Here is a 70379-nt window from a genome sequence, read left to right as displayed (position 1 = left end):
CTGATTATTTTCCCTATCTTCATCTGGCTGTCTGGTGTTTACAGTCTCAGTGGGCACACTCCCAATTCTGTTATTTATATCACTGAGAACCAGCTCTAGCACAAACTTAAGTCTAATATTGACGTAGCCTTTCTTGCTGGCCAGATGTTGATTGATTTTAGTACCCGGAGCTGCAGCAAACAAAATTTTTTGTTCCTACTTTGTATTTTCAATGACTAACTGCCAAGTCTTGGGCTCACTGTTGGGCACCCCCATATAAGGTTGATCCCAACTGGGACATATCTGTGATGAACATCTGTGGTCAGTACTGTAACTGGCCATTCAGTCTCTTGCGCATTTTGAGTCTTAACAAAGTCCACAAAAAGGAATGGCTGACTTGGGTCATGCTTGCTGTACCATCAAATGGCCAGCAGGTGGCAATGTTCAGCTTGGTATGTATCTGCTTAGTTTTTTTTTCTTGCAGAGCAACTTCTTCAAAAGTTAGACATTTCTATCACAGCATGCAAGTCTGAGACAGCAATCTTTCAAAATTATACATATAAATCTGAGTTTTCATTCTGTTTCTTACACCCAGTCCCTGGAGAATGTTGAAGGAGGTGTCCTGTGGTCATTGTGCTTGACATGACCCGTGTTTTCCCCTTTTCCACTGTCCAGTTTTTACTGGGGCTTCCCTGGTGACTCAAAGAATCTGCCTGCAATGCGGGAGACCCAGGTTCGATCCCTGGGGGGTCTCAGGGATCACTACTCCACTCCAGTATTCTTGCCTGGAGAATCCCATGGACAGAGGAGCCTGGTGAGCTACAGTCTATGAGGTCACAAAGAGTCGGACACGACTGAGTAACATTTTTACTTTTCTTTACTGTAATTAGTAAAGAATTAGATGAGTGTCTTCATCAGATGAGCGTCTCTCTACTCAAATTATCTGTCAGTCTTGGAGAGTTGGCCAAGCCGAGGTGTCTTCAGGCCCGGGACCACCTTAATCGTGAGAATGATTTGGCTCCGGTGCATCCTTTAATTTTTAGTGAAAACTGTACATTTCCTTCATATCTTCATGGTTGACTCGAACCACCAGGTGGGAGTCTTGTCACATTTACTTTTTACAGCTGATAATGTGGGGTCTGAAATCGCTCTAAAGGATGCTCCTAATTAACCACTTCTAATTATACACTCACAGGCACACACATATGTATAAGTATATACTTTAATGTACTAACTTGCAGAGCTGTATACCATTTCTCCTTGTGTCAGGGGAAGAAAAGAGGGATGCAGGAGATTTCAGGATGGAGGGTGATTTCAGAGCATGTGAAGTGCTTGTTCTAGGTCATGAAGGGACTTCATATAGAAATGATCCACCTTTTATAAATATCTTCCCAGTGAGTTAGGATGGGAAGTGCCAAGAAGAGTGTTTGACTCACGGTAGGCATGCGTAAGTGGTCACCGTTTTCCCTCACAACGGCATCGTAGGCATGCGTAAGTGGTCACCGTTTTCCCTCACAGCGGCATCGTAGGCATGCGTAAGTGGTCACCGTTTTCCCTCACAGCGGCATCATAGTCGTCTACCCCGCAGCCGGCACCCTGGTGGACTAGTCATAAAGTCTCTGGAGTTCACCTCGCCTCGTTCCCCTCATCCTCAGTGTCTCTTCTTTAGAGTCATCGGGGTGCTTCCCTGACCTGCTGTCATTCACGGAAGGGAATCCAAGTCGTTAACACTTTGGTTTGATAGCAAGTACTCCTGGGAGTGTTTGACTTTTAAGAGTCTTGACTAAGGGAAACAAAAAGAAATAAACAACCAATGGTGGAATTTCAGACGTGGTTGCCTTAGACTGAGCGAGAAATCTGGGGGCCAAGGACACGCGTCAGGGCTCCTAAGTGACAGATGGAGGCACCTGCAAGGGTGTTAAAAGCAGATTTTTAAAACTTTTATATTAGAGCGTAGTTGGTTAACATGATGCTCGTTTCAGGTGTACAGCAAACTGATTCAGTTATACATACACACGTTCCATTATTTTTCAAGGTAAAAGAGGACTTTTGAATTGGGTGAGAGATGATGCTATGAGAATGTTAGAGCCCCATTTGTTCTACTTTCTGGGTGTCCTCAGATAAGTGGAAGAAACAAGCATTCTCTTGATTCTGGATTAAAGAATCCAGATTCTTCTCTCTTAGACATCTGGGCCTAGTGCAAACTGTCCACCGATCCCATTTCATCAGGCTACAGGACTTATTTCTCTTTTTCAGAATATTCTTCCATGCAGTCCTCTCTGTTCGCCATCTCATCGAGCTCACTGCCTTGGAGAATTTAAAGAGGCATGTAGACATTGGACGAGGATGGCAGGAGGTCTTTCCTCCATCCTCCCACTTGACAGATGGGGAGGTTGAGACCTGCAAGGCCATCCTTCTCCTCAAGTCACACTGCTGGTTGACAGAGAGGCAATTCAGGGTGTGAAGGTGCATTCTCAGCCCAGTGTTCTGTGTCCATCTGAGGCCGTGTGTCCATCAGGTCTTGCAGAGCCAGACCTGAACTTGGACGGTTCCCGTGACTCCAGCCAGGCCCAGCCCCTCTGGAAGATGGATGTGGCCCCAGAGCCCTGGTGCCTGGGCTGCAGCAGGGCCAGCCGGAGTGTTTCAGTGTGCTGCATCCCCCCACGTGCCACCTTCCACGTGGAATCTTCCACGGGTGTTTGCTTTTTCTTCAGTGAAAGGGCCTTCCATTGAGGAAGAATTCCAAGTATTTAGACTTTAGCCATATTTAATGATTTACAAAGGAGGGCTTCACCCTGAGTGATACTAAGAATGTGGAGGTGTCTTCCGAATGCCTCAAAAGGAGATGGGGAAATAGGAAGGGCCTGGGGACTTAGGAAGAAAGTGGGACTTAGAGCAGCTGCATGGCCAGGGAGGAAGGGGAAGAGGACAGGGACAAAGAGCTGGTGCCCTGGCGAGGGAAAACTTTCTGATTAGCTTTGAAGCTTGGAAATGTCAAAGGCTTTTTTCCACATCTAGTGTGTGTGTGTGTGTGTGTGTGTGTGTGCGTGTGCACACCCACTCATACCCATATACCCACTCTCTCTCTCTAGCATATATATACACACACACACGCACAAGGACATTAAAGAAGCTTTTGCACTTGAGAAGAAATGGAGTTGGGTGTGCCTTGCAGGTGGGTGTGCCGGAGAGTGGGCAGTGAAGCAGGTGCTGGGCACAGGTGTGAGGCTGTATTTGTGACCTGGGCACTTGACTTTTCTTCCAGCAGGCCATGCAGACTCACTAAAGACTTGTATGCAGGGAAGCGATATGGCTGCATTTTTCTTTTAGAAGGATGACTTTTTCAGCTGTTACTTGGAACCGGGGTGGCGTTAAGGGAGGGATTGGAGTGACGGGGACCTGTTAGCGCACGCTTTCCAGAGGCGGCATGAGCCTGAGGGAAGGGGCGGTGGAGACAGGCAGGAATGCACTGGGGCCTCTGGGGCCGTGGGGAAAGAGGAGATGGGGCTGAGGTGCCTGTGGAGAGGGGAGGTGGATGGAGGTGCCGTGTACAAGGACGAAGGTGTACATGTACAAGCAGGATGCTTTGGGCACATGCATGGAGGGAGAAGCACGTTTGTGTCCAGGCTTGTGGAGCACCTTCTGGGATGGCTGGTGTGGATGGATGCACACCCTCGCGGCTCAGGCAGGGATGGCACCAGTATGTAGCTGCGGAGCCGGCTGCGGGGACAGTGGCTGAAACGGTGTGCATGCCCTGCTCTACAAGTACATGTGCAGTCCAGGATTCTCTTCGCTTCCTCCTGAGTTTCTACTCATCTTCTCAGCATCTCCCATTCTTTCACTGTCCTCTCTTCTCAACCCCCGCCTCCCCCAGAGCACAGGCAAGGCCAGCCTGCCGGTCTGGGGTCTTTCCCCAAAAGCCAGAACCCTCTGTCTTCTTTTATGAAATGCGGTGATTTGCACCCACCTGGGCTCTGTAGTCTGCAGGTGTCTCCTGGTTGGTCCTTTCCTGATTCAGACATCAGGGTGGGATGTCCTGGTGAGGGAAGGGATTCCTGGCTGGCCTGGAGAGAGCAGGAAAGGAAGGCGGATGTCTACTTGGAGTGACTCGATTTCTGGAGTCTCACCAACCCCAGCTGGAAAATACTGGATGCATTGCTGGATTGCTCCTGCCAGGTTGGCTAAGCAGTGACATTGCTGTATCCCATCACCTCTTGGCTCTCAGTGGTGACAAGGGAGGCCATGCAAAGGTGCAGGGAGGAGGCAAGGGCAGGCAGAGTATGCAGGGCTCTGATGAAGGAGAGAACGCCTGGCTCCGGAAGAGCTTTGGGGCACCCAGAGTGGGAGCAAGCAGGCTCTGCTCTGGGACCCTCACTCTGGTGGGAAGGGGCCTGGACCAGCCAGAGTAACTTTTCTTCTCCTGATGGCCTGGTCAGGGGCTCATTCTATATTCTTCTCTGGTTAAACACCAGGGTTTTCTGCCTTTTAATTTCTTTCTTTCTGCCAAGCTTCACAACACCGTGGATCTTAGTTCCAAGCAAGGACTGGAGCCCTGGAAGCACAGAGTCCTAACCACTGGACTGCCAGGAAATTCCCAGTCAGCCCTTCAATTTCTGATGTCCTGTAAGCATGGCTGTGGCTGCGGGGTCACGGAGGCTCAGGTGGGCATTGTTTCTGCTGCTCTGGCTTCTGCTCTGCACTTGGCCATCCACAGACCTGGCCCCTTTCCCCTCACTTCTCCACTTCCAGGGTAAGGCAGAGAGTTCCTGAAGCCTGGGTTGAGGCAGAGGGCTGGACTCGGTTACTCAGCGATCCGGACAGACCAGAGAAGCAGTTCACAAAGCATTTCTATATGAGGTGCCAGAGAAAAAACTCGAGGCAGGTAGCTTTCCAGTGCTGGGCCTGGAGAGCAGTGAGATGAGTGACAGCAGGGTGAGGACGCGGGTTCAGATGCCGCACAGGCGGTTTATTTCTGGTTCATGAGGACCGTGCCCTCAGAGCGGGTCTGTGGCCCTGCCTGGGAAGGTCTTTGTGCCACCCCTTCACCTTCCTGCCCTCTTTTAAAAATATTTTTGTTAGAGTATAGCTGCTTTACAATGTTGTGTTAGTTTCTGCCCTACAGTAAAATGAATGTCATGTGCTGTGCTGGGCTTCGTCACTCAGTCGTGTCCGACTCCGTGTGACCTCATGGACTGTCGTCCCCCAGGCTCCCCTGTCCATGGGATTCCTCAGGCAAGAGTACTGGAGTGTGTTGCCATGCCCTCCTCCGGGGATCTTCCCCACCCAGGGACTGAACCCAGGTCTCCCACATTGCAGGCAGATGCTGTATCAGCTGAGCTATGAGGGAAGCCCAAATCAGCCATCCTCATACACATATCCCCTCTTTTTTGGATTTCCTCATTGAGTGGAGATCCCTGAGCTAAGCAGTAGGTTCCCACTAGTTATCTATTTTATACTTAGTGTATATATGTGTCAGACCCAATCTCCCAATTCATCCCACATCGCTCCCGCCTTAATATCCATGCATTTGTTTTCTATGTCTGTGTCTCTACTTCTGCTTTACAAATAAGATCATCTAGACCATTTTTCTAGATTCCACATATATGTGTTAATGTACGATATTTGTTTTTCTCTTTCTGATTACTTCACTCTGCCTGACACTCTTCAGGTCCATTCACATCTCTGCAAATGGCACAATTCCATTCTTTTCTCTGGCTAAGTAATATTCCATTGTATATATGTACCATAGCTTCTTTATCCATTTCTCTGTTGATGGACATCTAGGTTGCTTCTATGTCCTGGCTACTGTAAATAGTGCTGCAGTGAGCACTGGGGTGTGTGTGTCTTTCTGAACGATGGTTTTCTCCTGGTATAAGCACCTGCTGTCTGAGAGTCTACTGTCTACTTTGTTTTGGAAAAGACTTGGATTCTTTTAAGGTGTAAATATACGTGAATGGAAACATTATAATGCGGTTATGAGTTGTTTTGGCCTTAGTGAAAATGAAACCGCTGGCAGCAGCAAACTTTGAGAATGGGGAGAGAGGGTGCAGGAGAAGAACTGGAGAGAGGGTGAGGCGAATGGGGAAGCAGAGGGAAGAGGGAGGGGCCCGGCACCAAGATGAGGTGCTGACGCCCTGGCTTCCACGGGCCGCATGTCCCACCTCGGTTCATCCACAGGAAGGCAGCCAGAGCCTGCAGTTCACCTCAGTTTTTCTTGTAAACTCCTCAAGTGAGAACTATATTGTATTTTCTAACTGCAAGAATTCTAAATGATGCTCTTCACTCGTAGGTTCTGCGTGTCCTTACTAATGACAGTACAAATATTCCTCCTCTTTCATACAGAAGGAATTCTAAGCTGTAGGAGATGGGGCCACTTAGCTGGCACCCCGAACAACCCACCGCCAAGCAGGGCTGGGGCTGGGCTCCAGCTTGCAGATCTGCAGTTTGGAGCAGCGAGCTACTCTCAGTTGCATAAGGGCTGCTGTTTTCTGCCCAGGTCCCATGTTTGATATTCAAGTATTTAAAACATTTATTTATTTGGTTGACCGGGTCTTAGTTGCAACATGCAGGATCTTCGATCTTCTCTGAGGCATGTGGGATCTTTAGCTGTGGCATGCAAGCTTTTAGTTGTGGCATGTGGGATCTAGTTCCCTGACCAGGGATCAAACCCAGGCTTCTGCACTGGGAGTGCAGAGACTTAGCCACCTGACCACCAGGGAGGTTCCCTGCTGTTCAGCATTTTTAACAACAGGTGTGAGAAGAGGCTTTTCCTTCTGCTTGGGCACAGGCAGGACTCGCTTGGGGGGGTCTATAAATCTCCCAAAGTTACGCGCAAAGCTCTGAGTGTGTGTCTGTGTCTGGGTGTTTCCAAGGATCGGGTTTCTCAGTGTTTACAGCATCCTCTGTGGGCCCGAAGTGGCTCAGGATCGCTGCATCAGAGCAAACTGCGATCTAACCAAGTTCCACTGAGCTGAGTTCCCTTAGTGCCGTAGCTTAGAAGGAAGGAAGGAAGGAAGTGAAAATATTTAAATACAACAGAAAAAATGCCCTTTGAATACAAATCAAATAACACACCTCTACTATGTTAGGAAGTTCTCTGTGACTTTCTGTAAAAACTCCAAATACATTAGGGCCATCAGGTTAATTGTTTTTCTTACCCAAGGTGGAAATGTTAATAATTCCTGTCCGACCACTGCCCCCAGGGTTTTGTGAGGATGAAGTCAGATAATATATATGAACTCATTTACAAACCATATGCTGTTTTTGTGTATGTAAAGTATTTTTATTAAGAAGGAGAATGGGTTGATGAAAGAAAACATGGCGCTTGGGAGAAAGGATGAATTTTATTTGGGGCCTCACCTGACATCCTGACGTCCTGTGTAAAGGTGGTGCTTCCCACTGCACAGGGGGCCCGAGGCTCCGGCCCAGGCTCGATATTGAAGCTACTATTCTGGATGCTGATGATGGTGGGAAAGAGGACACTGTACATTGAGAGGAGCAGAGCAGACAGAAGCTTGCTTGGCAGAAAGAACAAGTTGCTTTCTAAATCCCCAAGCAGGAGTTGAGGATTTAGCACACGTTTTGTCTCCGTCCTAGGTATTCCTCCTGTACCAGTTCGAACACCAATGAGAGCCTAAACAGCTAAGAGTCCCAGTCATTCACACTGATGTGTATATGTGTGTGTGTGTAAATCTATGGAATACGTCACTAAATTGGTGGGCCTGAGATATGAGGGTGGTGGCTGCTATTCAAGATGGTATGAGAGGTATTCAGGGTACAAGAAGGAGGCACCCTGGAACTGCCCAGTGAGTGTCCCCAGGCCAAGTCAGGACCCTTTATTCTAGCCCCCTAGCATCCAAGAGAACAGATACAGCACTTAAGTACCAAAGGGACATCTGTTAAATACTGAGCCCCAGAGAGAAAACAGAGTGGGTGGCAGAGAGGGAAAAAATAGAGTTAAATATTTCCTCTGAGCAGAGAATGGACCCAGGCCCAGGGCTATAATTCATGGAGCCTTAGATGAATCTCCAGCTGCTTCAGCTGTCTCCACATCTGGGGGAAGACAGGCCAAGAGCTCCGGCACTGCTGGGAGCCCGTGGCCGATGTCTCCACAGTTTAACACTTCCCGAGCCTTCCAAGAAGTTCCCAAATACCTCAGTGGATGTTGTCTGCTTTGCCTGACTCTGGGGCATGGTGTCCATGAAAAGCAGATTAAACATACTTGGGACTTCCAGGGATCTTTGCCAGAGAATGCTACAGATATACAGCACAACAGTGGTACATTCTTAAATGTATTTTCTGATCTAAATGTGAACGTGGTAAGTATTATTTGCTCAGTCATGTCCTAATCTTTGCGATACCATGGACTGTAGCCCGCCAGGCTCCTCTGTCCATGGGATTCTCCAGGCAAGAATACTGGAGTGGGTAGCCATTTCCTTCTCCAGGGACTCTTCCTGACCCAGGAATGGAACCCAGGTCTCCTGCACTGCAGCAGATTCTTTACCATCTGAGCCACAATGAATTAATAATACCTGATCTGAGGAGTTGAGAGACATCCCTGCCCACTGAAATCTTGCCTGGACCATAGAACTTCTTCCTCCTTTCTCCTCCACTCTTTTCTCCTTAATTCTTATTTCCTGTTTGAGAAGATATGCCAGGATGCTTGATTTTTTCAAGAGGCAGAAGTCACCCTTGGTCCTGATGTTGGTGAATAGAACCTGAAAGGGGTGAATTCTGAATCTCCTAAGAGAACCCCTCTCCAGCCTCAGGGCATCACCCTCTGGGGCTGATCTCCTACCTGAAACCTTCTGCACCCACCTGGCTCAGCCATACCATCCACACCTGCTTGAGGGACTGTCATGGAGACTCATGTTAAAGGAAAGGAAGCCCCGGTTTTGATGAGTTTCCAGTCAAGCGTGCCTGTAGCCCAGTCCCAGGAAAAGGTGTAGCATTTAATTAGCAAAAGGCAAGCAGTTCAGTTCAGTTCAGTTACTCAGTCGCGTCTGACTCTTTGTGACCCCATGGACTGCAGCACGCCAGGCTTCCCTGTCCACCACCAACTCTCGGAGTTTGCTTAAACTCCTGTCCATTGAGTTGGATGAAAGACAAGCAAGTTCAAATCAAACACTCATTTGCTAGAAATGGAATACACAAACGCTGAAGGAGCTAAGATAAAAGGAGCCATCAAAGCTTTCGGAGTTAAATGGAGTGGTTTCCTACAGGAGGCCAGAGGTCGAGACGAGGTGAGGTTGAGAGGGCACCCCCACGCTGGGGAGGGGGGGCGCTGAAGCAACGGCTTTGGAGCAGAAGAAGCCAAATCGATTAATTTAGCCAGAGCCAGGTTCTCATGAAAAGGGTAAAGAGAATGAGTTATGAGATGAGCAAAGCATCTCTCTAGGCAGCCTTAGACAAGGAATTTTCTCTGGACCTCAGTGGCCTCCACTATGATATGAGGGTCCTGGGCTGGGAGACTAGGGTGCTGGGCTGAGGTCCCCTCACAGAGGGGACACAGATAATTATGGGAGGAGTATTTCAGGCAATCCCAATTTCCCAATCCTCCAAGGAGCTAGCCTGACCCCCATTGTATTTTTGTAATTTTTATTTTTCTTACTACTTTTTATTTTGGCTACACTGCACAGCATGTGGGATCTTAATTCCCCAACCAGAGATCAAACCCATACTCCCTGCATTGGAAGTGCAGAGACTTAACCACTGGACTGCCAGAGAAGTCCCTTACTCCCATTTTAGATCTGGAGCTCCTTGTCTGCTGTGAGAGGCTGAGCTGAGGTTAGATTTGGGCACATTCATTCATTCACTCTGTATTTGTGTATGTGTGTGTGTTAGTCCCTCAGTCGTGTCCGACTCTTTGTGACCTCATGGACTCTAGCCCACCAGGCTCCTCTGTCCACGAAATTCTCCAGGCAAGAATACTGGAGGTGGGCAGCCATTCCCTTCTCCAGGGGATCTTCCTGACTGACCCAGGGATCGAACCCAGGTCTCCCTCATTGCAGGCAGATTCTTTACCGTCTGAGCCACTATGGAGAGTTCCTACTGCCAAGCAGTGGACGAGGCCCTGCATGGGTAACAGTGCATGAGACAGAGGAAGTCTGACTGTTTTTCTAGTCAAGGGATTGGGGGGCACGTAGTCAATTAAAGAGTAAAGATCCAAGTGAACAAAATAGGTTTAGATAGAAGACATGCTATGGAGAAAAATAAAATACAGGCTCATAATCATGATTTGGGCTTGCTAGGTTGGGTGGTTTAGGAAGACTTCTCTGAAGGAGTGGCACTTGGGCTGAGGCCAGAAGGCCAGGAATAGGTCAGCTCAACAGGTGAAGGGCACGATGGCCAAGCCGAGGTCTTCAGATCTGGCAGCAGGGCAGGCCCCTGTCTTTCTCTGGGGAAGAGGTGTTTTTTATTTCCCAAAGATCTTAAGATCTCGGAGGGTGACACTTGCCCTGTCCTAGTGTGAAGGCAGGGCCGCCACCAGCGTGACACTGAGGGCCCCTGGGGGGGGGGGCTAGGACAAGGTGGTCCCGCTAGGTTTCTTCTTTTCCACTGGAAATACCAGAAGCTCCAGAAGGTGATGATGGAAGCATCTTGGAGGATCAAGTAAGGCTTGGTAGTAATAATAATAATAAAGAATCTGCCTGAAATTCACAAGATCTGGCTTTGATCCCTGGGTCAGGAGGATCCCCTGGAGAAGGGAATGGCTACCCATTAGTATTCTCGCCTGGAGAATCCCATGGACAGAGGACCTTGGCAGGCTATAGTCCACGGGGCCACAAAGAGTCAGAAAGACTGAGCAACTAACACAGCAACAATAAAAATACAAACAACACTGCTAGATGACTTTAAGAATGCTTTTTTTTATGATGCATCAAGCACTTCTGAGCTTTTTAAAAATACTTTTTAAAAATTCACTTATTTAATCTTCAAAATGCGGAGAAGGCAATGGCAACCCACTCCAGTACTTTTGCCTGGAACATGCCATGGATGGAGGAGGCTGGTAGGCTGCAGTCCATGGGGTCGCTAAGAGTCGGGCACGACTGAAGCGACTTAGCAGCAGTAGCAGCAGCAATCCTCAAAATGAGTATAGGACATGGTTTGTATCAGTATGCTAATTGTAATAATGAAGAAACTGAGGCTTCAGGAGGTACAGTAACTTACCCAAGCAGGCACAGCTAAGATGGGGTGCAGCCAGGACGCACACCGGGTCCTCTGAGCTTTGGCTCTCAGTCATCGCGCTCTGTTGCCTTCCACAGGCCTCCAGCGGTCATTCAGTATTTGATCCGGAAGTGATCTTAGATGTTATCTAGACCTGAGATTTCCAATGCAGTCTTCTGACTGAAGACCTCTGATGGTGGGTGGTTCCTCTTCTTTTGACAGAGTCAGAGAATCAGATAAGTGATGGAAACGGAGGGTCCATGTGGAGTTCTGACTTCGACTCGAGTGTTCTGTGTGCTCAACCTGCATTCTCCTAGAGCCTCAACCCTGTTTAGGAACCCCTGGAAAGAGCAACTGGACAGAAGGGCAGCTTCCCAAGAGCAGAGAGACCAGGGTCACAGAAAACGATGCACATGGAAATCAGTGTAGTGCTGAGTGCAGAGTAAGGGCTCAGTGTACACGAACGCCTTTGGCGATGTCCACATGGCCCACTTCTGTGCTCGAGGTGTGACTGGGGAAGGGGAAGTGAGGCCAACAGGTGGGGAAGGGTTTCTTCTCCTGTGCCCATCATCACTAGCGACACATCACAGTCCCTACCAAACCCCATGGATCACAGTGAACGTAAAATGTCATTGGAAGCCTTGTAACTCACCATTAAAACTGCTGCGTGTAGGAAAACAATTGCCTGCCCTAAAGAAGTGACTTATGATCGCCCTTGTTTGTCTGTGTTTCTCTTTAATTACAGCCCCTCTTTAAACACTTGGACACAGAAGGCCTTTGTCAATGTGAACTCTCTCTCTCACAGATCTCCACATGCACACTCTCCCTTTCATTTGCAGAGCGTAAACACCATCTATTACTCATTCACATAATGAATTTCAGCCCCACACATCTCAGCTGAAGTGGGGCCCTAGGAGAATAGTGGGCACCGGAGCACTCTTCCTGTTCCAAAGCCCCAGGGGGCTCTTGCGCCCGGATCCTTTATGGGTAGAGAATAATGGGCAGAAAGTGCTCTTTCTGGGACCAGTCCCAGCATTCTCTTCCCTTCCACAGCAGAGTTGTTGACTCCAGCAGCCACTCTCCTAAGAAAATTCCAAACTTCTTCCGCACATCCCCTTCTCATGCTTCAGATCTTCACGCACTGTCCCACTCTTACATGCTCCTCCTCTTACAAGCTCAACCCAGAGCCCTTTGGTTCTGGAAAGATTTTCTAGGTCTCAGGAGAGACAGGAGAGCCTTCCTTGCTCTACTTGCCCTCCTTTCTTCTCAGAAGAAAGACGTGCATTTTACTGAGAGCTAGGAAGGACCTTGGGGCCCAGAGCCTGAAACAGGGCTCCCAGACTCCCCTCAGAGTCAGTGGGATCTCGTGACTTGATGGTATCACCACTGCGCACCCTCAGCTTCTCACTCCAGAGTCCTTCCTGTACTTGGTCAAGGATCACAGGAGAGAAAGGCAGGGAGGAAGTACTCTTTCTTTTCTAAGAAATACTTTGAGGATGCTCCCTTAAAAAATGTTTATTTTCATTTATTTATTTGGCTGCTCTGGGTCTTCATTGTGGCATGTGGAATCTCATTCCCTGACCAGGGATTGAACCCAGGCCCCCTGCATTGGGAGCCTGGAGTCTTAGCCACTGGACCACCGGTGAAGTCCCAGAAAGTACCTTTTCTTGATGTTTTTTCCACTGTCCACCAGTGCCTCAGCCCCTCTTTGGCAGGAAGACCACCCTTTTCTCCACATCCCTGGGCACTGGTGTGCTGGTCAGTGCTAAATATGGCTCTCTATCACCCAACCCCTCTCCAGTCCTGAGCATTTACCTCCTTGAGTGGCGTGAACACTCCCACAGGACCTGGTCTGAACTTCTGTCATGATGCCCCTGCATCATGTGGGATGTGGGATGGGCACCACTCAGTCCTGCCCTGCTACCCTCACCATCTGCTCTCCTCCCTGCACGTCCCCGCCCCAGTGGGCTGGGGTCTGTCCTGAAGGACTGTTGATCTCCCAGGCTCCAGAGCACAGATAATTGTGCTCAAACCATTAGGATGTGGTGGGGCTTGTTATTACACATGATTTATAAGTTCACATAACCAAAATGTTAGTGATGACTGTGTAATAGCAAAGTTCTTGAAAACTAACCATCGGTACCAGCCCATTCTGCCCACCGTCTGCCCTCGTGGCAGATGGTGGGCCTGGGCAGCCATAGGTTCCAAACAAGCTCTCCATGGGCCCCAGAATGTGCCCTTCTGGCAGCAGTAGCACATGTACAGGGGCAATTCTTTGTTCTGGATTTTTTAGGGGACACTGTGATGAGGAAGGGAGTAGGCAATGGCACCCAACTCCAGTACTCTTGCCTGGAAAATCCCATGGACGGAGGAGCCTGGTAGGCCGCAGTCCATGGGGTCCCTAAGAGTCGGATACAACTGAGTGATTTCACTTTCACTTTTCACTTTCATGCATTGGAGGAGGAAATGGCAACCCACTCCAGTGTTCTTGCCTGGAGAATCCCAGGGACGGAGGAGCCTGGTGGGCTGCTGTCTATGGGGTCGCACAGAGTCGGACACGACTGAAGCGACTTAGCAGCAGCACCAGCAGTGATGAGGAAATTGCAACGGGAGGGCTGAGGTGGGTCTGGGAGAGGGGGTTAGCCTCCAGTCTTCATATTGCATTCCTGACCCCAACTGCCTTGAGATAAAGGCTAAGACCCAGGGCGCAGCCAGCCGCAGGTCCGGACTGATGCTCTGGGCACTGGGGCCGGACGCAGATGCAGACTCCGCCGCGGGTTGCTCTGGCCAGCCCACGCCTCCTGCTTCAGCGCAACGCCACTCCCTCCCCGCCAAGTGGCTCTGCGCTCGGGAGGCGGGATCGAGTTCTTCGGTGGCCCCAGGAGGCTGCAAGCTTTGGGAGGCTGGGAGAGGAGGGAGGGAGAGCGCTGACTGGGCAGTCCAAAGAGGAGGGGGCCTTTAATAGGCTCGCCCAGCGCCTGGTTTGCTGCGCTGCGAACCGCTGGGGTTCGGAGAAGCGGCCGGCACCTCCCTCTAGCTCTCCGCTGCAAATCTTCGTCCTTGCACTTGACAGCGATTGTACTTAAGCTCCCAGGGCGCGCTCTGCTTGGAAAGGCACAGGTAGGAGGCGCGAGCTGCTCGGTGCACGCTCACAGCTCTGGGAGGAGTCTCCCTCCCTGGGGTTCTCCTTTCTGGGAGCTGCGGGCGGCCCGGGGCGTCGGTGGTTCCGGTGTGCGGGCTGCAAGGAGACCGTGCCGGCGGTCGGGGAGCCGGGCCGGGCCCTTCCGAGAGCGCGGCTGTGCGCTGCCCGGCGCCATGCTTCTGCTGGGCATCTTAATGCTGGTTCTCGCCGGGGCACCCGCTGGCGGCTCAGAGCCAGAGCGGGAGGTGGTGGTCCCCATCCGACTAGACCCGGACATCAACGGCCGCCACTACTATTGGCAGGGTCCCGAGGACTCCGGGGATCAGGGACTCATTTTTCAGATCACAGCGTTTCAGGAGGACTTTTACCTACACCTGACGCCAGATGCTCAGTTCTTGGCACCCGCCTTCGCCACTGAGCACCTGGGCGTCCCCCTCCAGGGACTCATCCGCAGCTCTCCGGACTTGAGACGTTGCTTCTATTCTGGGGACGTGAATGCCGAGCCAGACTCGTTCGCCGCCCTGAGCTTGTGCGGGGGGCTACGCGGAGCCTTCGGCTACCGGGGCGCCGAGTATGTCATTAGCCCGCTGCCCAACACCAGCGCGCCGGCGACGCAGCGCAACAGCCAGGGCGCACACCTCCTCCAGCGCCGGGGCGCCCCCGGGGGGCCTCCCGGAGATTCCACGTCTCGCTGCGGGGTGGGCTCAGGCTGGAACCCCGCCATCCTGCGGGCCCTGGACCCTTATATTCCTCGGCGGATCGGCTTAGGGGAGGCTCGCAGCCGACGCAGGTCCGGGCGCGCCAAGCGCTTCGTGTCTATCCCGCGATACGTGGAGACGCTGGTGGTGGCGGACGAGTCGATGGTCAAGTTCCACGGCGCGGACCTGGAGCACTATCTGCTGACGCTGCTGGCCACGGCGGCGCGGCTCTACCGCCACCCCAGCATCCTCAACCCCATCAACATCGTCGTGGTCAAGGTGCTGCTTCTCGGAGACCGCGACACGGGGCCCAAGGTCACGGGCAATGCGGCCTTGACGCTGCGCAACTTCTGCGCGTGGCAGAAGAAACTGAACAAAGTGAGTGACAAGCACCCGGAGTACTGGGACACGGCCATCCTCTTCACTCGGCAGGTGAGTCGACCCGTCATCTCTTTGGACCCAGGTGGCCCCCATTTTTTGGGGGGGGGGCGGGAGTCTCCGCCCTTAACTCTCCGAATGTCCTTTGTGCCGCGCAGTTACCGACTCACCCCCGAGTTTGAATTTCGTTGATCTCTTCCGACTGCCACTTGGGCTCTTCAGGGGAAAGACTGCCGCTAGGCACGGCGGAGCTCTGACTCGAGTGCATGCGGACGCACGTGGGCGGTGGGAGGAACGCCCGCTCCTTCGGAAGGTGTTGGCCCGGCGCGGCCAATGACGCCGAGGGGCCGGGACCCAGGAAGTTGCCGCCCCGGAGCCGCGGTTGGTCTGCACGGCCGATAGGGGGCGCCCCGAGGATGGTGTTGGAGAGTCCAGCCCTTCTTCAAGGGGGCGTCCGAGTCCTTCCGGACCCTCCTTCCTAGGCTTCCTTCTTCAGCTCGGGGACCTGGGAGCTGAGCGCCTGCTGTTCTTCTCGAAGGCAGCACGTTGCAGTCCTCTATCCGTCTTGGGCCTGGGAAGTCTGGATTAGGGTGGAGGGCTCGTTTGGATTTTTTCGTGGGTTGCAGGGAAAGGACAGACTCAAGTACAGGGAGCATTCCCTTCTTCCTTGCTGCTTCTCCCTCCCCCGGGCAGCGCGGGGTCTGGCTCTTCTCTGAGGGGGCTTCTGGCCCATTCAGAGCAGGTGGAGTAGTCAGAGAGTTCAGAGCCTGGAGCTCTGAGTGGAGCTTTGCTCGGAGCTGAGCTGAATTGTCCCGTATCCCTGTTGGCAGGTCAGGGGATGGGGGACCTGGGCGCCCTGAGGTAGCTCCGCCGGAGCAGGCTCACTGACGTGTCCTGTGAGGGCTCCAGCTCCCGCCCCCGGCCGCGCGGAAAGAGTCAGCTCAGTGACAGAGCGCAGATCCCAGCTGCAGGGCTGGAAAGACACTGAGTCTTGGGATTAGAAAGGTCAGAATAGCAGATCAGAGAAGCCTTTGGTGCTATGGATCTATTGACATTTTAGATTCATAGATTGGGTGCTGTGTTGTCGGAGTCTTGAAATTTCTCAGGTGTGAGAGACTGAGAGAGAAGAGGGCGTCCCTGTGACCTGCTTCCTCTGACTCTGGGAGCTGGGGCTTGAATCAGTGCCAGGCTCTCGCTTTGTTCATGTCATAACCACAGCCTTCTGGGGATGGCACGGAGCCCTCGGGTACCTGTGGGGTCCTGAGTCTCTGCTGTATGCAGGTGGACTGGTGCGCACAGGGCTGGGGCAGGAGCCTTCCACACTGACCCAGCTGGCACAGCTGGGCCCTTCCTGGGGCTGAACTTCCTCCTTTCCCAGCCTTCTCCTCCCACCACCTGGTTCCTCTAGGGAGGTCTTTGGCCTGAGTCTGTTTCCTTGTGCTCATTCTTCCAACTGAGGTCTGTGGAGCTGTCACTGCCCCACTCCTCCAAGTTCTGCCTGAGTTACAGGGAAGCTGCAAGGAAGGGGGCCTCGACCTCTGCACACAGCTTGGCAGTCAGATGGCTGGGGAGAGAGCAGAGGCTGTGAACAGATCTCTTAATGGGCAAAGCAGCTGTTGGCCTACCTGCTACCCGGGATGCCCTGTGAAGGTTGCTCACTAGTCTAATGTAACAGACCTGTGTCTCTGCCGCCTCGTGGGGTGGCTCACTTTCGGAACAGGACTCCTGCAGGAGTATAGGTCATGCTGTTGGAAGGATCGGCCTTGTGAAGCAGCAGCAATCAAACAGTGTGATAGCTTCTGTCTGTTGCTGGTGTGGGCTAGATTCCCCACTCCCAGGGGGCCTTGTTGGCCATGCATATTAGGCACAAGATGTGTGGCCACTTGGGTCAGAAGCAGGGGTGTGTGCGGTGTGATCCCTTAGAAGCTGTCTTTTGCTCAGGCGTCGCGAGGGCAAAGCCAGAGAGTGGGGAGGGAGGCTGTGTTGGCAGGCCCGTCAAGCAGATATGTGCTTTATAGCAAACGTCTCTCCCCCACCTCCTCATCAGCACAGACTCCGGGGCCTGCCGAGTTCTCAGAGTCTTAGGAATGGCTCATTCCTGAGCTCCCGGGGGAAGAAACAGTATGAGATGAGAACGCCAGCGTACAGCTGTGCTTTCTAGACAGAGGCCGGCGTGGGCTCCAGGAGTCTGGAGCCACCTCTCTGCGCCAACACAAGAGGGACTTTTGTCTTACTTTGTAAGTTATTGTGTTAGTTGCTCAGTCGTGTCTGACTCTTTGCAACCCCATGGACTGCAGCTCACCAGGTTCCTCTGTCCCTGGGATTCTCCAGGCAAGAATACTGTAATGGGTTGCCATTTCCTTCTCCAGGGGTTCTTCCCAATGCAGGGATTGAACACAGGTCTCCTGCATTGCAGGGAGATTCTTTACCTTTGTAAGGGTCAGGAGTAATCCTTTAAATCAGATGTGTGAGCTTCTCTGCTTATATTTATCAGAATATTGGTGTAATTAATGCTTTTTCAAACTAAAATTTGAAAAGAATTATATATGCATGCTAAGTTGCTTTAGTCATGTCTGACTCTTTGCGACCCCATGGACTGTAGCCCGCCAGGCTCCTCTGTCTATGGGATTCTCCAGGCAAAAATACTAGAGTGGATTGCCATGCCCTCCTCCAGGAGATCTTCCCGATCCAGGGTCAAAGCTGTGTCTCTTAAATTTCTTGCACTGGCAGGCAGGTTCATTATCACTAATGCCGTCTGGTAAGCCATATATAATTTGTTTGGATTAAACGTTTTTAGAAATGTACTTATTTTGTAAATTACCTTTGTCTCTAAAGGACCTTGAACTGACAGGTACATTTAGAGTTACCTATTTCTTGGGTCTCCTGGAGATATTGGAAAAATGGTGTGATTGTCTCTGATCACACAATTGTGTTTTTCATGGGATGGAAGCAGTTAGGAAGAGGTCGGGCTTGGCCGGGTCATATTTCCTCCTGTGATGACAAGGGGCAAGCAGCTCTGGGGAGCTCCAGGTGCTCTGGGGTGCCCGGCAAAGAGCAGGAGAAGGGCTGGATGGGCGGACGTGGAGCTCCCTTCCAATCCCTCAGTGCTGTGGCAGTGGCAACGAGCCTGGGCCAGGCTGTGGGAGCCTGCTGTCCTCTTGGCAGGCAGAGGAGGGGATGTGAGGTGTTGAAATTAAAACACTGGGAAGACGAGACCCAGGGACGATCCTTTACTGTCCACAAAGGAGGAACCATGGATCACACAGCAAGGATTTTGACAATTTGAGGAGTTTCCTTAAAGATTCAGAATGAGTCTAAGTTCCTGGAGGAAGAGTGCATGTTGGATTGTGGAAAGCGATCAGCTTCCAGCTCATAACAGCCGGGTGAGGTCACACGGAATTGGAACCAGGATCTGTGGAGAATGAGAGCCAGTTGTTCTGCGTGGACTTTTATTTCTATGAGGAGAAGTTTCTATGGCTTCCGCTCTGCTGGGCAGAGGCCCAGTGGGACCACACTTTCCTGGGTCTTCTCTCTTCTTTAGGTTGGATGCCTCTGCAGTTTGGGTAGCTCTGTAGTTGGGTGACTTCCATTCATTTATCCATACATTCTCTTAACGCTTGCTGAGCATCTGTTACTTGCAGTGCTTTCCCGGGCGTGGAGATACAGATACTCGTAAGATGTGGCCTCTGGCCCCTAGGAATTCACCGTGTGTCAGGGACCTCCAACAAGGAAACAACCAATGCAATGTGGTGTGACTGCCTTGGTGAAGACCAAGATCCCTCTTTGCTGGAGGCCAAATCATTCTCTTTAACACTGGTGTGCAGAAGCCGAGGATAAGGGACAAACAGATGCTGGATGGAAGGACTGGCGAGAAGGAAGCAGGTAGTGTTGATGGGACAGGAAGCTTGCTTCTTTCTTGTGGGAGGCCCGCTCCTCCAGTCCCTACTCTGGTTTGCTCCCTGTGATGTCTCCTCCATGGGACTGACAGGTTTTAGGGTGTGTAGTTTGTGGGGTTTGCCCGCTTACTTCTTCATGTACCTGTTTTTCCTGAGTGTGCTGAGTACCGCGCATGCTGCTCCCTTAGCCCCTCCCTTCCCCGATTTCCTCCAAGCTCTCTTCTTCCTCTTGTAGGGTCTTCGAGGCAGGGTCTCTGTCGTCCTCTTCTTCTCCTCACTCCTGCTCTTACCTTTCTTCCTTTCACATCTCAAGCTTGGCACTTGTCTTCCCATTCTGGCCTTGGGTTTTGTGGGGATGTGTATGTATACCATGTGTATGTGTACAGCATAGATTTGTATATATAGCATCACTGACTCAATGGACATCAGTTTGAGCAAACTCCGGGAGTTAGGGAAGGACAGGGGAGCCTGGCGGGCTGCATTCCCTGGGGAATGTCAGACATGACTTAGCGACTGAACAACAAATCCGTATCCTGCACCGCATAGGATCGATCAGCATTCCGGAGTCTCATTTGGATAGAGGCCAGTTCTTTCCGTAATGAACTAGATGCAACATGACAGTAAAATTTAGCGTTCAGACAAAAAATGCTAATAGTAAAATGATAAATGTCTTTTATATATATCTATCAATATAATAAAAAGAATCACAATTTTGTCAAGATCTTTTTTTGCTTGTTTGTCTTTGTTTTTGATTTACCTTGTGTTAGTTTCAGCTGTACAGCAAAGTGAATCAGTTATATATGTACGTATATTGTTATTGTCATTGTTTAGTTGCTAAGTCAAGTCCAACTCTTTTGCGACCTCATGGACTGACTGTAGCCTGCCAGGCTCCTCTGTCCATGGCATTTCTCAGACAAGAACACTGGAGTGGGCTGCCATTTCCTTCTCCAGAGGATGGATCTTCCTGACCCAGGAAGAACTTGTGGCTCCTGAATTGGCAAGTGGATTCTTTATTGCCAAGCCACCAGGGAAGCCATACGTATATGTGTGTGTGTGTGTGTGTGTGTGTATACTTTTTCAGATTCTTTTCCCTTATGCTGCTGCTGCTGCTAAGTCGCTTCAGTCATGTCTGACTCTGTGCGACCCCATAGACGGCAGCCCACCAGGCTCCCCCACCCCTGGGATTCTCCAGGCAAGAACACTGGGTGGGTTGCCATTTCCTTCTCCAATGCATGAAAGTGAAAAGTGAAAATGAAGTCGCTCAGTCGTGTTCGACTCTTAGCGACCCCATGGATTGCAGCCCACGAGGCTCCTCCATCCATGGGATTTTCCAGCAAGAGTACTGGAGTGGGGTGCCATTGCCTTCTCCTCTTTTCCCTTATAGATTATTACAAAATATTGAGTATCGTTCCCTATGCTATACAGTAAAACCTTAGTGTAAAATTACCTATTTTATATATCTTAACGTATATATGTTAATACCAAACTTCTAATTTATCCCTTTCTTAACCCTGTCCCCCTTTGGTTACCGTAAGTTTTTTTCTATGTCTCTTGCTCTATTTCTGTTTTGTAAATAAGTTTATTTGTATCATATTTTAGATTCCACATGTAAGTGATATCATATGATATTTGTCTTTCTCTGTTTGGCTTACTTCTCTCAGTATGGCAGTCTCTAGATTCATCCATGTTGCTGCAACTGGCATTATTTCATTCTTTTTTTATAGCTGAGTAATATTCCATTGTATTTAGAGACTGTATCTTCTTTGTCCAGTCATCTGACAGTGGAATTTTAGGTTGCATTCATGTCTTGGCTGTTGTAAATAGTGCTGCTATGAGCACTGGGGAGCGTGTAGCTTTTGGAATTAGAATTTTTGTCTTTTGTTAGGATCTTTTTTGAAGTCAGCCTTGGAGGAAGATGTTAGCAGAGAGAGAGAGAGTGAGAGAGAGCGAGCGAGCTGTAGATTTGGTATTTAACAGTTTGTAAATCTTGATCACTAAATGGAAATTCAACTGCACTCCTTCTGGGAGGGAGGAGGCAGACAGCACGGAGGGGAGACGGTTCTCCCTGTCTGTAGGGAAATGGTTCTTCTGCCCCGTTTCTTACTTACAGCACGTAAGGAAGCCAAGAGTGATGGGCCAGGGTGGGGAGGAAGTTTGGAGGGAGGAATGTGCACTGGAAACTATTCTTTGCATTTTTAGACACTGGCGAGTCAGGAGAGCCAGCGAGGTCTGTCCCCTGTGGGTCCTGCCCCTCCCCTGCCTCTGAACGTCTCATAGCTGTTTGCTGTGACACTTGCCTGGGTCGCGTGGAATGATGGAAAGAACACAGGCATGGAGGCAGGCGGAGCTGACTTGGGATCTTGGTGCTTGCATATTTAGTCATGACACTGAATGTATCAGCTGTTTGGCGTTCTCTATCCTCATCCATAAAACACGGATAATGATGCTGTGCAGGGCTGCTGAGGGGATGAGTTACTGGGCATTCCAGAATCGGTGCCCTGTTACCATCACTGCCTTAGTCTGACTGTGTGTTTGCCGTTGTCCAGTTATTGCGGGTGGGCCCCTGGCTGGAGCTTAGGTTTAAGATGGCTCTGCTGCGAAGCCTTCTGCCCCATCCCCCTGCAGGTATGCCCTGACGCTTCCTCTATGTGTGGAGACTCTGGACTCTGAAGTGGCCAGTCCCGGTGATGTGTAAAATGCCTTCAGGCAGGGCCTCCCTGCGTCTGTGTAGCCCCTCTGATGGGGCCTTGCACGTTGCTGTCATTCTTGGGGTGGGAGGACCACAGAACCCTGAGTGCTCAGGTGGTTTCACCTTCCTTCCAGGGGATCGTTCCTCCATTGCTTGAGGTTGTTACCTGCAGAGTTGGGAGAGGGAGCCTTAGGTTCTTTGGCGTCGCATCGAGGCTCCTTGGTCTGGCTTTGCCCTGGTGCACCACAGGGACGTGCTCGGCGTGTCAGTATGGGGTCGGGAGCCAGGCACAGACCCCTCTCCCAGAGCACTCTTGGCTCCTGAGCCTGCCTTCCCCTCTGCCTGTGTCTCTCCCGGCCTCTCCCTACTGGTGACCAGCCTGAGCTCTGGGGTCAGGGGCCCAGAGTGGATGACCTTGTCCTCTTGAGCCCCTCCCCAGCCCCTTCGTTCTTGGAGTGCTCATGCCCCGGAGGAAGCACACAGGCCTGGGGAGGATCAGGCTCCATGGCTTCACGGCTTGGGTTCAGCCCTCACTCGGCCCCTCCTTCCCCGTCTCGCCTCGAGCTCACTGCTGACCCTGGGCTGGTTGCGCATGGTCTCCCGGGGCTCATCTGTAGACGGGGCCTGGTTGTGGCACCTACTTCACAAAGGTGCAGTGAGGAGTCTGACAACAAGCAGGTGAGGCACTTGGAACAGCATCTGCCACGTGAATGCCAGTGACCATTGGACATGTTGCTCCTTGAAGTGACAGTTTCTGGAGAGAGTCTGGTCCCCTGCAAACTTTGGGTTCCTCTGCTTCCTCGCTGAGGGCATTCCTGTCTGATTCCCTCCATCTCTTGCTGTGACACCGTTCTGTGCATCTCGAGGGATTTGTATTCTGGTGGAACAGAATTAGGCTTCCCTGGTGGCTCAGGTGGTAAATAATCCATCTGCCATGCAGTAGACCTGGGGGAACAGAACCTGCAGATACACACTGTTAGGACATGCCAACCTCTTCTCACTAGGCTTCCTGAGTCACGCTGCCCAGACCCTGAGCTGATAGATTCTTTTCCTTCTAGCAAAGCAAGGCCCTCTTGTCCTTGGGGATTGCAAACAGAAGTGGATTTTGAGTTTGACGAGGAACTCCAGTGACGCATGAGAGAGATTCAGGTGGGCAACCGACTTCAGGGGCCATGTTAATACCAGTGCAGGTGGTCTCACCAGTGGTGAACTGAGCCCTCGCTCATGTGATACTCTTCAGACTAAAGGCCATGCTGCCCTGGGTGTCCAATGGATTCTGACTCCATTCTTTACTTCAAAGTGGCCTGGCTGGCGGGGAGTCATCATAGCCCTCAGAGCCCCAGTTTCCTCACCTGTAGAATGAGAGAGAGACTATGAAGAACTGTGAGTAGAATTCTTGAAAGCTGTGATGTGACTTGTGACCATGAGCATGGCCTCTCATGCCCAGAAATTCAATGTGAGCAGGAAAATGTCTCCATCAGAACATGTGTCTTCTGCCACATAAAAAAATTTACTGTGCTTGATGTTTTAAATTAACTTTTACTGAAGGATAGTTGCTTTAGAAAGTTGTGTTAGTTTCTGCTGTACAGCAAAATGAATCAGCCGCAGGTATACATGTGCCCTGTTACCTTTGGGTTTCCTTCTCATGTAAGTCACCACCGGTCACTGAGTAGAGTTCCTGAGCTATGCATTTCAGTTTCAGTTCAGTTGCTCAGTCGTGTCCGACTCTTTGTGACCCCATGAACCGCAGCACGCCAGGCCTCCCTGTCTATCACCAACTCCCAGAGTCCACCCAAACCCATGTCCATTGAGTCGGTGATGCCATCCAACCATCTCATCCTCTGTCGTCCCCTTTCTTCATACTCCTGGGAAACATCAAGCACCTCAGTAGATGGTGGGAAAAGTGAAACGAGGTGGAAGGAGGACTGTAGGAGGACAGCTGGTTGGGAGGGGTGGTGTGTGTGTAGCTCACAGTCTTGATAAACATGGTGAACCCTGTGGGGTGGCAGTGGTGGTAGTGGCTCAGCCACTAAGTCACGTCCAACTCTTTGCAACCCCATGGACTCAGCCTGCCGAGCTCCTCTGTCCATGGGACTTCCCAGGCAAGAATACTGCAGTGGGTAGTCATTTGTTTTTCTAGGTGATCTTCCCAACCTAGGGATCAAACCTGGGTCTCTTGCATTGTAGACAGTCTCCCGCATGACAGGTGGATTCTTTACCTAACTGAGTGAGGTTGCTATCCTTATTTGTTTCCCCATTATGGCTCCAATCCTAAATTATTGTTATAAAAAGAGAAAAGAATGATCCAGGAGGATTAGGTTCTTGGCCAAGAGGATTCTTGGGTCCTTTGGAAAAGTGGCTGTGGCTACAAGAAGAATCAGCAAGTCCCCAGAAATAGTGAAGCAGGTGGCAGCTGGACTGGGCGGTGCCTGCACCCGGTAGGTGGAAGGACCCAGAAGCGGCTCTGGTTCTGGAGACAAGCACCTTGTGTAAAGCGGTTAAGGCAGCTGGAGTACGTGTGAGATCCCTCCAGAAGGGTGGAGACTCAGTGCCACAAGGGAGGCACGGCAGGCCCTACACAGTCACCTGTGGGAGTTGAAAGCAGGAGGCCCAGTGAGAGTTCCCCTGACATGGGGCTGAGGGCCAGGCAGAGCCCCAGACACCCAGCAGTTGGTCTTCCTCCAGCGACAGGCTGGCTCTTGAGGCATGGCTGCTCTTGCCTGCACCCTGACCCTCAGGAAGGTTGCCGGCTCTTGCCTTGTTCCTCTCGTTTGATCCAGAGAAACTGGGGTTTCTTAATGGCAAGAACAGGTTGCTCCTGGCCAGGAGGGGCCTTCAGTGGCACATCTGCTGCAGAGAAAACCTGCCTTCCCGAGAGAAAGGAGGACAAGAGAGAAGAGAGGGCAAGGAGAAAGCTCTCGGCTTCCAGGGCCTCTGGGCTGCAGAGGTGGGTTTTACAGCAGCCGCCGGACCCTGGCCTGAGCTCTCGCTCCATTCAGCCTCTTCGGCTGAGCAAGGCAGGGGCTGGTCTTCTGAGCCTCCTTGTGGGTAACTTCACGCTTCTGTGAGTTGCTTTTATCAGTTGCACAGGGTGTGTCGGCAGACAAGATCGGCCTTAGGTTTCCTTCCCCTGAGCTGCCAAGGGGCAGAGGCTCACGGCACTTGGACTGTCTTGGTTCTCAGTGGGAGCTGGCCCTTCCAGGAGGGGAACAAGGCCCAGGGAATAGGCTGACTTGCCTGAAGGGACATGTCTGTGTCGTGATGGGTCAGGGCCAGCCTCTAGGCTTCTTGGTCTTGCCCTCTCCCACATGAGGCCAGTGCTGGGTGCCCATGGTGACCTGGGGACGGTGTGACATGTCTGTGTTGTGATGGGCTAGGGCCAGCCTCTAGGCTTCTTGGTCCTGCCCTCTCCCACTCAAGGCCAGTACAGGGCACCCATGGCGGCCTGGGGACAGTGTGACACGCTTGTCTGGCAGAGGCTGTCCCTGCAGGCTGTGATTGCCAGGCTGGAACTTCCAGGGGTGACCACCTCTGTGGGGTCCTGTGCTCCCCTATCCCCCTCACTCTGCCCCTGCAGGAGCCTTCCTGCCTCCCTTCCATCCTCTGTCCCCAGGTCACTCTGTCCACCCAGCCTGCTCCTCAGTGGCCACGGTTCTTGAACCACTGATGAGCTGCTTCTTCCCTACTTCCTGCTGTGTCCTGACAGCAGGTGTTTTCTGGGTTTCAGAATTCAGGGGCCGGGGGTGGGGCGGAAAGGAGAGCTTTCTGAGCCTTAGATGAGGAAAGGGTACTTGAAAGAGATGGAATTTGAGGTGTGCCTGGGGGGCTTGAAGAAGGGGCAGAGGTGCCGTGAGCAAGGGTGAGACGGCATTTCACCCACCGGTGACTCGGGTGTCCTCCAGTTTGGTCTGATCCCCTGGGGGTTCTCTGGCCAGAAGCCCTGTGAACTTGTGAGGAGCTGTGACTGTCACCTGACCGTGGGAAGCCAAGCCTGACTGCTCAGGTGGTAAACCTGTGAGTGCTTGAGATTAAATTTTGCTGATTTTCTGTACTATGACCGCATTTCCTCCCATGCCCCCTGGCCCCACTTATGCCTCCCGGCTGCCTACATTTTCCCCACGTCGGCATGTGTGTGCATGCTCACACATGCGCACACACCCCTAGAGACATACAGCTGAGCACAGCTGTGTGTGTGTGCTGTGTGAGCCGCTGGGCTCCACAGGGAAACACCAGCAGTGCTTTCTCCCCAGGGGGGGGCTCCAGAGGCACAGGGTGAACAGCAGTGACGAGGCCGAGAGAGCCTGAGTGTCCAGACCCCAGATCCTGGCTGGGGCTTGAGCATCTTCGAGCTTCAGGGTAGTCTAAAGGGGGCGTCTGTGGGGCGGGTGGTGCTGAAAGCCCTACTCCAGGCTGGGTTGGGGGATTCCCAGGACTCTGCGTGTCAGCTGCAGACCCAAGGTCACCCCCATGATGAGATGTGATCACGAGTCGCAGGCTCCACCCTCAACAGATGTGTGTGATAACACCTCTGCTTCCTCAGCCTGTGCTGGGGCACGTGAGATGCTGCCCGTATACTTCTTGTAAACAGCCCAATGGCCTTCCACAGGCAGGGGTAGGATGCAGACAGCATCAGTGTCACCTGTTCAAAGTGACTTCAGGAGGAGCAGAATGTGCACAGGGGTCCCGTTCTCGTCCTGCTCAGGGCGCCAAGGTCCCTGGCGTGTTGCTGGCCCATGGTGCTCCCAAGCCCTGTGGGACGCGCTCCCCGAGGGCTGCTGGAGGCCCTGGCCCACAGCAGCTTGTTTCAGGACAAAAAGAGGGACGGCCCTTTCTGCTCAGGTCCTGTTCCCTGTTATGTATAGTCTTCGTAGCAGCTGTCAAGCCTGTGGTCCCCAGAGCTCTGTGGCCAGTGGAGTGGGGTTTGGATCTGGGCCTGCATCTGCCTCGCTCTGCCCCTCCCAGCCGTAGCAGCTGGGCCTCGGGCAGGGCGGGCCCTTGGCCAGTGACCCGCTGGCTGAGAGTCTGAGCTTAATTCATGGTTGTCTGAAGGCCATCCCCCATTGAGGACCCAGGCTCCCAGAGCCGACTCTGCTGGGAGAGCGCTGGCTTTCTACCCCCTCCCACCCAGTTAGCCACGACCAGAACCTCACCCAGCTGGGGAGTCCCCACTTCCTGGGCTGGAAGGCGGTCTCTCTAGGAAGCAGTGGTCCTTCTCATGTAATTATGGCCTCCTGATTTCCTCCCTGGGGCTTTCCTGGGTAGGATTTGGGCAGCATCTTCTCAGCTTGCAAGCCAGCAAGCTTTCCTCCCGAGGCCTCCTCCCGAGGCCTGGGCTCATTCCAGAAATAGCAGCCCGTAACCCCCTGGGCAAAGGGCCTGGCTGGGAGGTGATGGGTCCCCGTGGTCTGGAAGTGGGTTGAGTGTCCTTCCTTCTCAACGGGTCCCCACATTACATCTCTAACTCCTGCCGGCCTCTGCTTCTCCCCTCCCGGGCAGGACCTGTGTGGAGCCACCACCTGTGACACCCTGGGCATGGCCGACGTGGGCACCATGTGTGACCCCAAGAGGAGCTGCTCGGTGATCGAGGATGATGGGCTGCCCTCGGCCTTCACCACTGCCCACGAGCTGGGTATGCAGGGCTCTCGGGGTGGGGGTCGAGGGCAGGGCTCCCTTCTGCTCCCTCTGGGTGTGAGCTGGCTGCTCTGAGCAGGGGTGGACATTTGTCTTTTTTCCCTCAAGGCCCTGTAGCAGTGGCTCCCTCTTCTGGGTGGGCCTGCCCCATGGGTCCCCCATGCCACGGCCCCCCTCTGAGGCCCCTCGTCTCCCCTGCAGGCCACGTGTTCAACATGCCCCACGACAACGTGAAGGTGTGCGAGGAGGTGTTCGGGAAGCTCCGGGGCAATCATATGATGTCCCCAACGCTCATCCAAATTGACCGTGCCAACCCCTGGTCGGCCTGCAGCGCGGCCATCGTCACCGACTTCCTGGACAGTGGGCACGGTGAGCGGGGCCTGGGGAGGCGGGCCGCCCGGCCCATCTGTCTTCTGTTACCCATCTCACTCGCGACTCGAGGAGCTGGGCTCTGGTGGGGCCCGTTCCGTGTCCCTGGCTTCGTCCTCTCCCTGCCTTCGAGACCCCGCGCTGGCCATGGCCACCTCTCTGGGCCCGTCCCTGATGAACATCCTCGGCTCCCGCAGGAGACTGCCTCCTGGACCAGCCCAGCAAGCCCGTCTCCCTGCCTGAGGACCTGCCGGGCGCCAGCTACCCGCTGAGCCAGCAGTGTGAGCTGGCCTTTGGTGTGGGCTCCAAGCCCTGCCCCTACATGCAGTCCTGCACCAAGCTGTGGTGCACGGGCAAGGCCAGGGGCCAGATGGTGTGCCAGACGCGCCACTTCCCCTGGGCAGACGGCACGGGCTGCGGCGAGGGCCGCTTCTGCCTCAAGGGGGCCTGCGTGGAGAGACACAACCCCAACAAGTACCGGGTGAGTGGGGGCGGTGGCGCGGAGGGGCGGGTGCGGGGGTGCTCAGGAGCCTCCCCAGGGGGCCAGCCCGGTGCAGATTGCAGCGTGGCTGTAGCTGTGTCAGTGCTGTGGGTGTCTCCACGACTGGCGGTGGTCCTGTCCCCTTCTTGATTATGAGACTGGAGAAAAATGATGTGGCCAGTCAGGGAAGCTGGCAAGCCTCCCACCTCCCAGTCCTGAGCTGCACCCCATCTCCTTGGGAGGGGCTCAGGACCCAGCCTCCAGCCCCTGAAGCTCCGACTGGCTCGTGACCTGCTCTTCATTTCTACCTTCTTTGGGTAGTTCATGGCCAGGGAGCCTGAGGTGCACCAGGCTCATCTGTTACATCCTGAACTTAGCTTCAGTTTCTGTTGTGATTTGTTGTTTTTTGAAGTTGAAACATAAATGAATGAAAGTTATTTTTTTCCTGATAAATAGGAATACCAACCAAACCAGAACAAATTCAAAACCCAGATATTCTCTGAATATAGTAAGAGTTTTATATTCTTCCCATCTTGGGTTGGGATAGCAAAAGGATTGGCACTTTTCCAGGTAGGAGGTCCACCCTCTCCCTGGATCCTGGTGGGGACTGTCCGTCCATCTTCTGCCTCGGCCCTGTCCACAGGAGAGCTTGCCGTGGGGTTTTTATGTACTCAGAGGCAACATGATAAAAAAGCATTCATCAAATACTTAAATCAATTTCTTTGAGATGGGTGTGGTACAGAATTCTGTAAAATCTTCTGTTTTTGGAATATACATTTAATTAAAACTTCATTCATTAGGCAACAACCCACTGTGTTCAGGGTTCTGGGTGGTCAGAAAAGCAAAGAAAACATGGGCCATGTCAGAAAGCACACAGTCTAGTGGGGAAATCAGAAATGTAACTGTCATCCATGGGGTGGGGGAGTGTATGCTGTGCGTTGAGACAGAGCAGGACACATGTCGTGGAGAACAAGGATGAGAACCCACTGATGATTGGAGGGGCCTGAAAAAGCACTGATGAGGAAGGCGGACTGGAAGAGAGTCGTGAGGGATAAGTGGGGTCTCAACGGGCAGAGATGGGGCAGAGTCTGGGAGGTGGGCTGAGCTGGAGGCTTGTGGGGATCAGTGCTCCACTGGGGACATCTTTGAGAGGGTGGTTTGGAACCAGCCAGAGACTGCCTGGACCCCTAGTCTGCTGCACAGAGGCCAGGAGCTCTTGAGGACAGGCCAGTCATGGCCACCTCCTTCTCTTGGGAAGAAGAATCTGGAGGGTAAAGAAATAGGTTAAGAGGACGTTGGATATAGGAAACGTGATGAGAGAGGCACTCTGGACCTGTCAGTCCCTCAGCAGCCAAATCCACTCTGTCCTCAACCTCATTTCTGAGCAGACTGTCGCTTCTTTACCTTGGCCCTTCAGGGAGTTATTGCCCTCAGCAGTCAAGATCAAAGCACAAAGCTTATTAATCACCCCAGTGACCTCAGTTCAGGAATCCCACTCTGTCCACTGAGGCCCCATTTTCCCCAGTTTAACTGCCTCTAGTTTCTGAACTCCAGCAATTCTTCAAGTCTATTTTATGTACAGTCCATCCATTGATCTGACCAGCTTTCCATCGCCCCTTACGCAACTCAGATCCTCACCAGCTTGTTACTGAGTGGAGACTTGGTGGTCCAGCGTTGGAATCACTCCTTCACAGATGCTCCCCTGCCCCGTCCCTATTCAATGTATTCACTGGGCCAAGCCATCCCCCAATGGCATCTGACTCTCTCCCATCCCCAGTGGTGCCAGCCCACCTTGCCAGGACCAGCCCCACCTCCCTCTCCCCCACCTGCTTTAATCCCATCTGACAGCAGGTGCACAGGCTTCTTTTTATTGTTTGTCTTCCCTGCTGGGATGCGTTTGCTTTGAAGGCAGAGATTTGCTTGTAGTAACAATTCAACAAATACTGGGCAAATGAGTGATTGGATGGCGCGTGGCAGAAGTGTTTCCTGTAGGAGCATGCAGGAAGAAGTGATGCCAGGTAAAACAATGTAGCATCATCTCAGAAGCCACAGGAGCAGAGTTAAATATTGAAGACTGGGGACCACAGGCCTGGGCACGGACTCTTTCGATCTTTAGGGGGTCACTGCTGCCATGGCCAGGGGGCTTCTGTGGTGCAAGGCACAGCAGAGGCAGCAGGTAGAAAGAGCAGGTATAGCTGACTCGCTGAGGAAGGGAAGGGCTGAGTTGGGGTGGGCTCTGATTTGAGGAGAAAGCGGGGTTAAGGGAAAGTGGTCTTCTGCAGGATGAAACAGACACGCTGGCAACAATGAAACAGAAACTTTCTGACAGAGAACAGATGGGAGAAATGCTCTGAGTACCTACATCAGTCACAGTTAGTCTCCTCATGGGTTGGTGGCTTTGGATGATCTGTGACCATGTTTCCACCCCAGCCTGTACAGCGGGGCCTCATCCCCTGTCGCCCACCCCATGTGTTTTCAATGCCGAGAACTTAACTTTACTGTCATCCCAAGAAAAACATAATGAAGACTATAAATTCTCTATCCTCTCTCCACCCTCTTGAAAAGTAAAACAACACTGCATAATTCACCCCAAAGCCAAATAGACTTTGAGGATTGCTTAATAGTCTCCTCTCTTTATCTCCTCTGAACACAAACATTACATCTGCTTGTAGCAAAACTTTCACAAATGGAACCTCAGACTGAGGTGACAGCCAATCTGGTTTGGTGTCTGAATTGTAGAAACCTCACAGATGAGACTATTCGGGTATCTATCATGACATGGTTTACTGGCCACTTTAGACCCAGAGACTCTTGTAAGGACACTAACAATATGTAAAGAGGAACCTTGAGCTCCTGGGAGGTGGCCAGCATTGACCTGGGAAATATCACACACGTTGCATCATTTCAATCTTCCACCTGACCTCATGCCTGAGGTCAGATGTGCTGGCTCCATTTTTGCATGTGAAACACCTGAAACTTGAGGCAGCTTTTCTGCTTTGCTCAAGACCACCCATGCGGTGAGGGCACAGGTGGAGCGTCCCTGACCGACTCCGCAGCCAGGAGCCCCGTCCTCCCGTGCGGCCTGGCTTCTAACTCGGAGCAGTGGCCATTTGCTCATCTCCAGGCTACAGTGTGGTGTGCGTCCCGGGCCCGGAAACAGAGTGGGTTTTGTCCTGGTGGGGTGGGAGGGTGGAGGCTGCCCCCGGGTAGCTCTCCTGTAGGATCCGGGTGCGCGTGTGGCGCCTGGACCCTGCAGGAGTGTAACAGTCCCTTCCTCGCAGGTGGACGGCTCCTGGGCCAAGTGGGAGCCCTACGGCCCCTGCTCGCGCACCTGTGGAGGGGGCGTGCAGCTGGCCCGGAGGCAGTGCAGCAACCCCACCCCTGCCAACGGCGGCAAGTACTGTGAGGGCGTGAGGGTGAAATACCGCTCTTGCAACCTGGAGTCCTGCCCCAGCTCGGGTGAGGAGGGGGTGCCCGTGGCACGGTTGGGGAGGTGGGCTGGAGGCCACAGAGCTACTTCAACTGAGGTCCTCGCCCCTGGGGCAGAGTCTGCAGCTGCAGAGGTATCTCGTGGTATCATTTCTCTGCCCACTCACCTCTGCCAGGGCTGTTATCCTCTGAGGCTGAGGCTGGAAGGCTAAGTGGCCCAAGGGGGGCAGGACACTAGAACCCTCTTAGTTAAGCGCTGACAAGCCCATCTTCATAGGCAGGAATCCTTTTAAACAGGTTAGCTTTTAATTTATGTGTTTTCTAAGAATAATCCTTTGCAATAACAATAGCAGAATGAAAATAAAATGGTTTAGGAAAAAAAAAAAAAACTGTTACATATCCCTTGTTTGACTTTCCTATAGACCGTGATCAGCTCTCTGTAATTTGTTGGGATAAAAGTAAATTAGATCTTTTCCACATTCTCAGTTTCTTGCTATTTTTATGAGACTGGAATAGATACAGCCCAGCTTAGAACTCAGAGGTGGTTCTTACTTACATATGAGCAGGAATTCTTCCTCCAAGCCTCTTGAACTTGGGTGGGGGGAAGATGACATCTCTATATTTACTAACTTTTTAATCTAAAATTTAATAGTTTTTTAAGTTAGGAATTTAGTGTTTTTTTGGTTTGTTTTTTGCTAACCTTTCCACCTAAAATTTAGTATTTCTCTTAGTTAGGCAATAAACTGTAATGCTGGTCTGTGGCCCTGCCCCTGCTAGAAATCCCAGGTATTTTCATATATTACGCATTTTCAGTTGTGGCAGATTCCTCAAAATGCCATTTGTGCTCATCACCACTTTACACTTAGTTTTTTTTGAAGCTTTTAAAAAATATTTTACTTAATCTTATTTTTTGGCTGTGTGGCACGGCATGTAGGACCTTTAGCTGCCCGATCAGGCAAATAACCCTCGCCCCTTGCAGTGGAAGCTGGAGTCTTAACCCCTGGACCTCCAGGGAAGACCTTCTGGTTGTTTTTTTAGACTCATCATTGAATTTTGTTATATAATGAGTTAACAAGGAAGCACATGCATCACAAATATGTTTCAAAATATATTGATTGTTGTATGTTAATATAATTGGTATTCTTTGTAATCTATGTATGTATTTTATGCATTTAAGAACATTCTGTAAACAGTCTCAATAGGTCACTGAAGGCTTCTATTTAGGATTCCTGATGTAGAGGGAATTTAAGGCTGGACCACTGGGGAAGGGGGCACATTGTCTGGGGGATGCATTATCATCTGTATCCTGCATCCTTTGGTCCCAGCCTGCATTGGTCCTTTGAGATGGGGTGGCTTTGGTGATGAGGACCACTCAGCCAAGGGTGGAGAGGAGCTGTTTAGAGCTGAGGGAGGCTGAGCAAGCACACGGGGCGGGGTCCTATTCTTTGCCCTCTCCCCCACTGCCCCTCCCTTTAGCTTCCTACAAGTGCTTCCTCCCTCCCCAGCCTCTGGCAAGAGTTTCCGGGAGGAGCAGTGCGAGGCCTTCAACGGCTACAACCACAGCACCAACCGGCTCACCCTGGCCGTGGCCTGGGTGCCCAAGTACTCGGGTGTCTCCCCACGGGACAAGTGCAAGCTCATCTGCCGAGCCAACGGCACCGGCTACTTCTACGTGCTGGCTCCCAAGGTGGGTGAGCCCGGGCAGGAGGCCGGGGGACAGGGGGACACAGTCTTAGGGAGCGTCGGGCTGAGCTGCCCCTGTTCCTCTTCTCCCTGTCTGGGGGGCCCTGCAGGTGGTGGACGGCACGCCTTGTACCCCAGACTCCACCTCAGTCTGCGTCCAGGGCAAGTGCATCAAGGCAGGCTGCGATGGGAACCTGGGCTCCAAAAAGAAGTTCGACAAGTGTGGGGTGTGTGGAGGAGACAATAAGAGCTGCAAGAAGGTGTCAGGACTCTTCACCAAGCCCATGTGAGTTCTGGGCCCTGGGGGTGTGTCCAGGACAGGGAGAGGAGGGATGGGGGCGGGAGGGGAGGAGTTACCCCCCAGGCCCTAACCTTAGGTTCAGTGCAGTTCAGTTCAGTTGCTCAGTTGTGTCCGACTCCTTGTGACCCCATGAACTGCAGCATGCCAGGCCTCCCTGTCCATCACCAGCTCCCAGGTTAGATGGGGTAAATGTCAGATCCTGGCCAGCACCCTTGCTGTGGAGGCTACTCATGCTCACCCATGAGAGTGATGTTCATTCATTCATTCATCCAACAAAGATGGAGTCTTGAGTAGGACCCTGCTTAGCGGGAGATGATATTTAGGGAGACAGTAAAGTCATTAGGGCCCGTCTCGGGTCCTAGAGTGAGACTGACGTATGTTCAGATCCCATTTCCCACTTTCTTGATGACCCTAGTCCAGTGACACAATCTCTAGGCTTTCAGATTTCCCCACTTGTAAAGTGAGTACGGTGCTAGTGTATTTCCAGTCCTACTGTTGTGAAGGTTAAGGGAATTAATTCGAGTAACATGCTTAACATAGTACCTGGTGCATAATAAATGCTCACTAAATGTTCTTGATGTTGATAAAAAACAAAACTTACCTGGGGATAGATGTGACAGTTTCCCTGATTCCTGAGCATGAGGCCCTGGCCTTGGGAGTGGGATGAAGGCAAGAACAGCAATAAACTTCAGGGAGACAGGGGAGTGAGCAGCTGGTGTGAGGGAGCCCCCTCCCTGATCATCTGGAGAATTGTCCCAGCAGAGCCTGGGCTCCTGGCTTTCCAAGGTCCAGCACAGCCCCTCTTTTTCAGGGGATTGCGCTCCTTGCAAAGTCCAGATCCACTCTCTGGAAAAGGAGGCAAGCAGAGCCCCTGCTGTCTCAGCTGAGGGGTATGATTGGCTCTGAGAACTTGGGAGTCCACATGCTGCTGGTGGGAAGGCCTTGATGGCTGTCCAGGAGCCTCCACTGTTCCCCCAGACACAGTGCCCTCTATCGAGCCCTGGGTGCAACCTGGGTGCTCAGACACTGAGAGCCAATGGCATTGCAGTCTCAGAGACCTGCAGGGGAGACCTGGTGGGGGGGGGGGGGAATTAAAGGTAGATCCCCTGACTTGCTTCACTAGCTAAATGGCAGGTGTCCCTTTCATAGACTAGTGGAGCCAGAAGGAGCCTAAGACATCAGCTCTTTTAACCTGCTCATTGCGTAGATGAGCTGTGGAGCCCAGAGAGTCTGATTCACTTGAACTCATCAGAGAGCTGACACCCCAGCCAAGGCTTGGTCTGGGTCCCTGACTCTGGGGCCACATACCTCCCTGTACTCCGGTGGTGCTAGTGGTAAAGAAACGGCCTGTCAGTGCAGGAGACGTAGGAGACCTGGGTTCAGTCCCTGGGTTGAAGATCCTCTGGAGGAGGGCATGGCTACCCACTCCATTATTCTTGCCTGGAGAATCCCATGGACAGAGGAGCCTGGCAGGCTGCAGTCCATGGACTTGCACAGAGTCGGGACACGACTGAAGTAACTGAGCACGCACACATACCTCCGCGCACAGAGCCCCAGCCTCCCCCCAACCTGCTCCTCCTCCTTCCTCTCCACTGCCTCTGGAGGATCTGGTTGTGGGTGAGGCAGCCTCACCACCACTTGGTTTGTATGACCCTGGATGGGGCCAGGCTATGGACTCTGCTGCCTGCGTGAGCCGCTGGGGGGTTTGGGGAAGAGGAACCGATCTGGGGGCGGAGGGCAGCGGGGTAGAGGCCTGCAGCCCTCTAACACACATCCTTCCACCGCAGGCACGGCTACAATTTCGTGGTGGCCATCCCAGCGGGTGCCTCCAGCATCGACATCCGCCAGCGCGGCTACAAGGGGCTGATCGGAGATGACAACTACCTGGCCCTGAAGAACAGCCAAGGCAAATACCTGCTCAATGGGCACTTCGTGGTGTCGGCCGTGGAGCGGGACCTGGTGGTGAAGGGCAGCTTGCTACGCTACAGCGGCACGGGGACCGCGGTGGAGAGTCTGCAGGCTTCGCGACCCATCCTGGAGCCCCTGACGGTGGAGGTGCTCTCCGTGGGCAAGATGACGCCTCCGCGGGTCCGCTACTCCTTCTACCTGCCCAAGGAGCCCCGGGCGCCCTCGGTGCACCACAACAGCGTCCTCAGCTTCTCCAACCAGGTGGAGCAGCCGGATGCCCGGGCCCCTGCGCGCTGGGTGGCAGGCAGCTGGGGGCCGTGCTCGGCCAGCTGCGGGGGCGGCCTGCAGCGGCGGCTGGTGGACTGTCGCGGGTCCCCAGGGCAGCGCGGGGCATCCACTTGTGATGCTGCACATCGCCCGGCGGAGACGCGCAGCTGCGGGGAGCCCTGTCCGACTTGGGAGCTGGGCGCCTGGTCGCCCTGCTCCAAGAGCTGTGGCCGGGGGTTTAAGAGGCGTCCGCTCAAGTGCTTGGGCCACGGAGGGCGGCTGCTGGCACGCGACCAGTGCGACCTGCGCCGGAAGCCCCAGGAGCTGGACTTCTGCATCCTGAGGCCGTGCTGAGCCGGTGACCCTCCTGCCCACTGTCGGGCCCATCATGCTGCCGCCTCCCTGCCAGCTGCCCATACAGGCAGTGGCCCGCGGCCCAGGTCATGAGGTCACCCACATCCAGGGACAAGGACCTGGGCGGGGAAGCGAAGTCACGAAGGCACAGTCTACCTCATGCCCGGCTCCTCCGGGGCCAGCCTCACGGTGAAGCTCAGAAGGGTGCAGAGCTGGGCAGGAGGCACGGGCCCAGCCTCCCAGGGACAGGAGGATGGACAGGCGCCTCCCAGCAGAACTTCAGGGACCACGCCCCCCGCAGGGAGGTCACAGGCTGCTGGAAGAGCCATGGCCCGGCAGCTTGGCACCCTCAGGGGCCCCCAGGGCTCTGAGCCATCTCTGAACAAGGCAGGTCTTTTTGGTGCTTTCAGCCACTTTCTTTCCTGCCCGACGTGGACTCAACAGTGAAAACTGGCTGGGGGTGGGCAGAGTTGAGGGGCAGGGCCAGGACAGGTGTAACCGGACCCTGGGCCACTCCATGTGGAATGAGGTGTGTGCAGTGGTGGGGAGTGGCCTGGCTGCATCTTCCTTCCTCTCTCGGCCGTCCCTCCTCCCGGCGTCGTCTGGCCACCACACAAGTGGGAGGGATTGTGTGCTGGTGTCCTCTGAGGCTTTGCAGGTGGAGGCAGGCGGTCAGCATGGAGATTGTTGTCTTCTTCACGAGGGATCCGACCATCCAAAAGAGATGCTGAAACTTCCGAGGGATGACAGGTTCTGTTGCTGAAGCAGTGACTTTGAAGGGTGATCTGGAAGGGTCTGCTGTCTCGGGGGCTAAGCTTTGAGGGCATGTCATCCTAGGGAGGGAGGAGAAGGCCCCAGTTCTGATGGCTTCTTCCTCCAGGGAGGCAGGTATAAATGAGGCTGTTATCTTAAACCAGCATTGCCATGGTGCTGACCCCACTGGGGGGATGTGGGACACGCCCAGAAGGGCCAGGTGCCAAATGTCCAGGTGGACATCGTCTGAAGAGCCGCACGTGGTCTGGCCTGAGAACTGTCCCACTGCATCACAGGCCACAGTTTCTGTAGTTGGATAACGGGGCTCACTGTTTGCTACCTCAGGTCTGCTCTCTGGGTACACACCCTTCCCTCCCCAGGGCAGTGGTGACCCTGGTGCTTCCAGCAGCCCCGGCTGTCGTCCTCCATAGACTGAGCTGCCCAGATGCAGAGATGAACTAGGGTGCCTGTTTCCTGCCTCCCACAGCCCAGCCATCCCCCAGGCCCCCAAATGTGACAGGGTCTCTCTCTTCAGGTGCCTTGGGGACAGGTTTCAGGAGGCAGCAGCAATCAGTTAGTTGACCCAGGGGCCCTTGGTGCTGCTGGAGACTTGTCTGTCTCAGAGATATGGTAGGGGAATGGAAACCGGGATATTTCCTGCAGCTCCGAGTGGGAAGATGCTTTGGGCTTAGAGCTTCTTTGGCTGAGCAGGGTATTTCTTGAGGGTGCGGCTGCGCTAGCACGGACACCAGAGATTCTGGTTCTGAGTACAGGTGGCGAGTCCTGGACCCCAGTGAGGTGACAGGCAGGCAGCACTTTTATCGGGTTTCCCTGCAAGTCAGAGTCTGCAGACCAGCGGGCCAGCCAGTGAGCCTGGGACCGTGTTCTAATCCTGGTCTAACCCTGGCTGAGCCCTTGAACCAGCTCCTGCTGGGGGCAGAGGGCAGGCGGGTGTCTTAGGCTGGGCTGCTGTCACCCTTGAAGAAGGCAGAGAGGATGAACCCCCTTCCTGCCTGAGTGAACGCTGGGGGGCTGCCGGGCAGAGGTGGACCCCCGCCGGCTGACGATAGCACTGCCCCCCGCTCGGTGCACGCCTGCCTGGTGAGGAGAGGCGAGGTGGCGCGGGGGCGTGCAGAAGGGTGGGTGGGAAGGGAGAGGCCGTCCGTGGGGGCGTCTGGCCCCTAGCAGAGCGGCCTGATGAATCATTTTAAGGAGGGACAACCAATCTTGTTCCTGACACAAGCTGGGTCTCAATGCTCTTTTCTGTCGTGATGTTTTTCTTTTACCTTTTTTTTTTTTTAATTTCCTTTTGAAAAGAAGCACGAGTGAGACAAGTTGGGAGGTATGTCTTGTCTGGGACCACATCACTAATCCAACCGTACTCTCCAAGAACATATTCTTCTCTTTGAGCAGAGAGAAGCCTCAAGGCACAGGTTTCTGGTGACGGAGCAAAAAGTTACAGTGATCTCTTGTGTCTGTGGAAGAAGAGGAACGTGCTGGGGGCTGCAGCCACCTCTTGGGTGGGGCGCGCACCAGTAAGGATCTGCCCGTCACGTGCACTGACTGGAGGAGCCCAGCCTCGCGGGTCTTGCCATGTTGGGGCAGGGGTGGGGAGCTGAGGACCGGAGGAAGGTCCTGAATGTCCTCGGCCTGGGTGCTGGCTCTCAAAGGCGCTAGACACTGTCACTGACAGAGCCCCTCTTGTGTTTGGTTCTTTTGCATTCCGGGTGCTGTAGAAGGATGGAAGGACCTGGGTGCTGGCGGGGCTGTGTATACTGTGTATACGTGGGAGCTGGCCGCTGCAGGGACGACGGCCTGCTCCCAATAAAGTTGTATTTAAGACCCGTGTCCTGCCTCCATGCCTTCATCTTCTCTCTACATACCTTCTCTCAGCATCCGCTGAGGGCCAGACCTTGGGTCCCTGCCCCATGCAGTGAGCGCCCAGGCTGGAAAAGATCCAGGTGGTGACAGGTGCAGTGAGTGCAAAGAGGGGTCGGCCTGGGCTGAGCAGGAGCACTGGGTCTGGGGGAGTGGGGCGTGGGGGAGGAATCAAGGGAGGAGAGCTGATGGGGAGGGGCATACCCTGCTGAGAGGGGGCTGGGGGTGGGCACCAGAAGGAATAGCTATGCAGGCAGCCTGAGGGGCGGCCTCTGGGGCTAGACCGAGGTTAGGGGGCCCAGTACGCTGCCTTCCTTAGGAGGGATCCCAGATTTCCAGAGAGAACGCTTCATTCCGTCTGGAGAATATTTCCTTCTTCCTAGTCCCGGTTTGGTTGGACGATGCTAGATTTCCATATGGGGCAGAAGCATGACATATTTTAAAGAACATCCAACTAAGAGTTGAGAAACTTGCAGTGATCTCAGATCCGAGACGGTCTCTGGAGCCCCATTTCCTAATCTGCCCAGTGAGGGAGGGGGTCCATGAGATTTAGGAGGAAGGTAGATTTCCTGTTTCTTCAGGGTGTGTTCAAGTTTATAGTCTGGGTTTCCAGGCACAGTTAAGCAGTCAACTTTGGTGGGTGATTATTTGGTTTTAATTTGGGATTCAGAGATGGGTGGGCTGCTTCTGGAGAGGGGTCCAGGGTGAGGGGCCAGGAAGGGGACTTGGACAAAGCTTCAGCACTTGACAGAAATTTCTGGTGGAAGGAGCAGGGGGCAGAAGAGCCTGCCTGGCTCTCCAAGCTACTGGGAGCCTGGACAGCATCCGGAAGGGGTTGTTGGGGTTGATGTCTCAGCTGGCAGTCAGCAACTATAAGATCTTTATAAAATTACCCAAAATGTTGTCACATTTTTGGGGTTGTTATTTTTGTTGTCCCTCCTGTTTTCCATTGCAGCAATTGCCAGTAAAAGCTCTGAGAGGAAAAGTTCCCAAGGGTTGGAGGGTAAAGGAAAAGCTGTTTCTCTACCTGCAACACTTTTGACACCAAATTTATGTTTGTCCCCCCCCCCCCCACTTTCCAACCAATTTCCAGCTCTCTGGACACCAACAGGGTGTCCTCTAGTTAAAGTCATTTTGGGAATTAGCATCAGTTTCCACAGGTTAAGAGCTCTGTCTCACAAGACTGCCCACACTACAGAACCAGTCACAAGTAATGGGTTCCCAGGGCCCCCATACTTCTGACTTACTTGGCTACAAAGCTGAGGGTTCCCATGATTCCCTCTCAGTTCTGAGCTGGAATGGCTCATGGAATTGAGGGAAACGTTAGCTTATGTTTCCTGGTTTATCATAGAGGACATGATGAAGGACACAGGCAAACAGGCGAGGGGGTACCCGGGGCAAGGTCCAGGAGGATCCCCACGCATGTGGGCTTGGGGCATGTCATTCTCAGCATGTGGGTGTGTTGACTAATCCAGAATAGTTTCCCAACCATATAGTGTGTTCCCATCTGCATAGCTGAGGGATTTTTAATGGAGGTTTCCTCACGTGGGAAACTCCAAGAATTTAGGAGCTCTGTACAGAAACCAGCATCAAAGACCAAATGATAGAACAGAAGGAAGCCTCTAGCATCTCTGTCAGCCAGGAAATCACAAGTGTTTCAGGAATTCTGTATCAGGAACCAGGCGACAAGGACCAGCACATGTATTTCTTATTGTATTGCAGCAAATAAAGGAGGAAGCGGAGGGACTTCCCCGGTGGTCCAGTGGTTAAGACTTTGCCTTCCAATGCAGGGGCTGTGGGCTTGATCCTTGATTAGGGAACTAAGATCCCAGGTGCCTTGGAGGCCAAAAAACCAAAAACATAAAAGACAACAGAAGCAATATTGCAACAAACTCAGTAAAGTCATTAAAAATGGTCCACAGGGGAAAAAAAGTCTCAGAAAAGAGGGAGAGGAGAAGTGTGCGTCCCACCGGCAGCCAGACTGGGGGCTCGGAGCGCCTCTGTCAAGGTACCAGAGGCAGCGACTTACACTGAAGCGTGGAGTAGACAAACCTGCCTGTGTTCTTAGGCTTCCTGGAGAAGGAAGGAGTGTCCTAACCTCCCTGGCCTTTGAAGAGAGTCAGGAACAATTTGCTTCGTAATTCCTCCTCGGGAGAGGAATGTCTTCTTGCCAAACTGGAGAAAAAGCCTTTATAATTGCATAAAGGTCTTGACTCCCTGGGCCGCACTCCCCTGCCCAGTGAGCCCTGGCTGCCCCAGCGGTTGAGCTAGCTCAGCCCGTGGCCGCGTGTGTGACCCCAAGTCTTTCCATGGCCCTTGGCCTGCACCCAGTCCTGCCGGCTGAGTCAGGCCTGAAGCCTGCAGTCCCAGCAGCAAGTCCCAGCAAACCTAGTTTCTCCTTCAAGCTCCCCAGACAGACCCTCACCCGCCAGCCCTTTGGGCTGGGAGGGCATTGCAGTGGTATCCACATTGGACCATCGTGGGAAGAGACCCCCTGCCCCCCACCGCCACACTGTGGGGCCCTAGAGGCAGAGACCCCTCACTGCTCCCCGGAAGGGGGCCCTCCCTGCCTGCAGGGGACCTGGAACCACCCAGCCCTGCGCTCTGCTGGGAGGGCCTGGCCTTGCCTTCTCTTGCACTTGCAGTCAGTAACGTAAATCACATTCCAAACACGGGCCAGAAAGTTGCTGAGGGAGGTAACAGTTCCTGGCTTCCAGAGGCATTCCGAGGAAGAGGCAGAGCTAATTCCTTCCAAGGAAGAGTGATCTTGGCAGAAAGGGCAAGACAGAGCGAGAGGCAGGGAGTCTGCCCAAGGACAGCGGGGTTTGGGGCAACGGTGCAGATGCTGTGACGGTGAAGGCTTGGAGGCTGATGAGGCCGCTGCTGCATCCCTGAATTGTGTTGACTTAAAAAAGAAAAGCACAACCTGAGAGTTGCGAGTCAAGTTTTATTGGGGCAGGATGAGAACTGCAGCCCAGGACACAGCACCTCAGATAGCTCTGAGAAACTGCTCTGAAGAGGTCCTGGGGAAGGACAGTGTATATGTGATTCTGGTGAAGCGGGAGTACATGCAATCGAGCACATATGTTTTTCCAGAAGGCTTCTGCTGGTCTCATGGAGCTTTCTGCTAGTCATGAGAAATAGCCGTCACCACGAAGAGTTTTAGTGCTTTTCTTGATTTGAGGAGATAGAAGAATTGGGCTCATAAAATCGGCACATGAAAATATCTAACTATCTGAAGACCTGTTCTGCCAGTTTCTCCCAAGCACAGAGCGTCTCATTTCTGCTCTCAACCCTGAACTCCTTCAGCAGGTGCCAACGGTCAGCAGTTGCAGCAGCACGTGATCTAATCCTTGCAGAGGTAGATGGCAAGTGCCCATATGTAGCTGACAATTGTTACACACAGTCCCCTTTGCCCATGCCCTCCCCTGCTCCACAGGCCACAGTCCTAGCTGGTATATGCAGGGGTTTAGGCCCCCGCTGTCTGGGATTTCTGACCCCATGGGCTGGACTTCTAGACTCGGCAGAGAGGACCTGTCCCTTTCACCATGACTCATCTGGCAGAGACTTCTGGTGTTGCAGGAAGGGACACACTTCCTAACAAGGGGGCTCTTGTCCAACATTTGGAAATGAATTGTCCGAGAAGACAAAAGTGCTGACAAGGCAAGAGACTTTATTGGGAAGGGGCACCCGGGTGCAGAGCAGAAGGGTGAGGGAACCCAGGAGGACTGCTCTGCCATGAGGCTCACAGTCTTGGGTTTTATGGTGATGGGATTAGTTTCCCGCTTGTCTCTGGCCAATCACGCCGACTCAGGGTCCTTCCTGGTGGTGTGTATATGGCTCAGCCAAGACAGATTCCAGAGAGGAGGACTCTGGGAGGACACATGGACTGGAGTCTCCTCTTTGCTCATGACCTTTACCAAATTTGTCCAGTTGGTGGTAGCTTATAAATTCTGAGGAAACTTATCTCCTTAATCTTCTGGGGAAAAGTAACTCATACAAATGGTTACTGTGGTGCCAGGCCAGGTTTCAGTCAGAGGTTCCCCCCAACAGATGTGGTGGTGTTGGGGGATGTTGAGGAAAGAGACTTTGGGAGGCCTAAGGAAGTGTATTCAGGGAGACAATGACCTTTCTTCAATGACCAATGCTCCTTTCTTCTGCCATGACTCTGTCACACACTTTCGTGGCCCTGGGTCTGCAGAGCAAGGGAATATGCCCCAGCCAGCCTGTACACACACACACACACACACACACACACACACGGAGCGCAGGGCCTGGGGCCATGTGACCATCAGAGAGTGACTCCAGGCAGAGGCTTCCCTGGGAACAAGCGTCAGACCAAGAGGGTGAGGGAGCTGATCCCCTCTGGGTCTATGAAGACCCTGCTCTGTGCAGGCGCTGATTAACCTACAAACATGATCCCAGTTGACCTTCACAGCCTTCCAGATGCTGAAACTGAGCTTTCAGAATGTGAAGTGAATTGTGTGGTCACCCTGGCAAGTGGTGGAGCCAAGATTTAAGCCCAAGTTTGCTCCGTTCCAGAACTAGGCTCCTCCCTGCTCTGCTGGGCTCTAGGAGGCCTCGTCAGCCTCTTGCTATGGCAGGGAAGAAAATGTCCTTTCTTCAGTGACCAATGTTTCTTTCTTCCCTGAAAGATTTCTTGGAATGACTCAGAGCATTTCTTGAGGCAGTGTTATGTGGTTTCTAAAGGACTTCTTAACACAACCCAGACATGCCCTGAGCCCTATACAGCAGGCCTGGAGGATCCTGCAGACTCTGTTCCAGATCACTGCAATAAAGTGAAAATTGTAATAAGTTGAGTTGCATGAGTTCTTCAGTCTCAGTGCCTGCTGCTGCTGCTGCTAAGTCGCGTCAGTCGTGTCCGACTCTGTGCGACCCCATAGACGGCAGCCCACCAGGCTCCGCCGTCTGTGGGATTCTCCAAACAAGAACCCTGGAGTGGGTTGCCGTTGCCTTCTCCATCTCAGTGCCTATAAAATTTATATTTACACGATTCGTAGTCTATTAAAGGTACGACAGTAATATGTCTAAAAAATATGCATACCTTGATTCAAAAATACTTTACTGCTAAAAAATGCTAACCATTATTTGATCCTCCAGTGAATCATAATCTCTTTGTAGTACTAACATCAAAGAGCACTGATCACAGATGACTGCAGCAAATATTGTCATCATAGTAAAACAATCTGGAGCACTGAGAGAGTTCCTGAAATGGGACACAGAGACATGAATGAGCAAATGCCACTGGAAAAGTTATGCCCATAGACTTGCTCAACACAGGGTCACTGCAAACCATCACTCTGCAAAAAACGCAGTATCTGTGAAGCAATGTACATTGAAGTACAATGAAAGGAAATCCTCCTATAACCTCTCCTGATAGGAAGCTGATGCACTTGAGTGCTCTCTTGGTATGTTTCCCAGGGAAGCTTCTTCTGAGGTTTTTAGGGCTGGCATTTGGCTCTCGGAACCACTCTGCAGCCAAATGAACCTCGAGTTCAGAGACGCCCCAGAAACCTTAGACGGTTTGCGCTGCTTTGAGTCAAAGAAGCAGAAAAGGATGAGGAGATGTGAGCAAACCATCCTCATGTGCCAAGGGAGTCCAGCAACCCCCCATGACTCTTCCTTTTCCCTGGAAACTTCCATAAGTTGTTTTGTTGTTTCCTTAAAATATTTATTAAATATTTGTCACATATAAGGAACAAGGATTAATAAAATAAAGCCTAGATGCTAATCACCCAGTGTAAGAAATAACACATCACCAGCAGAGTTGAGGCCCCCTGTGGATGCTTCCTCCTTGGTGCCCCTCCTCCTCCACTCGGGGTTGGGGAGGGGTAACCATGACCTTGAATTTGGTGTTTAGCATCCCCAGCCATTCCTTCCTCTCTCACTACATATGTCTGTATTCCTAAATGATGCCTAGTTTGCTTGGCCTGCTTTTCAATCACACACGCAGGGTAGCACCTGCATTTGCCAGCAGGTGTTCTTTGACTTCTTACCTTCCTTGCTGAACGTTCCGTCGGTAGGAGTCATTCACGTGGGTACGCGTAACTCTAGGTCGCTCACTTTCCAGTCTGGTGTATTATTTCATTACTTAGATAGGAATGATGGACATTTATATTGTTTCCAGAATTTTCCTGATACAAACAGTTCTGCTGGGAAGATTCCTGTACATACTCTCCAGAGCGTGAGAGATGTTACGGGTGGAATTTCTGGACATAGAGAATTTGCACATTCAACTTCATGATAAGCTATTTCCAAATTGTTCTCCAGAGTGATTCTACCATGCCTAGAGTTTTCCCAATCTGTTTTACTTTCTTTAAGGGGCTACCTTATCCACCAACCGGGGTTGTTTTCTGACCGCTTACCCGCTGGGTAGGGTTCACCTGTCTCCAGCTTCTTTCTCTTATTCTCACCCTCTCGCTCCCAGGATTCCAGCAGGAAATGGGCACACTCAACTTAGAATGGTTTGAGCAGAGTTAAATAAAGAACATATTACAAAAGAGTGGGCTGGAGAAGGAAGCCCCAAGGGCTGGTGCAGCACCCCAGGAGGTAACCGTGGGGTTTAGTTTCCACACCCCCTAAAAGGTGAGCTGAGAAAGGTGGTGAAGGCCTGAGTTAGGAAGGTCTAGGTGGCCAGGGAGCCAGACAGGCGTTGAGACTTTTGATGGGGGACACAGCTTCTACTGCTTTAACTCTGAAAGAGGAAATAACAGCATTCACCTCCTACAGCTTCTGCGTGACTCAGTGGACTGATGTGTGCAGTGCTGGAGATGTGCAAACACTCCACAAATGCCAGTTAATTATTACCCCAAACTGGGAGTAAGTTACACAGCCTGAAGAGTTCTCAAAGACTTTTCATAGTTGTTATTTCCCAATCTGTGTTGAAAGAGAAGTGGGTTAAGGTTACTCCTTTCATAGTTGTGCCTCTGACCTTTTTTAAAAAATAGGAAATATGCTATCCCCATTTTCTGCACTTTGCTGGGACTCTGCCTACTCTCTTTTCTCTAACTGTTCCGGAGTCAGTGTGGTTCCTGCCCCCTGTATATAGCAGAATTGTTTTTGCAAGATGAATCTCCAAGGTTCTGAAGAATAAGTTTCTTAATCTTTCCCCCAATTTTTTATTCTGAAATATATCAGACATACAGAATTGGAAAGAATAGAGTAATCCTCTGCTTTTTCTTGTTGCTGTTTAGTTACTAAGTTATATCCAACTGTTTGAAACCCCAAGGACTGCAGCCCCCAGGCTCCTCTGTCCATGGGATTTCCCAGGCAAAAATACTGGAGTGGGTCACCATTTCCTTCTCCGGGGAATCTTCCTGCCCCAGGGATCAAACTCACATCTCCTACATTGGCAGGTAGATTCTTTACCACTGAGCCACCAGGGAAGCCAATCCGCTTAGAAAGTGTAATTACTACTTCACTGTATTTTCTTTGTCTCTTTCACAGAGAGACCATTTTTGTCAACGCATTTGGGAGTTGCACCCTGGCACTTCACTCCTAAGTACTTTGGCTGCATTTCCTAAGAATAAAGACCGTCTTCTACATAAACATGGTACCATGCTCATACCTAAGAAAATGGACAGTTCTGTGACAGCATCAGATATCCAGTCCATATTCATAATTCCTCAGTTGTCCCAAGATTGTAATTTATAGGATTCAGTCAAGCCTCTTGCCTTAAATTCCTTTCTCTGGTTGTTTCCTCATGGTTCCCTTGACTTTTCCCTTCTCCTCCTGTATTTCCCGTGTGGCTCTCACGTTGTCTCACATCTGGAGGTTCATAGCACTGGGTGTTCCACTATTGGTGAAACCGTGGGGTTACTTCTTCTCCCTGACTCTGTTGTAAATACCTTGAGGACATGCACGCTCTTTCATCCTTGAGTGGACTTCAGCCCGCCGTCACTCCTTGGGTTCCCTGCTCTTCCTCTGAAGTCCAAGGTCCCTCTCTCCTTGATCGTCAACACCCGAAGATTCTATTAGGGTAAAAGAATAGGTGTGCTCCTACTTCTATGAAAGAACTTCCAGCTTTAAGTGGGTCATTTAAAATCAATGATTCACTAATTTATTCTACAAATAAATCTATCCATCTGCCAGGTATCAGGCACTAAGAATATCCACATGCTCCTGTCACTGCTCCCTTGCTGCTTCTGTGCTGGGCTCCTCGGCTCTGCCTGGCTGTTACCGCTCAGTTGCCCTCATGAGCTCCCCTTCCTCCTCCAGCCTTTCCATGCTGCTGCATGCAGCTCTCTGCGCAGCTCATTTCTCACGGCTCCTTCCCCCGGCGCCCCATCACGTGCTCTCCTGTTACTTCAGTTAAAACCAGCACGGGGATGGCTCCTGCGTCTGCATTCTCAACTTCCCCCAGGCCTGAGCAGGCCAGACTCTCCCTGGCAGAGACCCCACATCCCATCATTCACTAGTCACACGACTTCATTCCACCTCCCAAATGTCTTTAAAGTTGTCCCCTCTGTTCCTGAGCACGGCTGCTGCCTCGGTGCAGCCTGGTGTCACATGGGGAATGTCAGTAGCCCACTCCTGTTCTCTCTGGTTTCAGATTCATCCCCTTTCAGTCCTTCCTCCAGGAATGACTCCCAGCCCATTTCGTGTGCAGCCTACTATGTCCTTCTGACATTGCACTAATGGTTTGTCTGTCTCTTTGGTTGTACTCTGAGGACCGAGAGAGTAGGCAGAAGTGAGATTGGTTTGATCTTCTTGCTGTCCAAAGTACTCTTAAGAGTCTTCTCTAGCACCACAGTGTGAAAGCATCAGTTCTTTGGCACTCAACCTTCCTTATGGTCCAACTCTATGGACATACACATCCCAACATTATGGATGGTATTATTGCCTCTTCTTGGGTGTCAAGAAGCCGGGGGCCAGAGATGTAAAGGGCCTGTTTTACAGTATGTGTTCTCCCAGCTACTAAGTTGCAGAGTGTGGTCTCCAAACTCCATAGTTATTAAATGAGTTATAGACTGAAACCTCTTGTCCAGGTTCGCAGGAGGCTCACCTTCTACTCGGAGGACAGGCAGATGGCTGTGATGTGGTGGGGGAAGTGCTGGGCTCCAGGCATGTGTTATGGCTATGGATGATAGCATTAGCAGCTGTGGTGATAACTTTCAGAGGATGTGGGATCACCTCACAGAGGAAATGTTGCGGAAGCTGGGTCTTGAAGAATGACTAGAATTTGTCAGTAGATAAGGAGGGAAGGCACTCTTCACTGTGGGGCCAGTGTGGACAATGGCACAAGAGAATTAGAAATGAAATACTTGCTGCTGCTGAATTACAAGTGTGCTGGGTCAGGAAGATCTCCTGGAGAAGGAAATGGCATCCCCACTCCAGTACCCTTGCCTGGGAAATCCTACGGACAGAGGAGCCTGGCGGGATACAGTCCACGGGGTTACGAGGAGTCGACACGACTGAGTGACCTTCACTTTCAGTTTTGGGTGGGAGATGAGGCTGGAAGGTTGGGTGGGGGGGGTCTTATCGTGAAGGGCCTTCCATGTACGTTAAGGACTTTGTGTTTTGTCTGGTAAGTAATAGGCAGCCATGGAAGGATTTAAAATCAGATATTTAACTCAGATTCTATTTTAATCAGTTCACAAGTGTGGTGAGCTTGAGCAAGCCTAGATTGACTGGGACAAGACTGTTGGCAGGAAGACAGTTCTGTAAGTAAGAGGTTCCTGCAATAATCTAGATTCAAGGCCATGAAACATAGACAAGGGCAGTGGTAATGAGATGACAAATTCTAGAAATGTGTAGAGTTAAGGGTTTATAGAGCCAGTCTTGATAACCGTGTACAGAATATTGCAATGAAAGAAGTGTCAGAGGAAAGTGTAGACGAAGGTTTTTCCCCATCAGTGACGTCCGTGCTTTGCAAAGGAAGGGTAGGATTAGGTCATTCTTAGACACATGGATATGACCATGGAACAAAGGGAGAGGAAAGTGGATATTCTTCTTTTTTATCTTTTAAAAAACCGAAGTATAGTTGATTTGCAATGTTGTATCAAAACTCTGCTGTATAGCAAAGTGACTCAGTTATACACTGATACACATTCTTATATTCATATACATTCTTTTTCATATTCTTTTCCATTCTGGTTTATCACAGGATATTGAGTGTACTTCCCTGTGCTCTACAGTAAGACCTTGTTGTTCATTCATTCTTAATGTGATAGTTCGCATCTACCAGCCTCAGACTCCCAGTCGAGCCCTCTCCTTTCCCCTTCCCCACTGGCAACCGCCAGTTTGCGCTCTGTGTCTGTGAAAGCGGACATGCTTGATCGCCTCTCTGGATTAAGCTTCTGAAATATAGGCCTGCCAGAATTCAGAGGGATGGAATGGCCGATAGCTTTCTTTCCTCTGGTCACTCCTTACTGCCTACCACACCTTCTTACTCACTGCCTTAGTTCCTGGAATCACAACCCACTCCCTCTAATCTTAAATTCTGTGGTTAGCTTGGCACCAGCAAAACATATAAGGAGACATGGGAGGTTGAAAGGAAATGGACAGAGCAATTAGAGGAAAAGACAGTGAGATTGTTCACTATCTTTTCTTCTATATGCAGTTGAAAGCAACTGTATGGTATTTCAGATGTATTCCAGCATAGGTCATATAAACAGGTTTATTTTTTAATATACCCCCTGTATCTTTCAATTAACCATACATTGTGCATAGCATATTTCAATACACATCTCTCAGGATGGGAATAGCAGAAACATATGTTAACAGAGTTATATTAACTCTAGGGACAATACTACTGGGTTACAAGATATTATGGCTCCATATGTTACCCATAAAGACTCCTGTGGCTTTAATGTGTAACACACTCTGTTTTGGATTGGCAAATGGATTGGAGTCAGGCTGAGAAAAAATGAGGATCTTCCGGACAAGAAGGTTTATGTACTGTTCTGGGCAAGAAAACCTTCTTAAAAGCACACTGGGTAAATTTCCTTGTTGCCCAATCTCTATCTAAATGAAGATTCCAATGGTTGGGCTATATTCTGTCCCCATCATCCTGGGAGAGGCTGACGCATATTGCCTTTGAGACAATTAGATAAATGCCTAACTGCATAATGGGTAAGTCTCTCCTAGTTCTTATGAGTCCAGGGCACTATGTCTGAGTCACTTTGCTCTTGTTCCTTCAAACGTCACCTATTTACACATGCATGGGTGGTGGCTCAAATGGTAAAGAATCTGGCTGTAATGCAGGAGACCCGGGTTCTGTCCTCAGGTTGGGAAGATCCCCTGGAGAAGGGAATGGCAACCCACTCCAGTATTCTTGCCTGGAGAATCCCATGGACAGAGGAGCCTGGTGGGCTATGGTCCAGAGGTTACAAAGAGTTGGACATGACTGAGCAACTCAGACACACCAGTGGCCTGGACAGTCACGGCCTGGGGGTCAGAAGAGCTAAACTTTTTAGGCTCTGCTACCGCCAGGTGACCTTCTGCAGGGGACTCGTTTTTTCTCAGAGTCCATTTCCTTTTTAGATGATGCATTAGACTTGACCATTTGTTTCATGGTCCCTTTTAAACTTTAAAGTGAAGTGAAGTCACTCAGTCATGTCCGACTCTTTGCCACCCAATGGACTGTAGCCTACCAAGCTCCTCCCTCCATGGGATTCTCCAGGCAAGAGTACTGGAGTGGTTTGCCATTTCCTTCTTCAGGGGATCTTCCCGACCCAGGGATTGAACCCAGGTCTCCTGCATTCCAGGCAGACGCTTTATCCTCTGAGCCACCAAGGAAGCCCTTAAGACTCACCAATTCCATAAATTGGAAATTACAACTCCAAGTGGATTTTCAAAAGATTTTGCCTGTTACTTTTTCTGAAACAAAAGATGTATCTTTTGGGCTTTATACATTGGAAATGCCCTTACTTTTCTATTTTGGGGGGAGGTCTCCTACCCAAAGCATGCCCATCCCTTCTTCTATCCGCAGGTAGCCCTGGAAGGAGAATAGCTAAAAAATCTCACTGCAAACATAAGTTTGCTACTGCCTCTGGGAAGTAGCCCTTCTTGACTGTTAAAGTAGTTTTGGATGTCATGGACCAGAAAAGTGATATTAAATATTTCCATTTCTTCCCTCTGCTTACCAAGCCCGTACTTAGACACCAAAATCTGTTTTGAACTCTGCGCTGCCGCCCAGTGGGTAGCTCTCATCACTGCATTCTCTTTACACTGGGCCTTGGGGAGAGAAACCTGGACACATTTTGGAAGGTGTTATAATAATACAACGGCTGCTGCTAATAATGGGAGATTTTCTACATCCCATCTGGGCACTGTTAAGTCTCTGTATGTTGTATGTATTTATAGGTTATAATTATTTATATGTTACATGTCATCTGTCCTCACAGAAGCTTGATGGGTAATAATAGAACAATAAAGTTCTATTATTAATCCCATTTTGCAGATTAGAAAACTGACATTGACTAAGTGACAACCAGCTTGATAGAATTTAGGGCTAGAAACGGTGAGAATGGTTTGAATGGTTCCTCCTGGGCCTCTGATCTCACATAAATTCTCAACAGCTGAGTTTCTGTCTCAATGACATCAAAAGAGAATGTATTTATTTGTGGACAGTATCTTCGGTTCAGTCCGATAACTTTGATTGCAGCATGTGCTTAGAGCTTTCTAAGAAGGAAGCCTAAGAAATGGTCCTTGCCCTCAAGAGACTGAAGAGTGTAGTTCGGAGGGCTTTTTGTGCATATTCTTAGGAAATAAATGAATAGAGCAGAGCAGTCCAGAAAGTTTCTGGAGGAGGAGGAGTTGAGGTAGGCGTGGACGGCACAGCTGAATCTGAAAGCTGGAGAGGATGGATAGGCGAGGGCAGAGTGTGGATGGAGGGGAATTTGTCTCTGGAGGCAGGGACTGCGTCCTTCCTTGTGATTGTTCTCCCTTTCCCCCCTTTTCCATAGTTATCATTTTCTCACTAGAATCCAGGAATGTGGACTAGGAGACATGGTTTCTGCACCCAGGGGGCTCACTGTCGAAGGGAGAGACTGTGTAATCAGCCTGAGCAGGGGCAGCGGGAGGGGTAGTGAGGCTTCTGTGCGACGTGACAAGGGAGCTGGCCTGGTGCAGAGGAGTGCTGGGGAGAGGGCTGGTGGGTGCGGGTGAATGCGACCCAGGCCATGAGCCCCAGCCCAGAAAGCTGGGGCTTCATGCTGAGTGACGTGGCATGTTGGTTTCTAAACAGGGACTGGCATTCTGAAATCACATGGTATTGTCTTTTTTTTAAGAAAGAAAAATGAGGAGAGGAGAGGAGAATATGGACTCATATGCTTTGTGCCAGAAGTGAGTCTCTGTGTTAATGTGCTGAAATTTTGAAACCAACTACAGGGAATTCTGGGCTTCTCCTGTGGCTCAGTGGTAAAGAATCTTCCTGCAATGCAGGAGACGCAGGAGACACTGGTTCGATCCCTGGGTCTGGAAGATCACCCAGAGGAGAAAGTGTCAACCCACTCCAGTACTCTTGGCTGGAGAAGCCCATGGACAGAGGAGCCTGGTGGCCTACAGTCCGTGGGGTTGCAGAGTCGGACACGACTGAAGCAGCTAAGCACAGCACAGTACATATGTATATCAAAAAGCATTTGGAAGGCTGTGTGTCAAACCTTTAGCAGTGGAAATTTGTGGGAAAGAGAGGGGCTCGTGGTGAAGGGGATATGGCTGTGTAACAGTGGATTATAGGGACTTCCCCCCCACTTATTTATTGTATTAGTTTCATTTTTAATATGTTTGATTTTGGAGATTAGGTTAGTGATAAAGAACCCAAATCCCTAGAGCCGGGGTTGTTTGCCTCATGTTTTGAGTACAGGCTCAGATCCTGGCTTTGCCTCTTTGTCACTGCTTGTCTAAACCTCTGGGGCTCTCTTTGTAATGGGGAAAATAATAACAGGTTTTTTCAGACAGTCACATTAGATGATGAATATGACACATGAGGCAGAGTACTTGGCACCTACTAGGAGCAAGGAACGTTAGCTATCTTTATTACTGTGTTAATAAGAAAAGCTCTCAGTTGCAACTTGGGATAAAGGGGCGTGTCCTCCCCCTAGAGGGTTGCTTATTGAATCTGGTTCAGTGGAACACATAACTGAAAACGAGGCGCTGGGATAAAACATGCAGAGCAGCAGCGTTGGTCAGGTCACTGCCTGCTGGTGAGTGGTTCACGACAGGCAGAAGGGCCTTGTCGACAAAACAACCCCAAGGCATGCGAGTTTTGTGACTGTGTAAGGGGGATACACCTATGAACTGTTTGGTCAGAATTCAGTATAAGGTAGCCATCCTTATTGTTATTATCATCCTCTCTTGTAGTAAAGTCTACTTGAAAAATTAAATTTAGGAGTCAGCCCATGAAGGACAGACTCAGAGAAATTACTCAAGAGAGGTAACACCGAGCCATGGACGTTCCAGCCCATCCCAGGCACGTTTAGAAGCAGACAGAAACACCTGCGATGGCTGGTCAGCCTGCGGTCTCCCCCACGTGGGGGCAGGGCTTGGGGTGCTGACCAATTTCCTTTTCAATATTTCTTTTTTTCTCTTTATTCTTTAAACTTTATTTTTGTACACTTAATTTTTTTTTTTTTTTAAACAGTAGGTCCTTGTTGGTTAACTATTTTAAACCTAGCACTGTGTGCATGTCAGTCCCAAACTCCTAAGGCTCCTTTCAGGTCACCAAGAGTATCTTTCTATAGCGGCATGGCAGAGACAAAATAGAGCCTGGCCTTTTCCTGGCACTTCCTCCACGAGGCATGGAGGCATTCTGAGAGCTTCCTGCAGACTCTTGTTCCTTGCTCACCCTGAACCTTGGAGTTAGTGAAGGTTCACCCTGAACCTTCTGTTAGTGGTCTCCTGTCCGCTGGCCCTTGGTCAGTTGCACTGCCTGATCTGATCACTGCTCAGAAGTGACATCTGGCACCGGGGCTTCGCCCTCTTGGGCTCATTAACAGGCCCGGGCTCTTCATCTCCGAGTAAGCGGGGGTCGGCATCCATCCTGCCCCCTGGGCTCCCCGTGTGCCCACCCACATCGGCTCCTTTTGAATCCTCCGTGTAACCCTAAGGGACTGGCTTATCAAGGCCCATGTGACTGAAAAATAAAAAGAACTTTTATTTGCCTAGAAAAGGGGAGCAGTTCATGTCTTCCTTTCTTTTGAGAGAAGTTGTGTGGAATTGGCCTTTCAGTGGGACAGACAGTATGTATCTGTGTGCGTAGGTACAATTGTGTATATGCATACACATGCATAGGCTTTGGGGCCCTGAGTATTTGGGCATACATGCATACAGGGAGCTGGGAGAGGCTGGACAAGGGGCTGCAGGAAGAAGCCCAGGGAGCCAGCGGAGGAAGAAGGGCTGAAGGCAGTGCCAAGTGCTGGTGGAACCCCAGTCTCTGGGCAACAGGGAAGCTCAGCTGAGCCGCCCTGGAGTGCGGGACCTTAGGGAAACCAGCTTTCCCTTGGGTCCCAGAGCCAAGGGTTAGGTTCAAGGTGGGTCCTCCCTGAACTACGGGTGACCTTGGCTCCTTATCTGTACCCGGAGGTGACAGCAGTACCTGCCTGGGAGGTTCGCAGAGGGGACCAGGTGAGACGGCCTGTGAGAAGCACTTGGAACCCTGAGTGCCTGGCTGGAGGACTTCTTGCTGCCCTGAGCTCAAGGGGTGCAGATGGGGGCTCGAGGCCTGTGGGGAGGGGAGGCTGAGTCGGGTCCCTGCCTCTCACAGGAGGTGTGACTCAGGCAGATTCCTAGGGAAACGTCCCCCTCCCAACAAGGTCACTTTTCCAAACCCCCAGGGTCGGGAGGGGGCAGGCACCAAGGTCCCTCTGTCCTTGTTGGATCCCTTGGGTCCGGCTGGCAGTGAAATATGCCTCAGCCGACACTGTCCCCGGATCACAGCAGAGCCTCCCTCCCACCCTTCATAAAGGAGAAGGGACGGGTAGGGGGCTCCCTGGGGCCTGCGTGGTGGAAATATGAAGTGTGACTTCCCGCACACCCGGGAGCCTGAGCCAGCCTGGGCGCAGCTTATCTCCTTCCTCAGCCCAATGTTTGTTTTAGGAAAAATCAAAGCACGGTCCCCTTCTGCTCTCTTCAAACAGAGCAGGAGCGAGCTGGCTGCTGCCGGAGCAGGGGGGCTGCTAGGGGGTACAGAGGGGTCAGCCCGGAGCTCCTCTCTTCTCTGTCCCCCACTGCTTGCCCATGTGCCCCTTCCCTGCACTGATGGCATCAGATTGCGTCAGAGGCCCCAGGCTCAGGCCGGCCATGCACCCCCAGTCTCTCTGCATACGGCTCTGGGAGGCGAGGCTGTGCGGAGTTCACCCACCTCTGAGGACCTCCTGGTTTCCAGGTCTCAGCCCGTCCCATCCCTCTGTGGGGACCCCTCCTCTACTCTGGGCTCCTCTTTGCTGGATCACCCCTCTTGACTCTAGTTTCTAGGTCAGGAGCTTGCAGACAGAGAGGCCTTGGATGGACAGAAGAGTTATCTCTGCCCTCCTCTGATTCCTGCTCCTTCTCTTTCCTTCTTCCCATCCCAGGGCTGCCAGTTCTGGGGCCAAGGCCACATTTTCCCTCTCCCACTCCAGGGAGGCCCAGGGTTCCCCGTGTTCCTCCGCCTCCACTGAGGGTTAAAGTTTCTTATTGCAGCCATCGAAGGAGCAGAGACCAGCTCTTCCAGGCCACCACTGGACTGGGAACAGACAGTTCATTGTTTGAGATGCCTTTTGGAGCACTCAGAGTCCAGTGGGTCCCTGGGTGTCCTCAGCCAGGACTGGGGCCAGGCCGGCGTGTGAACTTGGGAAAGCCACCTGGGGTGTCTTGGAGCTGAGTCACAGCAGTGGCAGGGAGTGAATAGTGGATAACCCAGGGAGGGCTTTACAGGGTTCAAACCACTTTTCATGGCCAGAATCTTGCAGTATAAAGCAATGCTTTTAGGTTTAAAGTTGTTTTCTTTTTAAATGTGGGTATTTTCAAACACACAAAAGCAGAGCGAATAGAACAATGAAAGGCCAGGTGACGTGTCACTAAGATTCAAAGAGCCCTGACTTATGGCTGCTGTTGTTTCCTGAGCTCTGTCTGCCCCCTCCAGCATCCCCAACCCCTAGCTGCCTCCCCAGTTCTCACCTGTCTCTTTGCAACCTCTTCTCTTTAACTTGCAAGCAATTGATGACTTTTAAAATGAACTTGGCACATGCTCTCTTGACACAGTGATTATCATAGTTTATTATCATAGCTTATTTTTTACACTCAGGAGACACGATATATTTTAGTAGAGAACTTAATCCAATGGCAATTTATTGTCAGAGAGGACAGCCGAACCTCATGCCAAATGCGAAATAGTTGTTTCAGGCAGGCATTTTCCTACACCCCGTCAGACAGCATTAAATAATGACGTGACTAGCCAATCTTGCAGCTGCTTGGGGCTGGTGGGTTGGCTGGGGGCCTGCTCTTTACTGCGGCCCTTTCTGATGCTCACCCAGAAGCAGGGCCTCCCAGGGTGAGAGGCTGGTCCTCAGCATTGCTGATTTGGGGAGGGGGCGGTTGAGGATGTTGCCTGCAACGTTTTTCTTCAGCCTCTTAAAGGGAAGGACACCATCATTCCTGCCAAAGGCAGCTCCCGGAAAGGGTTTATCTTTCCCAATATCTGGTAGGATCCTTTTTTATGACAGTGAGAACTAAGAACACCACCACTTTGCCTTTTTGCCTTGGCTACCAGGAAGCTTAGCACTCAGTTTACAGCCCAATCTCAGTGACTTTCACCCAAGGTACCAGTCAGTTTATCTCCCTCATTTCCTCAATACATTTCCGATTTCTCAATTTTATCTTTATATACCCGGGGCATGGGGTTTTATTGTACCCAACCTTCAATTTCATTCCTTTGAAATTAGGAGTGGTAGAAATTCAAAACAAAAGCAAATGAAGCAACCTCACCTTCCCTATGATCCCTGTCCACAGAGCCTTGTCTGTGAGATGCCAAAGAGGTGAAAGTAATAGGCTTGGATCCCATGGGAAGTAGGAGGGGAGAATGACCAGACCTTAGATATATGCCATGCCTTTACACTTTATAATTTTTTTTATTTTATACTTTTAGAAGAACGTCCTCATCTGGAACAAATGATCTCAATTTGTCCTTGGTTTTTTCTTTCAGCAAATACTCATTGCCCACTTTATCTGTGTCATACTGGGCACTGTATAAATAAAGGCAAAACAAACACATGTCCTCAGGGAATTTCCACTTTAGTAGGGAATATCAGACATGTTCTTCTACCACAAGATAAGAAGTGTGCAAGAATGGTAGAGGTGATCTTATTTGCAAAGCTGGAATAGTGACACAGGGGTAGAGAACAAAAAAATGGACACCAAGTGGGCAGGGAGGGTGGGAGGAATTGGGAGATTGGGATTGACGCATATACACTATTGAGACTATGCATAAAATAGATAATCAATGGGAACATACTGTACAGCTCAGGGAACTCTGCTCAGTGCTCTGTGGTGATCTACATGGAAAGGAAATCCAAAAGGGAGTGGATGTATGGACATGCATGCCTGCTTCACTTTGCTGTACTGTAGAAATTAACACAACATTGTAAAGCAGCTGTACTCCAATAAAAATTAATTTAAAAGGGAGTATTTTACATAAAGTTTTTAAGGGTTGGGAGGAGGGAGAAGGTATTTGAAGATGATCGAGGGGAGACTTTGTGTGGGTGGTTGGCGTTTCAGTTGATTCTCGAAGGGAAGGGGAGGCATAGACATAGAGCCTCCTATCTCTCTATGCCCTCCGTGTAACAGAGGATGAAATCCGTGCAGAGAGAGGAAGGCAGGGTCCCCACGCCACCCAGGTGGAAGTCATTATTACTGTTGGAATCCACCCTTCTGTCTCTCTGTGGAAACAGGTCCTGTGGCTTTATGGCAACTGAAGAAGGGATTGAATTTGTCCTTAGGTGCCAGCTATTTAATTCATGGTATTTAAACTGCCAGACTCCAAGCCTCGGTATTTGGGGGCAGTGCTTTATTTTTTTATCTTGAGCTAACTTAGGGTAAAAAGTGGCAATGCATGGAGGCCACCAAGCATCTCAGATCATTTAAGGAGACGCTGAGGAACCAGCTGGGGCTCAGGGACAGCTGGTACAAGGCAGGACATGTCACAAGGAGCTGCTCTTTGTATCCATGGCTATCAGAGCGTCAGCCTATGTTTCCAACCTGTACACATCCTTCAGGGCTGAACTTGAATTAGGAACTTTTGACCATGGGTGTCTTTTCCCCTTGCTGTAGTCTGATATAGAACTTATTCTTTGTCTGGTTCCTTTGGAAGCAAAAATTGTATGTACACCCTTCCTTCAGCCTGACCCTCGGTGCCCCTTGCAGTCCTGAGGTAGAACGGGCTTCACTCGGTTCTTTGGAGAAGGCAAGACAAGGTGGCTTGGACAGCTGGGGTTTAGCATCCCCTGCCACCATGACTTTAGAATCCTCTAGAAGCCATTTCTGGATCTCTCCAGCTCTCCTTTCACTATATTTTTATTTTTAGATAGATGTAGATTTCAGGTAGTTATAAGAAATCATACAGAGAAAGCTCATGTGCCCTTTATCTAGTTTCCCCAACGACAACATCTCACAAAACTCTAATATCACAGCCAGAATACTGACCGTGGTACAGAGCGTGTCCAGCATCACTGAGTATCTTCATGCTGGCCTTTTATGTGCTTTCATCTCACTCTCACCCCCTCTTTTGTTGTTGTATAGTCAAAAAATCATGTCCAACTCTTTGCGACCCCATGAACTGTAGGCGTCTTTTTGCCTTTTCATATTGTAAATTAAAAGACTCTTACTCCTTGGAAGAAAAGTTACGACCAACCTAGACAGCATATTAAAAAGCAGAGACATTTACTTTGCCAACAAAGGTCCATCTAGTCAAGGCTATGGTTTTTCCAGGAGTCATGTATGGATGTGAGAGTTGGACTATAAAGAAAGCTGAGCACAGAAGAATTGATGCTTTTGAACTGTGGTGTTGGAGAGGACTCTTGAGAGTTCTTTGGACAGCAAGGAGATCCAACCAGTCCATCCTAAAGGAAATCAGTGCTGAATATTCATTGGAAGGACTGATTTGACGCTGAAGCTCCAATACTTTGGCCACCTGATGTGTAGAGCTGACTCATTTGAAAAGACCCCGAGCCTGGTCTTTTGAAGGCGGGAGGAGAAGGGATAGACAGAGGATGAGATGGTTGGATGGCATCACTGACTCAATGGACATGAGTCTGAGTAAACTCCAGGAGTTGGTGATGGACAAGGAGGCCTGGCTTGCTGCAGTCCGTGGAGTCTCAAAGAGTCAGACACGACTGAGCGACTGAACTGAACTGAACTGAACTGTGGGCTGCCAGGCTCCTCTGTCCATGGGATTTTCCAGGAAAGAATACTGAAGATTGCCATTTTCTTCAGTATTCAGGGGATCTTCCCAACTCAGGGCTCGCACCTGCATCTCCTGTGTTGGAAAGCAGATTCTTTACTGCTGAGCCACCGGGGAAGGTCCACCCCCTCCTTAGCCGCTGGAACCGCTCATCAGTGGTTTGTTCCTCCTTGTTATGAGTTACATTCCACGGTATGGCTGTGCTGGGGTGTGTTTCAGCAACTGCACTGAAGTGGAAACCCTGCTATAAACATGTGTGTATGGGCTTTGTTTCCTCCCCTCCACTTTCTTTGGGTTTGTTTTGCTCTTTTCCCCCCTAGGTTATTGCAGTGGGAGCCTAGATGATAGATGTGACTCACACTGGTTTCTAATGTATCATTTCATTCTCTGAATTTCTACTGAAGTACAGCTTTATTTGTGTTCTACAAATTTTTATATGTTGTATTATCATTTTCATCCAGTTCAATGTCTTTTCTGATTTCTCTTGAGACTTCTTCTTTGACTGATGGATTATTTAGAAGTCTGTTGTCTATTTCCTTGTTATCTTTCTGTTACTGATTTCTACTTTGACTCCATTGTGGTTGGAGAACACACTATATGATTTCAGTTCTTTTAAATTTGTTGAGGCTTGTTTTATGGCCCAGGATATGGCTTATTTTGGTATATGTTCTGAGGGAACTTGAAAAGACTATGTATTCTGCTGTCATTGGGTGGAGTGTTCCGTAAATACCAAAGAGATTCTGCTGGTTGACAATGGTGATGGTTTTGAGTGTTTCTATACCTTGCAAGGTATAGGTGGCATCCCTGGTGGCTCAGACAGTTAAGCGTCTGTCTACAATATGGGAGACCTGGGTTCAATCCCTGGGTCAGGAAGTTCCCTGGAGAAGGAAATGGCAATCCACTCCAGTACCATTGCCTGGAAAATCCCATGGACAGAGGAGCCTGGTAGGCTACAGTCCATGGGGTCGCAAAGAGTCAGACATGACTGAGCGATCTTCACCGTATACCTTGCAAGGAGATCCAACCAGCCCATTCTAAAGGAGATTAGTCCTGGGTGTTCTTTGGAAGGAATGATGCTAAAGCTGAAACTCCAATACTTTGGCCACCTCATGCAAAGACTTAACTCATTGGAAAAGACTCTGACGCTGGGAGGGATTGGGGGCAGGAGGAGAAGGGGACGACAGAGGATGAGATGGCTGGATGGCATCACTGACTCAATGGACACGAGTTTGGGTGAACTCCAGGAGTTGGTGATGGACAGGGCGGCCTGGCGTGCTGCGATTCGTGGGGTTGCAAAGAGCTGGACACGACTGAGCGACTGAACTGAACTGATACCCTTGCTAATTTTCTGTCTAATTTTTCTTTTAATTGTTGAATGGGGGTAAATCTACTTCAGTATTCTTGCCTGGGAAATCCCATGGACAGAGGAGGCTGGCAGGCTACATTCTGTGGAGTCACAAAGAGTCAGACACGACTGGGTGACTGAGCACACGGAGCATTGACATCCTCAACCATAGCTGTGGGTCTGTTTGTTTTTTCCTCTCAGTTCCATCAATTTTTGCTTCAATATTTTGCAGCTTTGTTGTGTGGTACACGTACATTTAGGATTGCAGGGGAAGGCCACCTGCTGCTGCCAGGTGACAGTAGAATTCTGAATCCCTCACTGGACATCCAGTGACACCTGAGGGGGCTCCTCATTACTGCTGGGCAGCAGATAGGGTGGGGGAATATGTTTCTGGCTCCTTGCTAGGCCTTCACTAAAATGTCCTGACCGGCACGGGGAGGAGTGCCTTGTTCTGCTCCCCACGTGGCTTCACTGACATCAGGAAAGGGGTCGTGTGTTGAGTTCATTACTGCTGAGTGACAGTGAGACCTGTCTCCTGACACAGACTCTGCAAGGTGGGGGTCATCTTGTTATTTCCCCATGAACCTGAAGTCCAGGTCTCCATTGGTTTCCACCTGTACCCCGAGGGAAGGTGATCTCATAGCCTGGCAGGCATGAAGCTCCCAGCTTCCTGCCTGACCTCCTGTAACAGTACCAGGCAGTGACATTGAGGGTGTCTTGTTGCAGCATGAGGGAGAAGGTGCAGGGTAGTCTCCCCCCCAGCCCTTTGTATCACAGCCCTTTTGCAGATGGCTGGAGCAGAGTGCTCATTGTCTACAAGTTTTCTGTCTTGCTAGGCTCCCTTTTCCTTGTTCTTCAGCCAAAGAGAGAAGAGTTTTGCTGGGAGTTGGTCTTTTGGCTTATTTGCCATCTTCTGCTCCATGTCTAACCCACTCCAGTACTCTTGCCTGGAAAATCCCATGAGCGGAGGAGCTTAGTAGGCTGCAGTCCATGGGGTGGCTAAGAGTTGGACACGACTGAGAGACTTCACTTTCACTTTTCACTTTCATGCACTGGAGAAGGAAATGGCAACCCACTCCAGTGTTCTTGCCTGGAGAATCCCAGGGACGGCGGAGCCTGGTGGGCTGCCGTCTGTGGGGTTGCACAGAGTCGGACACGACTGAAGCGACTTAGCAGCAGCAGCTCCATGTCTGCTGCATATGAGGCAAAAAATAAGCCCAGAGAACTGACTGCTGTGTTGTCGTTAGGTCCTGAGGCCCCTCAGCATTCTGCCTTTTCCCTCAGCATTCTGCCTTTTCCCTCAGCATTCTGCCTTTTCCCTCAGCATTCTGCCTTTTCCTTCAGCATTCTGCCTTTTCCTTCCCACCTTTCAGAGTCTTCTTGTGTTTGTTTTGTGTATTCTATCCAGGGCTTTTAGTTGTATATAGTGGATGGAACAGGAAAAATGTGTCTACTCCATCTTCCCAGAAATGGAGGTTCAGCTCTCTCTTTGAACCCTCACAAAAGTTATCACAAATAGTCTAAATTGGGGGCTGGGATTCTGGGGAAGAGCAGCTTTTATAATTTTTAAATTTAACTTTTTAATACTCTAAATGTATTTAAAATGTATACTAAAAATGTATTTAACACAAGAGTCTGCCTGCCAATGCAGGAGATGAAAGAGACACAGGTTTGATCCCTAGGTTAGGAAGATCTCCTGGAGTAGGAAATGGCAACCCACACCAGTACTCTTACCTGGAAAATTCTACAGACAGAGGAGCCTGGTGGGCTACAGTCTGTGGGGTCACAAAGAGTCAGACTCAACTGAGTATGCAGGCACACACACACACACGTGTATTAAGATTTAGCAGGTGGGAAACGTGCAAGCTGCTTTACAAATATCTCATTTAACCCTCATGATCACCCTTCGTTTGGACACTGGCTTTACACTGTGGCTCAGCTGGTAAGGAATCCGCCTGCAATGCAGGAGATCTGAGTTCGATCCTTGGGTTGGGAAGATCCCCTGGAGAAGGGAAAGGCTATCCACTCCAGTGTTCTGTCCTGGAGAATTCCATGGACTATATTCCATGTCGTAGAGCCAGACATGACTGAGTGACATTCACACACACACACACACACAGATCAGGAAACTGGGCCTGGTAAGTCGTTTACCAAAAGTTGCTCAGGTGGTGAGTTTAGGGCTGGGCTCTGAACCTGCACCTGATTTCAAAGCTTCTCCTGAGATGCTGACCTCTGTGCTGTCGGTGAGGTCTCCTGGCAGGCTGCTGGCTTGTTGATGGCTGTTGACCGAAGGAGTTATATGTCTGTTTGGCCAGAATCTTACTGCTGTGGTCATTGGTGCCTTTTAGGACTCCCACTGACCCAGGAGGGTACTGGGGACAATTCTTAGAGACTCAAGGGTTGGGCCCAGGATCTCAGGGATGTTTCTCCCTTTTTTTTTTACAGTCTCTAAACTTTATAAAGAGTCGACTTCCTCATAGGAACTTGCATTTGTTTTAAAAGTTCGACCAGTTATTTAACTAGTACCTAGCTTTGTTTGTAGCCCTGAGTGTCTAAACTAAAAAAGAAAGTCTTCCTCAGCCTAAGGGAGCCTCTGGCTTGTCCCCATGTCTGTAACAGGAGGTTTTCCCTGTCAAAACCTTGCTGGGGTTGTCGCTCAGGAGGCCTGGTTTAAAAACAAACAGCTAACATTTGTCTTGGGTCTTAACCAACTCCACCAACTTGATATTCTCTTTAAAGTGCAGTCATGACCGCAAAGTATGTGGTGAAGAAAAAAAACGAACACCCTTCACGCATCACATCTCCGTCTCTGGCTGGAGCTGAACGCCTATTTTAACCGTCTTTCCTGCATGGGAACTGCTTCTTCTGAGGAAGCAGCCACAGGGGAAGGGGAAGGTTGGGCATCAAAGAGATAGAAGTTGCAGGTTTCAGGGAAATATAGCCATATGTAAACAGACATGTGGGTACACCCCAATTTTCACTTTCTCAGAAGTGACCCTGCACCATGTCTCTTTATCTTCTCCAAGTGGGCTTCCCTGGTGGCTCAGACAGTAAAGAATCTGCTTGTGATGTGTGAGTCTGGGGTTCAATTCCTGGGTTGGGGAGATTCCCTGGAGGAGGGCATGGCAACCCGCTTCAGTACTCTTGCCAGGAGATCCCACCTCTGTCCATGGGATTCTCCAGGCAAGGATACTGGAGTGGGTCGCCATGCCTTCCTCCAGGGGATCTTCCCAATCCAGGGATCAAACCTGCGTCTCTTCCATCTCCTGCATTGGCCGGCAGGTTCTTTCCCACCAGCACACCTGGGAAGCCCTTACCTTTACAGTGGTGGCACAAAACACAGTGTAGGTTTTCTGAGGAATCTCCTAGCAGCCACTTCTCACTAGCTTTGGGGTTAGAAGTTCACCCAAGTAAGGGAAGGGTGAGACTCGTAGCTTAGCCACACCCCTCCCAGCAGAAATCTCTTCCGGCATCTTTCCCACAACTCTCGGTCCTCCTTCCAAATCACTGATCTGCCCAAGCAGCCCAGAGGGGTGCAGTTTGTCCTGGAAATTGCACACAGAGGAGTTGTCTCACACTCCTGGTGGTACCAATCTTTATTATATGGATTCTTCTGCTGAAACTTTAATTTCAGGACCCTTTCATACATTTAATTGGCCCAGAATTTAAGTCTTTTTAATTTGAGTTACATTCCCTATCTGCTAAGTCCTGGCTGATTTCTTCGCTCTGTGCCCTCCTGACAAATGGCTGGGCATGGTTACCCCATCAAGTTTACCCTCCTCCCCATAGTTTTGGAGAACCAGTCCCAGCTGATGGCACTGATGGTCTTCAGTGCTGAACTGATGAGTGGACTGTGGCCAGGGCTCTGCACTGGCCCTGCTGCCTCAGGGGGCAGGGGGAACCTCAGGCTGGAAGTCAGTGGTATATCCAGCATCAGGTTCAGCTCAGAGCTGGGGGAGGCTGCACTTCGGAGGACAAAGGGGCGGTGATGGAGAAGGCTGCCCTCCAGGCTGCTGGTGTCCCGGAGCTTCCCAGGACCTTTTCCTGTCTGGGCTCCCTTCCTTGCCCACCTCTCCTACTCGTTCATGACTTCCTGGGGAAAAACCTGTGTGAGAACCTTGGTAAGGAGAGGAGGGAAGTGGGGTGTAAAGTGCCCTTCCTGATCCCTGGGGTAGGCAGCTGGGTGAGCAGCTGAGTAGGACCCTGGCCAGTTGGGTTCTGTGATCCCCACTCAGGGTCTCCCCAGTAGTGTGAGTGACTGCAGCCTGAGCTCTGAGCAGGCACAGGGACCAGCTCTGCCATCCTTCCCCTGCTTGGCTGCTGTCCTGCACACTGGGTCCGGCAGAGCACACACCTAGTTCTCATGCTGGAGCTCAGGCCAAGTGGCCTCATCTCCCCTGCAGCCTCCGCGTGGCTCCAGCTGATGATTTATGGCTGCCCATTAACTCTAGTCAAGCGGTTCAGCTCGTGGGAACATCTGCTCCGCAGTAGAGCAAGCTGTGTTTGCAGGGACATATGGTCAGGCTCTTCTGGGGATGGATTAGGCTCACAGAGGGACCGATGCCCGAGCTTCTGCTGCTGGGGGAAAGCCACACTCCCTCCTCGCTCATCAGAAAGCAAGCTTGGCTTCTCCTTTCCTTCATCCAGTGCCGCAGACTGCAGCAGGGTCCCAGGGCTCTGCCCAGCCCTCTTGCCTCCAGTACCCACCCTTCTATTCTCCCTCTGATTGGAGGAGAGGAAATCATAAGTCTAGGCCAGTGGTTCTTTTAAAAAAAAAAAAAAAAACTTTCAGTTTTGTGTTGGGGAATAGCCAATGAACAATGTCATGACAGTTTCAGGTGGACAGCAAAGGGACTCAGCCGTATATACACATGTACCCTTTCTCCCCAAAACCGCCCTCTCATCCATGCAACATAACATTGAGTAGTTCCCTGCGGTCTACAGTCGGTTCTTGTTGGTCATCCTTTTTAAATATGGCAGTGTGTGCATGTCATCCCAAACTCTCTGACTATCCTTCCCCCTTAGTCTTCCCCTGGGTCACCATAAGCTTGTTCTCAAAGTCTGTGAGTCTGTTTTGTATGTAAATTCATTTGTATAATTTCTTTTTAGATTCTTTTAGATTAGATATAAGGGATGTCATATTTGCAGCAACATGGATGGATATAGACAATGTCATAGTGAGTGAAGTAAGCCAAACAGAGAAGGAGAACTATCAACTAGACCAGTGATTCTTAAACTACAGAGTGGGGGGCCCACTCCCAGAATTTCTGAAACAGCAGGTCTGGGCTGGGAGCCAATAACTTGCCTTTCAAACAAGGTCCCAGGTGATGTGATGCTGTTGGTCTGGGAGCCCCATGAACCACTGGTCTTGACCAGTCACCTCTCTGGGAGGGTTACAAGGGCACCAGGGCTGAGTGGAGTCTTGATTTGCTTGACTCCGTGTTGACGGAAGATAGATTTGGGTGGCAAAACTGTGAGGCATTGAGTTCAAAGCAGGGAGTGTAGGGACTCAGTTTGCCAAACACCGTGTTGTTCTGGAGTGGAGATCTCTCAAGGGTCCCGAGGCAAATCGCACTTGTTGATTTAATCAGCCGCAGATGCGTCTCAGAACCCAGAGTCAGAATCGGGGTAGAGAGCCTGATGAGTTTGATCCGTGGACACAGGGTTGGCCTCCCCCAACCTGTCTGGGTGTCTGTTGAGAAGCGTGGTCCACCCAGAGAGTGTCCTGCAAAGAGTCCATGTTGCAGTCCACCTAGTGGAAGGACTGTCCTCAAGGGAGGCCGAGGGACACCCAACATGGCCTCTCCAGCTTGACTCCTGCAGGCCTCCGCCTTTGGATGCCTTGTCCCCGTCCCCTGCTCACCTTCCCCCAGGATGAATAGCACCTGCTCAGAACCTGAGCTCCAGCCTCGTCCTCAGGGCTTAAGGAGTCTCCATGCATGCAAGGCCATTCAGAGCCCCCCTCTCAGCTGACCCACGTGGTCTTGGTTCCTGTTTAGGGAAATGCAGGGTGCAGGCTGGGGCTGATGGAATCCTGTAGGGATCTGCAGGAACCTGGGCAGACATGCCACCCTTCAGGCTGGAGGAGCAGGAATGGGGGGTGGTGGGCAGTGTGTTAGCCCCCTGAAACCACAGTGGTGCACATGAGGCTGGCCCCGAATGAAATGGACATCTCAAAATGTGACCCTCTGCTCAAAATCCATCTTTGGATGCTTCCTGGCAGGCAGCCTGGGAAGGGTCATGTTGGGCTGCCTCTCTCCTGCAGATGCTCTCCCCTGCCCATCTCCTTTCTGGCTCCTTCTGATGCTTCCTCCACCCGCTCAGCCCTTGCCTGTTTGGCTTTGGCGGGTCTTCCTTTCCCAGCTGCTGCTCCTTGGATGTGGGGTTGGTGGCTGGCATGGAGAGTCACAGGGGCGGTGGGTTCAGAGGAGGGGGCAGTGATGTCCAGTTATGTATTGGCCCTTTGGTGCAGCTGAGTGTTGTCAAACAACAGGAACTACAGAGGAGAAAACTGAGACTCAGGAAGGTTGGCCACTCACCCATGGTAGTGATGAGTTGGCAGAACTGGTTTTGGTTCCAGGAACCCGTGCTCCTGAGCCTGGACTGGTTTCCTTTCCTTGAAGCCCTGTCGTGTGAGTGCTCCTCTAAGGCTAGCCTTAGAGTCACCACTATTTGCGGGAATAACAAGAGGCAAGTGTGCCTTGGCATGTAAACTGCCACCTGTCCAGATATTTAAGAAGTCTGCTCTATGTGTCAGTCAGGGTTTAAGCAGAGAAGCAGATCCACCATTTTGGGAGTTATGGGAGAAGAGATTTTGCATAGGAATGGATTCTTGCATGGCATGAGAGGCACCAGGAAGAGCTGGAAGTGCAGCCAGCTGGAGAAGCCCAGTTGCTGAAACGGCCCCATGAAGCAGGAGGTGTGGGCAAGTCCACTGGAAGCCAAGTATCTGATGGCCAGGCCCCCAGTGGAGACAGAACCAGGATTCAGGAGAAGAGTTGAGCCCTCAGGCACCTCCGCGACAGGCTTGATGGAGTCTCTGCTCCATTTCTGCCTCCAAAGCTCCTAAAGTCCCACTTTGGGCCAATTCTAACCCAGAACCGTCCAGGGGAGCGGGTTCTGGGAGATGGCTCCAGTGTGACCCAGCTGTCAATAGGACCGTGGCTGTGATATGTTTCTGAGTTTCTCAGTGAGCAGGCAGCGAGCTTAACCCCCGCCTTCCTCTACCTGCTTTCTCTGATGGTAAACCTTACACATTTAGGGGCTCCCAAAATGTCCCTGGGAGAACATCTCTGTTATATGTGAAATCAACTGATTTTCCTTAAAAGGTACATTTTTCAAAGCCAGCCATGCATAGACTTTGCCGGGAGCTCTGTAACCAGGGGGACCACATAGCCACTTCCCTCAGCTCCAGTTACAGCCGTCGTCCTGCATAATTATTAACGATGCCTCCTTGCCATCTCAGGAGGACGCTGGTTTGAAGGCCAGATAGATGGTAAGGTCTCTTGGCCTTTAGCTCAGCCTTGAATTGCTCTTGCAGGTGAGGAGGGTGGAGCTGAGGGCAGAGGAGGGGGGCTGCTTGGATTCCCTGTGGACCCCACCTCCTTCCCCCTGCCTCTCAGTCACCAAGGTTGAGGGAGGGGAGGGAACAGGCTGCACATCAAGGCCTGGTTTTGAAACAAGGAGAAAAGCAGACTAAGTGTCCCCGTCCCAGGGCCCCACTGCTTCCGGGAATTCCAGGAAAATTCCTGCCACGTGTTCCCATTCTTCTGACACCTCCCCCCTCCCCCAGCCCCACCCCACCCCCATGGGTCTGGGAAACACGGCCACTGTGGCTCAGTGCCCGCTGCAGCCACACTTTGGCTCACCTGGGCTCGTGGTATTGCCCAGCCGCGGTCTGGGGCTGCACTTCTGTCTTCATCTCCTTCTCGTACCTCAAGTCCATTGGCTTAATTTAGTTTTGGCTCCATCTGACACTTTCTTTGAGGACCGTAACTTAAGTCAACAGTTAACTGAAATCCAAGACTTTTAACACGTATTTCCTTCAGGTCATGGGTTTACTACATGAATGAGTGAATGAGATGGATGGAGAAAGGAATAGCTTAGGCAAATTTGACCGTGGGAAAACAATTAGGATGAATCTTAGCATTAAATTTGCCTTCATGAGAGTATTCCTCTGGCTGCTGTGGAAACTATGATGTTTGGGCCCAAATAACACAGGGAATTGGGAAAAGAAAGCTCGGGTTTTGTTTGGGAGGAGGAGGGGGCAGGAATGGGGCCTTCGGCAGGTGACTTCAGCTCTCCGAGCTAAGCTTGGTGTTCAGTTGCCAAGTCGTGTCCGACTCTCTGCCACCCCATGGACTGTAGCGTGGCAGGCTTCCCTGTTCATCACCAGTTCCCACAGTTTGCCCAAGTTTATGTTCACTGAATTGGGCATGCCATCCTCCCATCTCATCCTCTGTTGCCATCTTCTCCTTCCGCCTTCAATCTTTCCCAGCATCAGGATTTTTTCCAGTGATTTGGCTCTTCATATCAGGTGGCCAAAGTATTGGAGTCTCAGCTTCAGCAGCAGTCCTTCCAATTCAGGGTTGATTTATTTAGGATTGACTGGTTTTATCTCCTTGCTGTCCAAGAGACTCTCAAGAGTCTTCTCCTGCACCACAGTTCAAAAGCATCAGTTCTTTGGCACTCAGCCTTCTTTATGGTCCAACTCTCACATCCATGTATGACTACTGGACCTCACCTTCCTCCTCTGTAAAACCAGGATGACACCACCTGCCTCACAGGATGATTAGAAATAGGGAGACATTCTTTATATAAATCCTTTATGTAAGTTGACAGTTGCCTGACACTAAGTCATCACTTGGAAGCACTCTTGGGGATGCTGGTGATTATTCTCAGCACTCCCCGAAGGCAGCTCTGGGACTCTTCTTAGCCTCCTCTGACCACTTCTCCCTCATCCCCAAGCTAGCCTCATCGAGGCTTCTTTTTCCCCCTGAAATGCACCCCACCCATCCTTTTCCTGCCTGAGTGTTTTGTGAACTCATGAAGTCCCATCTCACCATGGTGGCTTCCTGAGGTCTCTGCCTCTCCTGTGAGTTTCTTTCTTCCATTGGTATTGACCAAACGCTTTGGGTTGCCACGTGCCCCTCTGTGGACAGCTGTGGTCTTATCTCTCCAATGAGATGGTCAGGTCCTTGTAGATGGGAAAGCTTTCTTTTGTATGCCCTCTGGGTAAAAGTGGTGGCTTCTGCATGTAGTGGGGTCTAATGACAGCTTACAGGATGTCAGATGCACCCTCTTCTCTAGCACTGGGCTTTTATGGGAAGACGAACTTGAGAACAGTGGAGTGTTTATGCCACAGATTCCTCTATTTCCCAACAATATCCTCGGGATTGCATCTGTTCTCCCCTCCACCCTCATTTCCCAACATGGACTTCTGGGTGTGCAGAGGACACCCAAGGATGGAGTGATCCCAGGCTCTGAGGGGGTTGTAGAACGCTGTAGTTCAGCTAAGCCAGGAGACTGATCTGGAAGCATGAACATCCTTCCCAATGAAAGTGTTGTTCCCAGAGCCAAGGCCGATGGCCACCCTTGCTTCTTTTGCCATTTCAGCATGGTATCTCCAAATAGC

General features: G+C 51.2%; 1 protein-coding gene across 3 annotated transcripts; it reads left to right on the top strand.

The window, feature by feature from the left end:
• Positions 1-13651: 13651 nt before the first annotated feature.
• ADAMTS15 (ADAM metallopeptidase with thrombospondin type 1 motif 15) lies at positions 13652-38971 on the top strand. 3 transcript variants are annotated; one of them, XM_086383111.1, is made up of 8 exons: positions 13652-15417; positions 27445-27577; positions 27781-27948; positions 28146-28429; positions 31711-31888; positions 33335-33545; positions 33652-33827; positions 35630-38971. In XM_086383111.1, exons 1-8 carry the CDS (start codon positions 14461-14463, stop codon positions 35707-35709), a joined length of 2187 nt encoding a protein of 728 aa, XP_086239237.1. In that variant the 5' UTR covers positions 13652-14460; the 3' UTR covers positions 35710-38971. The 3 variants fall into 3 exon arrangements, with proteins under 3 accessions (XP_086239237.1, XP_086239236.1, XP_086239238.1); XM_086383110.1 differs by having other exon boundaries at positions 13654-15417; positions 33364-33545; XM_086383112.1 differs by lacking the exon at positions 13652-15417 and adding an exon at positions 25707-25962 and having other exon boundaries at positions 33364-33545.
• The last annotated feature ends 31408 nt before the right edge of the window (positions 38972-70379 follow it).

The sequence above is a fragment of the Bos grunniens genome, chromosome 29, assembly GCF_055505025.1.
Source record: "Bos grunniens cultivar Pamir isolate PY7600 chromosome 29, Bosgru_T2T1.0, whole genome shotgun sequence".
In the NCBI taxonomy this organism is placed as follows: Eukaryota; Metazoa; Chordata; class Mammalia; order Artiodactyla; family Bovidae; genus Bos; species Bos grunniens.
The sequence above is the reverse complement of the archived record's forward strand: the minus strand, read 5'-3'. Positions and strand labels throughout refer to the sequence as shown.

Excerpts from the sequence above, each read along its gene's own strand:
- ADAMTS15 (XM_086383110.1), top strand. The coding sequence starts at position 14,461 with ATGCTTCTGCTGGGCATCTTAATGCTGGTTCTCGCCGGGGCACCCGCT. Across the intron at positions 33,546-33,651 it reads TCTACGTGCTGGCTCCCAAG|GTGGTGGACGGCACGCCTTG; the intron begins GTGGGTGAGCCC and ends GGGGCCCTGCAG. Across the intron at positions 33,828-35,629 it reads GGACTCTTCACCAAGCCCAT|GCACGGCTACAATTTCGTGG; the intron begins GTGAGTTCTGGG and ends CTTCCACCGCAG.